Source organism: Lissotriton helveticus, chromosome 12 (genome assembly GCF_964261635.1).
Source record: "Lissotriton helveticus chromosome 12, aLisHel1.1, whole genome shotgun sequence".
Taxonomy (NCBI): Eukaryota; Metazoa; Chordata; class Amphibia; order Caudata; family Salamandridae; genus Lissotriton; species Lissotriton helveticus.
The window spans coordinates 849,514,315-849,575,262 of record NC_136073.1 but is presented as its reverse complement, the minus strand read 5'-3'; the positions used below and the strand labels follow the sequence as shown (position 1 = coordinate 849,575,262).

General features: G+C 46.7%; 1 protein-coding gene across 2 annotated transcripts; it reads left to right on the top strand.

Moving 5' to 3' along the window:
* The first annotated feature begins 481 nt into the window (after window positions 1-481).
* On the top strand, window positions 482-53,048 carry CACTIN (cactin, spliceosome C complex subunit). Of its 2 annotated transcripts, XM_078671078.1 has the most exons (11): window positions 482-1,315; window positions 1,424-2,643; window positions 17,164-17,659; window positions 23,236-23,331; window positions 24,021-24,166; window positions 24,291-24,453; window positions 26,986-27,100; window positions 28,834-29,026; window positions 30,648-30,770; window positions 31,400-31,656; window positions 49,771-53,048. In XM_078671078.1, exons 1-11 carry the CDS (start codon window positions 560-562, stop codon window positions 50,259-50,261), a joined length of 4,056 nt encoding a protein of 1,351 aa, XP_078527204.1. In that variant the 5' UTR covers window positions 482-559; the 3' UTR covers window positions 50,262-53,048. The 2 variants fall into 2 exon arrangements, with proteins under 2 accessions (XP_078527204.1, XP_078527202.1); XM_078671076.1 differs by having other exon boundaries at window positions 490-2,643.
* The last annotated feature ends 7,900 nt before the right edge of the window (window positions 53,049-60,948 follow it).

The following is a 60,948-nucleotide window of genomic DNA, read 5'->3' as shown; positions in this document are numbered from 1 at the left end:
GCAGCGTTAGTTAATGATTTCAGTGCGTGTCATCTTAGCCCGGGCAGAGGAGGCGACGGGGGGGGGGGGGGGGGGGGGGGGGGCTGAAGCCCGGTGAGCCCAATGGGTGTTGTGTGCCTGCCCATGTCTGAACTGGGGTGGTGGAGTGAGCTAAAGAATGATGATGGATTCAACCCAGATCAGTTGACTGGGGGTGAGTGTTTGATTTGCTCACACGCTCCGTCCATCATCCCCTTTGATATCGCGTTGTATGATATTGATCAATAACAGTAGGACACTTCTTAATTCTCAAGGAGATTTTTCGTTATTCTTTTGCTTTAGCAAACACCAGTTATCACTTTATAAGGAGGAAAAACAAAACTGACATGAATGTGGTTAAACCATTGCAATATGGCCGACGAACCTGCAAACAGCGGGACACTGTAGGCCTTCGTTTGTGTCAATGCCCTTACCGGTCTACGCGGGGTCTTTCCTGGCCCTCGTCGCAGGTTTAGGTGTCCGCGGCGACGCCTGATGGAGAAAGCCCCATCCATGAACCAGTGACCGGGCGGCTCCTGCCATGGGCTCCCGGGAGCGGACCGGGAAGCGCAGGAAGAGGAAGCGGGGCTCGGAGTCAGACTCGGGCGCGGAGAGCCAGCGGCGGCGCAGGCCGCAGTCCTCGGACTCTGAGAGCGGCAGTGACCGGGGCTGGAGGAGGGAGAGGCGGCGTGCGGAGCCGGAGAGAGGCCGCGGGAGGGAGCTGGGCCGCTTCGGGCCGGGTATCCCCGCGGAGGGACGGCCCAGGCCCGGCAGCTCCTGTGACAGCGAGAAGGCGCGCAGGAGGAGCCCCCCTACGACCCATCTGAAAGAAAGAGAGCGCCCGGTGGAGAGGAGGGACCGGGGAAAGACCCTCAGGAGCAGCCGCCCATCCTCAGCCGAAGCCAGGGGGAAGAAAGGGAAGCAGGGCCGCGCTGGGTCCAGCAGCTCCAGTGACCGGGGCAAGAAGGCCCCCAAGAGGAGCCGGCCTGGGTCCAGCAGCCCTGGGGACCGAGGGAAGCAGAAGGCCCTGGGCAGGAGGAGCCGGTCTAGCTCCACTGACAGGGGCAAGAAGGCCCTGGGCAGGAGGAGCCGGTCTGGGTCCAGCAGCTCCAGTGACAGGGGCAGGAAGGCACTGGGCAGAAGGAGTCCATTTGGGCCCAGCAACCCTGGGGACCGAGGGAAGCAGAAGGCCCTGGGCAGGAGGAGCCGGTCTAGCTCCAGTGACAGGGGCAAGAAGGCACTGGGTAAGAGAAGCCCATTTAGGCCCAGCAGCACTGGGGACCGTGGGAAGCAGAAGGCCCTGGGCAGGAGGAGCCGGTCTAGCTCCAGTGACAGGGGCAAGAAGGCACTGGGTAAGAGAAGCCCATTTAGGCCCAGCAGCACTGGGGACCGTGGGAAGCAGAAGGCCCTGGGCAGGAGGAGCCTGTCTGTGCCCAGCAGCCCTGGGGACATAGGGAATCAGAAGCCCCGCAGGAGGAGCCGGTCTGGGTCCAGCAGCTCCAGTGACCGGAGTAAGAAGGCCCTGGGCAGGAGGAGCCCGTCTGGGCCCAGCAACCCGGGGGACCGTGGGAAGCAGAAGGCCCTGGGCAGGAGGAGCCTGTCTGGGTCCAGCAGCCCTGGGGACATAGGGAAGCAGAAGCCCCGCAGGAGGAGCCGGTCTGGTTCCAGCAGCTCCAGTGACCGGGGCAAGAAGGCCCTGGGTAGGAGGAGCCCATTTGGGCACAGCAACCCTGGGGACCGAGGGAAGCAGAAGGTCCTGGGCAGGAGGAGCCTGTCTGGGTCCAGCAGCTCCAGTGACAGGGGCAATAAGGCCCTGGGCAGGAGGAGCCCGTCTGGGCCCAGCAACCCTGGGGACCGTGGGAAGCAGAAGGCCCTGGGCAGGAGGAGCCCGTCTGGGTCCAGCAGCTCCAGTGACCGGGGCAAGAAGGCCCTGGGTAGGAGGAGCCCATTTGGGCCCAGCAACCCTGGGGACCGAGGGAAGCAGAAGGCCCTGGGCAGGAGGAGCCGGTCTGGGTCCAGTAGCTCTGGTGACCGTGGGAAGCAGAAGCCCCGGGCCAGGAGTAGCTCCAGGGAACGGGGGAGGCAGAAGCCCTTCAGAAAGAGCCGCTCAAGTTCCAACGACAATGGGAAGCAGAAGCCCCGCAGGAGAATCCGCTCAGGATCCAGCAGTCCGGAGGGCCGGGATAAGGCTCGACCTGGTACCAGGGACAAACGACCAGGACGCCCAGGAGGTAGGAGTCGCAGTGGCTCCAGAGGTAGGATGAAGTGTGTCCGCGGTGCCTCCCCGTCAAGAGGTAGAGAGAAAAAGCATCCGAGGACAGGCAGGTCGTCAAGCTCTTCTGGATCCAGTGCCTCAGGGGAGAGAAAGAAGCACAGGCCCCGCAAAGAGAACAGCTCGGCCTCCAGACATGGTAGCCCTGCCGAGGGCAGGCAGGCCCGGTCTGTGGGGAGCGGAGCCAAGCACAGGAGACGCAGTGGGTCGTCTGGTTCAAGGGACGGAGAGGCATCGAAAGAGAAGAGGAAGCGTGTCCGGGACTCGCCGCAGAACTCCCATCCACGGAGGAAGAGGGATAACTCCCGGGGGAAAGAAGAACGGCGCCAGCGAAAGAGGGAACACAGTGGCAGGTGAGCAAGAAATCTGTTTACTCCCTGACCCTGCTCCCGTATCCAATAGGTCAAAATGTCCACTTTTCTATCATATCTGACAGTCCTAGGACTGTATTAATTATAAAGTTGTGATTTAAAGTGGTAAACATTTTAAAATGGTTACTTAGCAGTGGGAGTAGTTTTGCTAAAATTCAATACAACCATTAGATGACAGAATAATCAGACCCCCCAGGATATAGCGGCATAGATTTGCTAATTTAGCGGCACAAAAATTGGAATTTAGCGGCACAAAAATGGAAATTTAGCGGCATTATTGCGGCACTTTATTTTACTCTTAATCACTCCTTTTCCAGCCTTAAATCTATGCAAACTGATTTAGCAGAGTATTTAACTATGCAATAGGCATTATATACTTTATTTGAGTTTTTTTGCTATATTCTCCTTTGTGGTAACATTCCAGGAGCATAGGCTCAGTCAAGCACAATAGACCCCAGAGACGCCCCTGACCATGGAGACGTCAGAGACCCCACTGACCATAAAGACGTCAGAGACACCCCGGACCATGGAGATGTTGGAGACACCCTGGCCATGGAGACATCATGTCCTCACCCTCTCTTCAGACAACAATGCTGTTACAGGAAAGAGTTTAAAACGACAGCGCTATTAACTGGCCCACTCTGTAAAGTCGCGCTAATGTCTTTGCATGTGACAGAAAAAACTTTGCAAGCACTATGTCTAGTTGCATGTAGTTATTTCCCATGTATTGTATTGTATCTTTTATTTATTTACCCTGCCGTCCCGAAGCTGCAGCTCGAACAGAATATACCAGAGAAAGAGAACATTTCCAACAAAATGCTTCTTTCTTTTTTCTTTTTTGGATCCATTTCACAAGGCAACGAATGAAGGAGAGATGAGAACCGCTTGCTGAAGTCACGGGCTTCCTTCAGCAAGCTTGGATGCGGGAGGGCATAGGGCTCCTGAACCACTGACCAACAATGCTCTACCCCCCCTCCCCGTCCCCTTCCTTCCCGAGGCTGCCGTCGGAACAGAAAATGCCCGATAAAGATGACCTTCCCGACAAAATGTTCCTTTCCTATTTTTTTGTATCCATTTAACGTGGAAACGAATGAAGGAAAGTTAAGAGAAGGCAAGACCCGCTTGCTGAGGTCACGGTTTTCTTTCAGCAAGATTGGACGAGGGGAGAGCAGTGTCGCAGGGAGCTGGGTGGAGGGTGGGTAAGAGAAATCCCCGCTCCTCCGCAGAACTTTAAAGTACTCAGCTTCCTGGGGGAGGAAGGGTTGTAATTCTACCAGTACCGAGCCCTGCGCTCTCCGTAATAATTCCGAAATGTGGCTTCATTTAAACATATGGAAAGAGCACTTTCGCTGAAAATTCAAACACCGCCCGGCTTACTCGGAGACTTGCCTCATCTTCCAAAACGCATGGACATAAATCCCTACAGGCGGCTATTACGGCTGTACAGCGCCACGTAGTGACGTGTGCGCGTACAGCCAATAAGATGTCACCATCTTTTTTGCTGCCTGCCAGAGTCCATTTTCGCGGCCATAATGTTCAATATCGCGGCCATCGCGTTCTTCGGCTGATTTCGCGATTATTTTGCAAATCGCGAAATCGCGAAATGCTGGAGGGTCTGAATAATGCACAGCATGTGAATCCAGAAAAGATTAATGCTACAAAACGTTTTCTGCAATCAGTATGACCTTGCATCAATTGTGAGTTAAGGTACCTTCTTGACCTTAGTTCGAGGATTGTGGCATGGTCCCAAGTCTGTTTTGGTTGGTGAGCTGCAATGTCAGTTGTGTATTTCTGGTGTTAAAGGTTACTTGCAATACGTTTTTTTAATGATGATAAACTGAGTTCCAGATATGTCAACACACACTTTTTTTTTTTTGGTCTTCTGTCAGATGGTATTAGCTCTTTTCATACAGTTTATCATTTAAGAGCCCTTATCACACAGAGAAGATGATCTAAAAAAAAAACACAGTTTCCAGCGCCTTTGAGCAGGCTCTTTATGGCTGATGACCATTATGCTTTAAAAAAATATTTCATGGACATAGACTTCAGTGTCAGAAGCTTTTTAGTGTTATTTGCAACAAGGTGGAAGTAGATGCTCAAGTAAGAACGGGACTCCTAAGCCCTGTCCCCTTCACTGCACTTTAATGGCTGGTAAGGCAGTGACTGGCTCTGTGCCCACCCCTGGTGGCAGAAGATCTTTTGTGGGCCATACCAAGAACTTACAGTGGGTTTAGAGACTACCAAATGCTTCCATTGATTGGCATTATCGTACACATTTGCTTGCTTCATACTTAATGACAATTGTTCCTCTTACTTCCTCTTCTTGTTTTTTTTCCCTCCCCGATCATTGGTCTCTTTGCTATCCTTTCGATTGGCTGACTTGTATTCTTCGAATCCTCACTTTTGGGTAACTATTTTTCTTTTTTGTCAAGCACTTCATGAGCATACATGTTTTTTAGGTCTCGCCTATTCCATTCCGCAAGGAATGAATATGCGAGTCTAATGCAGCTAAACCACTACTTAAACCCAAGGCTCTCAAAAGGCTCTCCAAAAGCGGATTTTCAACAGTATACGAGAATCACATGACCACAAGCTCCTCGTGCACGAGCTTGCATTCCATCATCAAAGGCAGCCCAGCCTCCCTCACACAAGCTTCTCCCAGCAGGCAGCCCACCCCCCTCCCTCTCCATATGGTCGCTCGAGTTGCCCACCTCCTCCCTCTCCAGCGCCTGCCTTCTCTCTGCCCACGCATCGCAACTTGTTTAAATTTCAGCTCCTTGAGATTTTTCGCCTTAAAGTGCTTTGGGTCCAAACTACCCACTCACCCTCTTTGTCATTCACATTACTTGCGGGCTACTCTTTTATTTAATACAGACTTGCTCTTCACTTCACCTTTCACGGCTGCAGGCCGTGACTTGCATTTCTACTCTCCTCAGCCCATGTAGCCACCACACCATGACTCGCATTCTTGAAGGCAATCTCCGCCCTGCTGGTGTTTCTGGCTTTTCTCGAGAGCTTCAAAGGCTTCACAGCCGCCAGGCCGTGCAAATCACTTCATCTCAATGTGCTTGTTCATCTATGTGCACTGAATTGTGGCTTCATTCATACTAGTCATGCCTTACTCCCCAGTTACGAGAGTAATTCACCCAAACTTTACTCATTCAGCCGTTATCCCGTAACAGCAGTCAACCTGTGTCTGGCCTCCATTAGGATTCCAATCTTTCGGCCAGTGTCCCTCATCAGCAAATTAACTGTGCCAAGCCCCCATTATCCTCTCCCCGCCCTTGACAAGCTTACTTCTTCAAGGGTCGGTGTTGCCTTATCACGTGGGGTTTATAAATGACCCTCGCCGCATTAAGAACCAATCCAGAAACTCTACATTTCTTTAAAAATGTATAAATAAATCAAAACAAAAGATAACCCTTTATAATGCCGATAGCTCATATCGTCATCTCCTATTTCCTTCTGACTATTTTCCCCCGTGGATGCGCCCGAGCCGCATGGGGAGCAGCAGCCTTTGATGTGCCGGCCGGCCATGCAGTGAATAATTAGGGGAGGAGAAATGCCATCTGTTGCTTTGCGCTCGGCCTCAGGCCCGCATTTCTCCTCCCCTAATTATTCACTGCATGGCCGGCCGGCACATCAAAGGCTGCTGCTCCCCAAGCTATGTCCTCAGTTTCCTCTGCCTTTAACTGTGCTAGCAAAGATGTCAGCATACAGCCTCTGAGGCTGGCTGCTTCACCCCGTTGGGTTCCCCAGAAGTATCAGACTGTCTCACAAGTGACTGACTCTGTCCCAGCCTTATTCTGCCCATGTCACTCACTCTGCCCGAATATTACCAGCCCTTCAGGAGCACCAAATTGTCTCACGAGTTACCGCCTCTGTCCCAGCCCTTTAGAAACACCCTCTTGCCCAAGTCACTGACTCTGCCCCAATATTTCCGGCTCATTTGAAGAATCAAGCTGTCTCATGAATGACCAACTCTGTCCCAGCCCTATCTGCCCTTCAGAAGCATCGCGCTTTGTTTACTTTTGAACAGCCGGCAGAACAATAATTAGCTACGCGCTGCTCATGTAATCTTTCGCAAATCAATCAGGCTGACAGTTTACTTCCATATGAGACATCAATTCCACCGTAGATGCATTGTTTTGATCTTTTCACAAATGAATATTGCTTTAGTAATTTATGCCAACACTTCCTCACTTTTCTTGTAATCTTTAAACTCTTTTGTAAACACTTTCACGTTGTCTCTGCTCCTTCGCGCTCAGTTTATTTTTAAAGTATGCAGATTACAACAGCTGATAAAATAAACAGTTCTCTATAATTCAAGCTGTTATCACATTCTAGTCATCTTGCGCGCATTAGAGGCTAATAATTTTGTAACACAGCTTTCTTAAATTGTATTAATATCTGTAACATGACTTTCTCCAGTTCTAAAATGTCGTGGCTGACTAAAATAAATCTCTTTACTTTAACTTCCAGAAGATATTCTCCTCCACAATGCCAGAGCTTCCCCCGCCCCCCCCCCTCCGCGCAATGCCAGAGCTTTTCACTCCAAAACATCACACTAAGCTTGCCCGCATTGGCTCCTCCGCCCTCAGCAGACAGACCGCAATAAAAGATCCAAAGATAGTGCTTTTGTGTTTGGGCTGGCGAGGGATTTCACAAACAGACTCTCTCTTTTCCACCACAGACTCATATGTTGTTACGAAAAGGAAATGTAATGTTTTCGTTCTTCCTTCCACTCTTTTGTCCCTAGTGAACTTCTCCTGTTTTTGCGCCTACTGCCTTCCCTATGAGTATTTAATTAAATGGTGCTGTTATTGTGCTAGGGTGTGAGTGTACCCCCCCAACCGAGCCTATCTGGCACTTGTCTGTCTACCAATGACATCAGGCAGACGCTTGACTGTGCTAGCAAAGATATCAGCATACGGCCTCTGAGGCTGGCTGCTTCACCCCGTTGGGTTCCCCAGAAGTATCAGACTGTCTCACAAGTGACTGAGTCTGTCCCAGCCTTATTCTGCCCATGTCATTCACTCTGCCTGAATATTACCAGCCCTTCAGGAGCACCAAATTGTCTCACGAGTTACCGACTCTGTCCCAGCCATACCAGCCCTTTAGAAACACTCTCGCCCAAGTCCCCCCACACCCGCCTCGCACACCACATCAAAGGCTGCTGTTCCCTCGCCCCCCCACACAGCAATGCCGAGAGATTCTTTTGCTTTAAAGGGAAAACCAAAACGAGACAAGGTTTGAAGGTGTCCTTCACTTTCAACAATTAATCCCACATAATGTTCTTTTCTTAGCACGCATTGTCAACATTTTTAAGAGCTATGTTATCTAGTAGGTTTTAGTGTGTAATAACTACTTTTTAGTAATGTGACCGTAAATGATTCAAAACGTCACAAAATATATTTTGTAGACTTTCTCCCACAGCGAATGCACATATTTGCAGCGTGCTACGACAGATTTATTTATTACGTTTCTCCGACGGCTTATTTTAGAAAAAAATCTGTCTTCGATTTCACCACACTCCTTTCAAGTAATCTTAGTGTGTTTTCTTGTTTGTGCCTTTCTGCCCTCTGCATTACCACATCATCACTCAGCGCTACCCCAGCATCACTCAGCACCACCACATTATCACTCAGCACCACCGCATTATCACCCAGCACCACCACAGCACCACTCGGCACCACCACAACATCACTCAGCAGCACCACTCAGCACCACCACATTATCATTCAGCACCACCACATTATCACTCAGCACCACCACATTATCACTCAGCAGCACCACTCAGCCCCACTACAGTACCACCACAGCACCACTCCGCACCACCACAGCACCACTCCGCACCACCACAGCACCACTCAGCACCACCACAGTATCACTCAGCACCACTCAGCACCACCACAACACCACTCAGCACCACCACAGCAGCAGCACCACCACCACAGCAGCAGCACCACTCAGCACCACTCAGCACCACCACAGCATCACTCAGCAGCACCACTCAGCAACACCACAGCACCACTCAGCGCAACCACAGCACCACTCAGCGCAACCACAGCACCACTCAGCGCAACCACAGCACCACTCGGCGCAACCATAGCACCACTCGGCGCAACCACAGCACCACTCGGCGCAACCACAGCACCACTCGGCGCAACCACAGCACCACTCGGCGCAACCACAGCACCACTCGGCGCAACCACAGCACCACTCGGCGCAACCACAGCACCACTCGGCGCAACCACAGCACCACTCGGCGCAACCACAGCGTCACTCGGCGCAACCACAGCGTCACTCGGCGCAACCACAGCGTCACTCAGCGCAACCACAGCGTCACTCAGCGCAACCACAGCGTCACTCAGCACCACCACGGCATCACTGGTTCAAATATGTTCTCTCAGTGTTTCAAGCTTTATTACAAATGTCACAAAAAGATGTTAATATTTCACTTCTGTTCTTGGATTTTCGTCACAATAAAATACACTGAACATAATCTTCACAAAAGTTATTTACAAAAGTTTAAGCTATTGCCATTATAAATTACAATCACTTTTATTTCATCTAAATCACGTAAATACAAAACATGTTGCATTACAAATGCTATATGTGTCACATTTGCGAAAGTTATAACTATTGGCATTGTAAATGACAAAGCTATTAATTTAGCTATTTTAAAAAACACATATATTAAAATTGTCATTTTACAAGACCAATAGCTTAAACTTTCCTAATGCGAGACCTATTGCATTGCAAATGCTTGTCTTTCTTCCTTGTATGTTTTTTCCCCTTCGGTACCCACCCAAAAATTCTTGTTGTTCTCTCTTCTCCAATGTGCTTCTGCTTCTCCCCTGCCTTCACACTCCTTTTTGTTCTGTCCCTAGTTTATTCGGTGCCCTCCCCACCATCCACCCAGCTTTTTAGGTCTCGCCTGTCGATGCGCATGCGCATCGAGCAAGCGAGACTATAGGGGCTCATCCAGACTTTATCTAACTTGCAAGGAATCGTGGCGATTCCTTGCAGTGCCCGTGACTTTTAAGCTCAATGCGCATGTGCATTGAGCTTAAAAGCGCGTGCACAGCCGCCCGCATTCCTCCGACACCTTTGAAGTGAAGCTTAGCTTCACTTCAAAGGCCCGGTTCTTCACACCCACATGCCGCTCTGCCCTGCTCCGCCCCCTCCCCTGAGTCATCCTGCCTGCCCCTTCCCGCCGTGTCGCATTTCTCCTCCCCCCTCCCCTCTCTTCCCTCCGTCTTGTTCTTCTTGCTCACTTGTCACTCTTTGCCCCTTACTTCTATCCCTTCCTTTCTATTCCCTCTCTGAACCTCCTTCTATGCCCATCTCCTGTTCCTTTCTTTTCTCCAACATTTGCCACGTCTGCTTTCCTCGTCTCCCCACACGTTTGCCTCCCTTTACCTCTGTTTCCTTAGCTCCTCGTTTCTCCCGCCTACTCTCACATCTTTCTCTTTTCTTTCTACCCTCTCGCCCCCACTTCTCTTCGTGCTCATCTGTTCTCCACACATTTCTCTCACTTAATTCATCAGTCATTCTCTCTTTGTTTCTGCTTACTGCCTCAATCCAATCGCTTTACTTTTTCTTCTCAATTCCGCCCACACCTCTTTGCATACACATTTTCCTAGTACTTTCCTCGTTACTTCAACCCCGTTCTGCGCGCACTTTCGCTCTGTCCATTTCTCTACTATTCCTTATCTCCGAACTCCGCTTCAGGGTCCTGCTCCGCCATCTCGCCTGCTCTTACCCTTGCATTTTTTCTGCGATTCATCGTCTCTTCTCTCTCTTTTAGTTTTATTCCTGTACACTTTGTATATTCTCCCTTCTTGGTGCTCGGCTCAGGTTTTACCAGACTCTCCCGCGTCACCCCCTGTCCTCCTGTTTTCCTACGGCCTCTTTCATTCCCCATTCTCCCCGATTTTCTTCTCGTAGACAACTGTCTGCCTTTCTCCGCGTGCGCTCCTTTCTTCCCTCCCACGTCCCCAGAGGAGCTCCCAAGGTGAAGCCCGGCCACGCTCACCTCACTGCGGCCCATTAAGTGCTGTATTTGTTCTGGTCACTGGTCAAGGGCTGGGCCGTGCCGCTACCCCTGGCAGCTCCCGCTGGGGCCGCATTATCACGCACTGACGCCCAGCCATTTGTCACCACTTCCTTAGCGGATGAAGAGGGGCTTCTGGGTTTAGGCGGGGATGGGGGGAGGACGCCAGTCAGCTATTATTATGAAGACCACCTATAGAAACCAATTCAGCATGCCGCAGGCTCTTTTATTGAAACACACTGCTAGTCTGGGCGCCCGCACGTGACGTGACTTCATAAATCCTTTAATATTTATATATTTATTTTTTTAGCATCAGAGCCCTAAAGTCCCCAAGCATGATGTCCAGGGGAGACAGCATGGGTTGAAGACCCTTCTGGCCCTGGGGACACTACCAGACTGAGAGAGGCTCTGTTTGGGTGTGGTGCTATTGTATATGTGTATGGTGTTTACTGATGCGCACAGCAACTCTGAGTGCAGTCTCTTTCAATCGCTGACACACACAGCACGTTCCCATCTAATTGTGTGTATACAGTACAACATATTATATCCTATGTCTTCATTAACAATATAGTGTATCTGTACTGAATATATATCCAGCATTTCAGACTGCATTTCAGAGCTTTTAAAAATGTTTATGGCTTTTTTTTTTTGAAATTCTTTAGCATTGGCTACAGGAAACAAAAATGCTAAAGATTTACAAAAAAACCCCATAAACAATTCTAAAAGCACTAACTCTAATGCTGCGAGACCTATTGCATTTTCAATGCTTGTTAGGTTGAAGCCTGCCGGGAGGCTACGATCAGCCTTTGCTGCTGGTGTGAGCATCAACTCTCTGCTTAATTTATTTTTTTTTTTTAAGTATTTCCTAGAACAAAGACACATTTCAGTTTTCTGTTTGGAATGTTCTCATTGGTGCAGAAAACTGCTGAATAGCCAGCTTCATTTAATGCATGTTGATAGTATAACGGTGTGAGGAAGGGTGGGTTGAACTTGTTAAGTGAAATATAGCTAGGATTCCGGTATGGAATGTGGTGTGCCGCTGTAGAAGGTATGAAGAGATACCTATGGAACCCCCTGCAAAGATTGAAGGCTGGCAAGTTAGTAAACTAACAATTCAAAAATTTTCAACATTCCTGACAGTTTTTCAATTCTGTTAAGGACACGGGGTGAGGATTATGCTTCTCTTCCTTTTACTGCTTCAAAACAAAAGCTAATTGTAAACTTTTTTGAAACACTACATTTCCCATGACTCCATACAGTCACCTGACCAACCATAGAGACCCAACCCTATATAACTCCTCAACATCCCATGCACTTTCTCTTTCTTTGCTCACTTCAATGAAACAAAGGCAGTCTGAAAACCTAGCAATGCCGGGTACAATCAAAGTTTAGGCCCCTGCAACAAGGCATCAACTTAACAGTACTTGAGACCCAACAGGGTTCGGAATCGGGACTCGTTTCAATGATCCTTCGATGAGCATCTCCGTCGTAAACTAGCTCCTCACCAACCAGGGTATCTCCATTTCTGCGGAACGGTGGATAATCAGACATTCAAATCAGGAGTTTAAGCACGACTACCCACCTGTAAGGGTCTCATGACGATGGGGGTTCGCAGGTTCCAGTCCATTAAGGAGGGGGTTTGTCGAAGAGCCAGGTTTTGAGGTTTCTTGCAAAGATGGGGAGCGATGTTATCTGTTGATGTGGAGCGGAAGGCTTTGGCCGCACGGAAGGAGGAGCAGCCTCCCAATCTGGTCTTTCTGGTGCAGGCTACCACAGCGTAGGAGAGCTGGGCTGATCTTAGGGTCCTTTGGGGTGCGTGGAATTTGAGTCGGCTGTTAAGGTATGCTGGTCCGGTGACGTGGAGGGCCTTGTGAGCGTGGGTTAGCTTCTTGAAGGTGACTCTAGCTTTGATTGGGAGCCAGTAGAGTGTGCGCAGGTGCTGGGAGATGTGGCAGTGTCTTGGCAGGTTGAGGACCAGTCTTGCGGCGGCGTTGTGGATGTTCTGTAAATTGAGGGTGAGGTTTTTGTTTATTCCGGCATAGCGCGTTGCCGTAGTCAAGCCTGCTGGTGACCAGGGTGTGAGTGACAGTCTTACTGTGCTCGAAGGGAATCCATTTGAAGGTCTTACGTAGGAGGCCCAGGGTGTGGAAGCAGGAGGATGAGACGGAGTTGATCTGGTGGTCCATTTTGAGCTCTGAGTCAAGGATGATTCCCAGGTTGCGTACGTGGTCCGTGGGGGAGGGCGGGTGGCCACCAGGTGTCGTTCTAGGCGTCTGGGTTTGGGCCCATGATGAAATACAACATCGTGGTTGGGATAATCCTCGCCTCTGTGTCCTTAATAGAATTGGAAATTCTTGTCCGGAATGTTGGAAAATTTTAATTCTATGTCTGAGGTTCCCATTATGCTTGTTTTAAAGCTGCGCCACCATGGCAGAAGCAACAACCACAATAGGTTTACAGTAGAATGAATTGAACGTTGATTCCGCTGATCAATCTGTCGCTTTCAGAATGTCAGACAAACTAGAACCCAAAGCAAATGATTTAGAGGCCATTGCGCCACAAGTTGAGTGGGCACCAAACATGGAAATATGAATCCCAGCTTCACTCATAAGCCAGTGCATCCATCTCTCAAGAGTGGCAGAGGCCACTGGGCGAAAGGATTTCTGTAAAGCAATCGGCCTCTCATATCAGTACGAAATTCATCAGTACTTAACCTGTATTCTTTCAAACACTGCACCACATGAAGTTTGGGGTTCTCCAGAAAAGCAGGATATGAAACCGATGATAAATTACATTTGGTGCGATGAGAAATGGGGAAAGTAACCCCTTCTGAGGAAAAAAACACATCCTGCAAGATCTCTCTCTCTTGCGTCTCACACCCTCTTACAAGATATGAGGCCCAATAGCATAGATAGTTTGGGCAACAATTTCTCTCAGGACATATATTTATTGTGAGACCAGGAGTCTAAAAACCGCACGACAAGACACATCCCACAAAATAGAATACTTAAGAAGAGGAGGATGGACCATGCGGATGCCTCTCAGTAACTTACAGACAATGGAGTGTTTGCCTACCGGTTTACCATCAACAGATAAATGACCTGCAAAAAATGGCAGACCTAAAATTGTTAACAGGTCTGTATGCAGTACTCTCAGATGCCAGGAATGACAAACGAGTAACTCTATATAAGGGGAAGTCACGCATGTGCTTGGAGCCTTTTACATACATCTAATGTGCTGCTCCACTTTTGCAAGTTCTTACTTTTTGACATATCTGGCAGATTTGCATGTACTGCAATTATTTTGTTAGTTAAAAATGTGTTCTACTCGACACTGGAAGGCATCTATTCGATTTTTGGAGGGTACGAGCTGAAAGGGAATAATAAGGGTTAAATATTCACAGGCCTGCAAAACCTTCACAGGCCTGCAAAACCTACTAAAACAAGCATTTACAATGCAACGGTCTCACCCTTTGCAAAAGTTGGATCTATTGGCATTGTAAATGACAAACTTTTTATTTATGTGTTGGTTTTGAAAACAGATAAATAAATGGCATTGTCATTTACAATGCCAATAGCTTAATCTCTCGCAAATGCGAGACCTATTGCATTTGCAATGCAATAGGTTTTAGCAGGCTGGCACACACACACACCACACCTTCCACACATGCTGACTCGTGCTTACACACACACACTGACACACACACAACTTGCACACACGCTGACACTCTCCCACACACAACATGCTGACATACACAGACCAGAACTTGCACACACACTGACACACATGAAAACACTCGTACTTCCACGCACACACAACTTGCACAATCAGGAAGATGTAGCTGAGAAATCGTGTGGGTGAGAGGCCGAGGCTATTAAAATCTTTTGAAGAAGGGTATGAACTTCAGAGGAGATGGAAATCATGCTCTCGTTGGGAGAAATACATCATTGGAGGGGAAATGGATATCCTCAGGGAACTGTAGAGTTTGTTTGTAACCCTGAACAACCTCCAGATCCCAAGCATCTTTAGTAAGTGTCTGCCAAACGTGATGGAAAGACTGAATCACATCTGAAAAAAGAATGAATTCTACCTGCAGTACCAGAGTCCTGGGAGGAGCCTTGAGAGTCTCCATAGTGCCCTTTTAGGAAACTATTCTTGTTGGAGCGGGGACAAGAGGGGTAGAGGGTGGGGTTGTTTGGGTCTTGTTAGCCACCTCTGTTCTGTTGGTAATAACCTCTCTGTCGGCCTTGTTGGTTTCCACGGCCGAACATGCACCCTCTAAAACGTCCAGTCCTGCAAAAGACCTTGCAGAAGGGCCCTTGCGCCTTATCTAAATTGCTAAATGTTGCCACGCATTTGAAAAGCTTTTTTAGGAAAGGTTGGTCAAACGGCAGACCCTGTGCCACTGGGCCTGATTCTGACTATGCAAGTTCGGTGAGCTTGGGTTCGAGCTTGGGCAGGATGGACCTGCACCTCTTGCTGGAAATGGCGCAGTTTACGCTGCCTACTTAACAAATAGCTTGTTGCACCCAACCTACCAACTCAACCGGGTCGATGGACTTGTCTGACTCCTTGACTCGGCAGCCCAGTTCCAGGATCTTTGTTAAACGACCGGACAAGCCCAGCAGCTTATCCTGACCGTACGGCCAGGCTCGATCAATCCCTTTTTTCGGATCTTTAGAATACTTTTTCGGTACCTGACAAGGGTAGGATCAACCTCGAGCGTGTCTGAGACCTTGCCCGGAAGATCAGGTCTAGGGCACTCTGACCATAGCCGAGTTCGCACATCTTTATCAAAAGCCAGTCAGATATGTGTCTGAACGTAGTCCGCCACTTCTTGCGGAGGGAGCCATGCAGTAGATTTTGGATGGACAGTTTTAAGTGGGCTCAAATGTAAGCTGTGTGGCCTGAGGAGTGGGATTTACGTGACGCTCCTTGTGTTTGTTATGGACACATCTTCGTGGTCTGAGATTTGGTAAGAGGAAGAGCCGAAATCATCATCCTGAAATGGAGCGGGTGCCTGAACAGAGGATGCAGCACTATAGTCCTGATCTGCAGTGAGAGAGTTGGCCAACCTCTCATAGACAGCAGCGTGCACCCTCTAGGGACCTTCCCACTGGTCTTGGAACGTAAGTGACGGTTAGGCAGCCAGCACTGCTGCTTAGCTTACCCACAGAGGTGGTGGTTCAAGGGCTCAGTGGCCCTTACCAGGGCTTTGTTGACTAAATGCTGCTCCCCAACATCCAAAGCTTCCACTGCGTCTTCTCCCAGAGGTCCAGCAGGGCCCTCATAATAATGCCCTCTTCATAATATTCAGCCAAAAATAAGTTTTCTGCACAGCAGAGGCCAAGATGTCCCAGGAGGGCAAGAGACAAAAGAGTATCAGAGGCATAAGCAAGTCTCAATAAGGAGCAGTCGGGGGGGTAGCGGTAATCCAAACTCCAAGTCAGGCAAAGTATTCAAAGTAATGAAGTCAAAGAGTGGAGGGAGTGTCTGCACCATGAACTCTAAGCAGAATCTAAATTTTCCAACCCTGTACAGTAGCAGAGGCAACAGGGCGTAAATTGGGAGCTGCACACGAGGGCCGGGACAGTGAAGAAGTTTAACTTGTCTTCGCACGTTCAGTTGAACCCCCCCCGCCCCAGTTTTTGGAAGGCAAAAAATGGCCTCCGCGCATGAGCAGGGCCACCCAGTGTGTAAAGTGAAAGTGGACAGTGCCGCATGCAGACGTGTGTCCTCGCTCCCTTCTCATGCTGCAGTTAAAACGAGACACGGACAGCAAATGCCCCGTTAGTAGGCAACGTGCTTCCAAGGCGTAGAAAAAATAAACAAAAGTGAAACGTGAGTGGTGTGGCAGGAACACGCTATAAAAATACCTTAACAGTTGGCAATAACACATTAAGAGCGCCTGAAGTGCCAAAAACTGCAAGCAAGTAAGACCATTAATCAACAGACAATAGCACAAACTTTCATAAAGACATAATGAAGAGTGTACTTAACTGGCTGCAAAGCAGGAGGAAGTGCATGGGATGTGAGGAGTTCTATAGGACTGGGTCTCTATGGTTAGTCAGGTGACTGTATGGAGGCATGGGAAATGTAGTGTTTCAAAAACTTTGTGATGCTGCTGTTTTGAAGTAGTAAAAGAAAGAGGAGCATAATCGAAGCCTTCGGTCCTGAAATAGAATTGAAATGCTTGCTGTCCTGCTGGTAGAGCAGTAAGAAAGATTGTACTCTTGGGGGACATGTATATAAAAAAATATATGAAGAAACCTAATGTTTGGTGATTGACACTGATATCCAGACTCATTCTGTTGTAATGATTCACTTTACTTTCTTGCGAACCAACCATGGGGATCCACCTTTCCACTACTTAGATTGCTCATCATCTCTCTAGTTGACCGGTCTCTCTTGGATCATTAAATATAAAATCATGTTTTTTTTAGATCGGATTCTTCGGAGGAGCAGAAGAAACAAAAAGATCAGACGATCCGAAGTGCAGACCTCAACAAACCAAGCCAACAGCATAGACTTTCCCCATCCAGGGACCCCTCTTCTAGTTCAGACTCCAGTGTGCCACGCAAAGACAAGAAAAGGGGCAGAGGCAGCCGCGAAAGGAATAGCAGGCAGAGGTCCCATTGCTCTGTGTCCTCTGTCAGCTCAATATCGCCGGCTCGCTCTCAGAGTCCAAAGGGGGACTTGGAGATCCAGCTGACTCTTCAGGAGCGGCTTCGACTCAAGGAGGACAAAAAACGTCAACAGGAGATGCTGAAGGCCATGGAGACTCCTGAGGACAAGAGGGCCCGGCGCCTAGCCAAAAAGGAGGCCAAGGAAAGGAAGAAGCGGGAGAAGATGGGCTGGGGTGAGGAGTACATGGGCTACACCAATACAGACAATCCTTTTGGGGACAACAACTTGCTGGGGTCCTTCATTTGGAACAAGGTGAGTGAAGCTTTATCCGTATAAAGGTGGTGATATGTAATTTGTTGTGTAGCTTAAGTCCATTAAACTTGACCGTATGTCTGGTTTGTGTTTTTCAGAGCGAAGCTAAATATACAACTAGGGTTGACTATCATTTCCTTTTAGGACCAAGAAATATGGGAAGCTTAAGATTTGTTGCTGGGACGGGAACTAGGTGGACTCTAAGGTATTGAAGTTGAAGTGGTCGGGAAGGAACACTCTACTTAACACCCTAACACCAAACGGATGTGTAACTGGCTGAACGTTTGGCTGTAAAAACTACTGATTATGAAGATATAAACCAGAGCAGGCATGAGGAGGTACACCATATACAAATACCACGCAGGTTTCTTTTTGCAGCTCATGGCCTTAGGTTCAGTTGGTTTTGCAATACATACTACAAGTTCCACCGACCCTTGAAATAAAGAGGTATGATCACATTGGATCATACTCTGGAATAGTGCAAAATCATATGGAGAAGTACCATCCGAAACGCTAGAAAAATCACCAGAGAAAGAGTCAAAAGGCGGGGGTGGATTGACAACTCTGTCCCAGTAACCGGGGCCATAAACAAGTAGTTAGAACGGCACAGGCTGTACTGAAACTTTGCTCAGGGGCCAACAGCACATACCAGAATCGCAAAAACGACGCTGCAACCCCCGTGAGGTGCACCCACATGTCCTTTGAGGAGCCCTCATTCAGCATTGAAATCACAACCTGGAAAGTCCACGTTTAACTCTTAGGTTAGAAGGGTACATTAATCCACCTACCCTTCGTGCACCAGAGTTCTGTTTTCAAATGCAAATTAACTCGCTCCCATGAATGGGCTTAAATAGTTGTTAGGTGAACTTAAAATCACAGACCGCTGTCTACCTAAAGTGCCAAGAGGCCAAAGAACAGGAGCTTGGTGCTCTGTTCAAAAATAAACGTCTAACATAGCGTACGTGACAGATCAACTGATCAATTGTCTTTGTGAATCTGGTCATAGAATGAATATGCAGAGTTTGTGAAGAGCCTGAAGCTACTTTTGAGAAGCTAGGGGTAACTAGAGAGTAATGCTCGAGAGTCACTCTAAAACGAATGCACTAGTGGGATCAAGGGAAGAAATGCACGAGAGACTAGTACATGAATGTGCATGAGACCTGAGGGAGTTGGTGGCAAGAGACGAGAGAACGTGGACTCTACAAGCCTGAATGGAATTTCACAAACCAGCTTGCGAACCGAGATCCCATAGTTTGACTTTAGCCAAAATGAAATGAATAAGGAAGGCCAAATCTGGAGCCTGCTCCTTCTCTTATTTGGCTGCTGTCCAATGGAACTCTTTACCGTTGGACATTTGTTTAATTGATAATCATACTAGCTTTAGGAAAGAATTGAAAACTTGGGTCTTTCCTAGTTAAGAGGTTCCTGTCTTGGTTTAGTGAATCTCGCTCAGAGGATGGGCGTCTACCTAGTACTGTGACATCCCTTAGGAGATAAGTGTTGCGCTCTACAAATTGGAAAAATAAAATAAATTAATAAATGCACAAAATAGAACATTAAATGAATGACCACAGTAGACCAGGGAATGAATGCACCAGTGGGAACAGGGATTGAATTGGGCCAGGGGCACTCACAAATATTTACTGAGGGGCCACAGGTAAAGTTTTAGAGTTTGACCGGGGCCACATTGTTGGGGAGGAGGTTGGTTAAGCAATCATAGATGTAACAAGTAAGATCAAAAACTGCAAATTTATGCTTTCTTCTGAAATCTACTAAAAGCATGCATTTCTGTATATTTTATTTCCTCCTCTTTGTGTGTTTTACAAACCAGAGAAAATAAGTTAAGAAAAGTTCACTTAGAAAAGTAATCCGGAAATAAATGATTTACATTTTAAAATGCTAACATGGTATGCTAAACTGTCTTCGAAATGTGTCAATTTACTCTTCTGTATGTTTCTGCAGTGCCCCTAGTGTGTAACGAATTGCATGTTTACATTTCGATAATTAAACAGGGAGTCACACATGAAAGTGGCTGCTTTCACTGGTTCGGGCTTCAAATAGCAATGGAATGCTCACAAGGAGGGCCTGGCGGGCTGCATGTGGCCCCCGGGCAGTACAATGAGTCTCAGTGGAGTAAATAGGCAGAAAAGACGAGGGCATGTATATGTAAAAGACCACATGGCATGGAAGAGTGAAATAGACACGGGAATGAGTGAACTAAAGAGACCTAGGAAATGTATAAGCCAAAGGACAGAGGAATGACTGAGCAGTTGAGACAATGCAACGACTGAGCTAGCAGGCCCAGTGAATGAATGTGGGACCAGTGAATGAATGACCCAAAGGTGGGCATTGAATTAATAAGCCAGAGGAGACCAGGGAACAAATGAGTCAGAAGAAAGCAGGATGCATATGAGCAAGCGGGACCATTGACTGAATGAGTCAGTAAGTAAGGAACAAATGAGCCATACTGATCAATGAATAAATGAGCTATGCAGAGCCACAAACAAATGAGCCTTGGGCACTATGGAATGAATAAGTCAGGTGGGCCAGGGATTTAATTAATACATTTTTTTATTTTTATTTTATTTTAAAAAGTTTTATATAGCGCTGGCTAGACCCGGAGGTATCGGAGCGCTTTACATGAGCATCAGATCATAGTTACAGGTTACATCGTTACAAAGGTTACACAGTTCTAAGAGAATGGCAACATAGTTACTTGTAAGGTCGAGAAAAACAATACGCACAAGATATGTAAGGGGAAAAGAAGGCAAGGTGAGAGATTCAGGGGGGGTTGGAGTAGGGGAAGTAGACAGATAAAGAAGGTGGGAAAGAGCAGGGGAGGGGAGGGTGAGAGACATAACCTGGGGAGAAGAGGGGAAGGGTGACGGGGACACAAACCGGTAGACGAGTCAAGGCAACGTCCAAAGTCCAGTAAGCTGTGATCCCAAGGGAAGTGGTATCCCTTCCCTATCTCTATTGCGAGAGGCTCCCTTTACGCAGTGGACTCTCTCAGAGAGGTCTCTGAGACTCCAAGGCCTACAAACTGGATCCTTCCCCAACAAGGGGAGAGGGAGTGCTTTGGCAAGGGGTGCCATACCATACCTCAAGTGTGAGTGGCTCCCTTTGCACAGTGGACTCACTCAGCGGGTTCGCTGAGACTCCAGAGTATAAATATTGGATCTTTCCCCAACAAGGGGAGAAGGAGTGCTTAGTCAAAGGGCACAACGGACAGGGGGTAGGCAGAGTAGCAGGCAAGGGGGAGAGATTCAGGGGAGAGAGGATAGGGGCTAGGGAAGAGACAAATAAGGAGATACGAAAAGAAGTCTGCCTAAAGACCGACTGGGTAGGTGACGACCAAGGAGGGATTCCAAGGCCCATCTCCCCTATAGCTAAACCAAGTAGCTCCATCGGGCATCAGACAAAATAGTTCAGTCTCAAAACATTGAGAGAGGAGGGAGGGAAAGACATAAATAGAGGGAGGATGCGGTAGGAGACAAATAGAACCAGAGCTTGAATGAGAGATGACGAAGGGAATTAATAAGCCGGAGGAATTGGGGATTTAATGAACGAGTAGAACCAGAGCTGGAATGAGAGAGGGAATGAATAAGCAAGTGGAACCATCATGTGAATGAGCCAGAAGGACCTCTGAATGAATGACCTACTGGAACCACCAGAGTGATTGAGCAGAAGGACTGGAGAATGAATGTGCAATTAGGACCGGGGTGTGAGTATTGGAGCCAGGCGACTTTACCCTGTAGAGATGTTCAACTGGTGTGCCAGAAAGCAATGCTGCGTGCTCAAACCTAGAGGGAGAACACAAGAGTTTACTAGAAGTAAAGGTACACAGAGAATGAGCTCCTCAACACGCCCACCAGGGAAGAGCGTGATTAGCCGAGGAATTAATGTACTAGTACACTATAGACCTGAGAACTGTTTTCCAAACACCATCTGCTTGTGTCAAAGGTATTTTTTTGGACTTTATTTCTCTTTTATAGTATCTCAAAATCGTGGCCCACACTGGTTGTCCGGTTTGCCGCCTTAATGCAGAAAATAAAATGTGGCGGTGTGAAGCTCATGGGCAAATTGACACTGTTTTTGTATTTTAGGGTGCCTTGATAAGAAAGTATTGTGTGAAGACATTTTAACACATCCTGTGAAGCGCTTCAGAATTTGTATGCTTTTAGAAGGGTCTCTATTAAATGGGTGTGAAACCTCTGGTAGCTAAGTTTGAGGAGCTCCCAGACACAGAAAGATGTCTACTCAGACGTAGGGTAACGGAGAGGCGAGCAGTTCAATGGTTATGTGCGTCCCACGACATGTCTGGCTTCTCTGTTCAGATGGAATGTTTCAGAAGGAAGGGAGACTAACGAAAGGCCTGATGGCACTCCTCCCTCTCTTGAGGCATGGAAGAGATGCACTGGCCAAAAAGTGAATGTGCCAGCAGAATAAACTCCTGTCTTACCCTGGAGCGCAGAAATAAATGAGCCTAGGATTCCAGTGTGAAAGGCGTCAAGTCTGTTGGCACATTCGTTCCTTAGCTTGGTGTTTACCTTTCTACACAATGCAGAGCTGTTCAGAATAAAGAAAGGCTGAAAAGTGAGTTCTTGTTTGGGTAGAAAGCTCTTTGTAAAGATACAGCTGAGGAATGCGGTTAACTCTCCTTGTTCCTACAGGAACTCTTGCTGTAACGAGGGATGAAATGGCTACATGACTAGTTCCGTCTGACCCCTGAAGAGTTGACTTGAAGGGTGAATGAACCCTCTTTCATGCTCGAAGTTGTCTCTCCGCTGTGTTTAATTACACTGGCAGGAGCTTGCTAGAACTTACTCGGATATGTTAGACGTGCAGAAGTTAGGGTTTTAATTTATACATCTTGCCTTCTGCCCCAAATGACTAAGTTTATCCGTGTAAGTAAATATTATATCGATGATCAAAAAGAAAATTGCAATTTTCTCAGAGCCAGCAATCTTTTGGGCAACTGAATCCATCTTTTTGTACCAGTTTTTAACGGATATCCCGATTTCACTTGATGTGCATACTTTATTCTCCAGGAATGTGAATTTAAAAATCTAGTTTGGTTCTTTTTCAGCTATTGGAGCAGTGTTCATTTTTCGGAACTGTAAGGCTAATACATTGGTTATTTTACTTAGGGAAGCAAACTGTAGCATTATCTAAATTTAGAGTAGCGAAAGAAAATTGGGGCCATTGAGTGTTTTCCTGTTTTTGCTCAGTTCAACAAAATAACAGAACTACATGGCATCTACCACTGCTAATCTGGAGTTTTCCCATGCGTTTGTTTTAAGTGCTGGTGATTTAAGATAAGCGCCTTTATACTAGGACCTGGAAGACGGTGAGAATCCTGCCCAGAGCGTGTTTCACAATTTCAAAAGATATATTAGTAATCTTTTTTAAGATCACCTAGTCATTGACGAAAACTCACTGAGTAGTTAAAGCTGAAGCCAGACAAGCTTGGGAGTTCTAGAATGGTTTCATGTGGATGTTTTTCTCCTGTGTGGCAATGTTAACCAGGATGATTCCTTATGTCTTAAACATGTCAATTTGATGTGATTTTTCAGGCTCTAGAAAAAAAAGGTATTTCACATCTCGGGGAGAAGGACCTGAAAGACAGGAACAAGCAAATCCAGGAAGACAACCGCTTGGAGCTGCAGAAGGTACGAAGGCCCACCATCTATCTGTTCTCCTGACAGTTGGGATTTTTCTTTTCTTATTTTGATATGAGGCAGATTTAGCATCTTCTTGCTGTCCTTATCGATCTGAAAGAATCCTTTGTCAAATGTGCCATCTTTAGTCCCCTTGCCTCCAGACACCAATATAATCGTGCCTCTTCATTGCCAAGTTATCCTAGTATTGTTCAGTCTGGCATGGCCAGTCTTTGCTTTTGCATGTTTGTGCATTTCGTGTGGCCTCTGCCTTTTGCAGCGGTAGTACTATTAGATTGGGGTGATGGACGTAAGATGGAAGTCTTGAGTTTTCTCATCCGGTCACCATTTAGCAATCACCTAATAACATTTGTTAGTGTATTTCATTTTGAAGGATGACCTGACTGGACAATTATCCACAAAGCAGTTTCAAGTATTTAAATAATAAGCAGTCAAATGTTAAATGCTTCAGGCCATCATTTTCTCCCTTCCTGCTGGTGATCAGGTGGGGTGTCTATGATGTTTAATGTGGAATGAGACGGACACATGTACCCGCCAGATCTTAGCTGTAGTGCGTTATATCGCGGCTTGCATGTCGTGTCCCCCTCCTTAATTGATCATAAAGCCTCCGCTTGTCCATTTAGCGAGCTCTTTGCATCTACTGGTTTATCATTGGTTTTTTGTGCCCATCGTCTTTCTAGGTTAAGCAATTGCGCTTGGAGCGTGAGCGAGAAAAAGTTATGCGAGAACAGGAATTGGAAATGCTTCAGAGGGAGAAAGAGGCAGAACATTTCAAGACCTGGGAAGAGCAAGAGGACAATTTCCACCTCCATCAAGCCAAGCTCAGGTGAGTGTACCAGCAGGGAAAGAGACGGATAAACGCTGCTATTTGTTGAACTGTGCAGTTGCACTGCCTCTGGAAGGTTAGTTCATTTGTAAATATTCTTTATTTTGTTCTTCTTTATGGTCAGGTCCAAAATCCGTATCCGGGATGGTCGGGCCAAACCGATAGACTTGCTGGCCAAGTACATCAGTGCCGAGGATGATGACCTAGCCGTGGAGATGCATGAACCTTACACGTTCCTGAATGGACTGACAGCCCCTGACCTTGAAGACCTTTTGGAGGACATCCAGGTCTGGATTGGGAAAGGCAGGGGTGGTTCACTGTTGCTGTTTCTTTGGCAAAGTCTTTACTTTTACTAGTCTTGTATTAAACGGAATCCGTGAGAGTGTTTCAAAAATATAATGCATAAAAAAAAGCAGTGGTTAATGTGAGACGCAGACTTGCAGTAGTTCTCAGAGCTACTTTCAGGTCAAAAGTAGTGTGCTGTTTGACTCTTCAACCCTCTGAGTAGTTAACTAAATAGAGGAAGCTTACACATCATTCAGAATTCTGTAAATTACTCAACACATTACTGTTTTTATCTCTCAAATTGCTTTAAAAAAAATAAAAAGAAATGTAGCCTGGCCAGCTATTGCTTGCTGTTTTGTACCAATGTGACCATGGCAGAAATAGGTTCACGGATACTCAGGCTGGGCAAATTCGGGATTCAGTGATATGCATATGCCAAGGTTGTTTTTCTTTATACGTGGCACCCAACCACACCTGTTCCATAACCTCTATCAACAATCTAGATTTATCCTCTGGTTTCTGGTTATTCACAAATGTTTTTCCACAGTATATTTTCCCAGTTGGGTCTCCTGCACCCTTGTACAGTTGTCAGTGCCAATATTCAGCTGGCAGTTGGTATTCTATTGTATTGAGTTATTTGTAGACCTTAGTGGATACTTTGTACTGAATGTGAAACATTGGGTGGCCAGCAGTGGCGGACCATTCCCTACCAAAGTGGCGGGCGGGCCGGAGGAGGGACAAGTGGAGGGCGAGGTTCGGGGATAAAAATGTTTTAAATAACTTACCTGAACACCCCTGCCGCATTGCGCTCTTACAGTCGTCTTCTGGGCACAGGCTCCCAGACTGTACTGCAGCCAACCCTGACACTGCTTGAAAGCCGCTTCTTATTTGGCCTGAGCGCTGTCAACTTGCACTCCCAGGCAGACTGGGAGCCTGCTCGCTCCAGCCCCAGCAAAGCAGCTGGGACTGGAGAGGGCTTCAGTACACGTGACTGTTCGGCTGGCCTGAGGCGCCCACCCACCCCTCCCATCACCACCACCAGCAGTGCTGTCCCCAGGACCCACCCCAAGACTCATAGTCCTGGGGACAGGTCCTGGGGGATTAACATAAAACAAGTTTAAAGCCAGTTTTATTATCGATTTATTTAAGGGTGGTGGCGGGGAGGCACCGCTCCTCTGCCCTAATGGAGGGCCCGCCGCTGGTGGCCAGTGCTGATCTTGGAGGTAGGGCTAATGTTAAGCTGACCATTAGAAAAGAGTAGCACAGCCACGTTCTGTAAATGGTGTAGCTTTCACTGGGAGCAGAAATAAACCAGGAGTTTTCCTTGGTGGGTGATTGTGTAGACTAACTCGAGGCACAAACCGCGAAGCCAAAGCCAGCAGTTCTGGATATGAAGGTTGCTGGACACCGCTGCCTAGTCATGTACTTTTAAAATACTTTTCTTTAGCCTACAAAAGTCTACATATGCTAAGGAAAAAAAAGCTTGAGCAAAGTAGGAACGGGCATAAGTTTGCTGAATTTAGTATAGGTTCCTTTTCCCCCTAGTACAAAGGGACGTGTTTCTAGTAAGATTTTAAAACTTCATCCCATTATGCTACATTGTAAGAGACCCTTTAGTCAAGCCCTAAAACATGGTAGTTATCTCTTTCTCTAGTTTGTTCAGCACAAGCTCGAACCTAGAGCGGTCATCGGCTTGCTGTTGACTTCGCCCCCAAGAGCACATTCCTTGTTATCAGACAACACCCCAGTAAATGCAGCATATGATGAGCGATAATATGGAACCTCGGAGGGCTTAAAAGGAACCTTTGTCCATGTGTTGTGTTCTGATGTGCCGGAATGATAGAGGAATTTATAAAGTGGTGTTAATGACCCATCGAGATCACACGAGTTTCAAAACTCGCACTTTTTTCTATTTTGTGCTCTTTAATTCTGATTGACAATTAGCTTATCTAACTCGAATAGGTTTAAGGATTATTGGGGCTCAGTCCTTTCTTCTGCAGGTGGCACATACGTCAGCAATGAGCTGTAAACCCAGGAAAATGCCTCAGTGTGGGTGCTCAGGATGAACAAGTGGCATGCAGCCGTGTTGATGGGTATGCGATGATGGCCGCCCTTGCTGATCTTCCAAGGAATCATTCGCCGAACATTCATTTTTTATTAGATGGAAATCCAACGTCCTGAGTCTCAGTTTTTATTTTTTTTTAAAGACAGATTTACTTGTTATGGCCCAATGCTAATTCAGTGATAGCCACATTAGTGCTTTGAGTTTATTTAGTTCCTGTTGTGCCTTATATTACCCTGTCCATGGGGATCGGTGAGCTTGTGTTGACCCTTGAGTTTGTATACGGATATAGTGAGTGTTTGCAAGGACCTGAACTGCTCCTAGGTTTTTGTTCAGCTTTTACATTCTACCCGCTGTTTCCTTGCCTGTCAGAAGCTATATACTCCATTTTCACTACGTCATTGCTCATTGTGTGTGCTTCTTAAGCTGGTTTGTCTCCTTGAAACATTCCTCATGTTTGTTCTTCTTTCAGGTGTACATGGAATTGGAGCAGGGTAAAAATGTAGACTTCTGGCGCGACATGACCATCATTACCGAGGATGAAATCTCCAAGCTTCGCAAACTGGAGGCTTCTGGGAAAGGGCCAGGTAATGAACGATCAGAAATCTGTTACAGTGCCCCAATATTTAAAATACATCATTGTCAGTGGCTATGGGACTAGGCCGAATGGTGATACGAGTGGTTTCCCTGTCTGACCCCAAGAAATAAAGTAGGTTGAAATGGCACAGATTGACAACAGGAAAACAGTGGTTCAGGAAGCAGGTAGTTGAAGGCTCCTTGGAGGCTTTGTTTCTGTGTGCCATAATTAGCATGTTTCTCACTGCGCTTATCTGCCTGGTGCAAAAATGTTTTGAGGCTTCATTTAATTTGTTTTCTATAAAAAACAGTCCTTTCTGGCATTGCTTTTGCTCTGGAGTGTATTGCTCATTGCCTGAGCTTTTGTTTTTTTCAAGCACTTGTGTCTCAAGCTGTAACTTATGCTGTCTTTGATTATCGCTATGCATTGGTCTCCAAAGTCTACTTAGACGCTTTATAAATCCGAAATAGAAATGCCCTCTCTAGCAAACACTTTGTAACAAGTAAGAACTAGCTGTGAGCTCACATTTGGCCTGGAGTGGGGCACAGGAATGGAATTTAGGTTCAAAGCTTTTGTCCAGATTTCTGAATTGTGGATAATAATGCAAGACCTGTGATGGCCCATTCTCTCCGTCTGTAGAGAGTGGAGTATGTGACTGGTTATGTAGTTCTGGTGCAAGGACAATATTGGGGACACTGCTTTGCTGTGAAATAGAAATTCCACTGCTCGCTCCATGAAATTGAATGCTGTGCAAAAGCTGGCAGTGAAAATGAGCCTGAAATCAAACCAGGCACATATTCTGTACTTCTGTTTTTTATTGGCACCCTAGCTATTAAGGACGCAGGCGCTGTAGCAGCCTAGTGCATTTGAGTGCCTCCTCCATAGCACTGTAATCTGTAATAACTGATCCTTGACACCCTTCTCTATTAAACCCCCTCTACCGCATGCTGACCCATTAAACCAAATCTTATCCGATGAGGCTTTACTATCTGAGAAATTGTAGCCCGTTGGACCCTCTGACTGTGTCACTCTTGTGCATGGTGACCATGGGATGCACGCTTTAGTAGCTTCTTTCTATTATCATAGCTGAAAGTACCTCCTCTGGAAATTCTGGAACCAGTAATGCAAAAAAAAAAAACAGCTTAGCAGTCTGAAACACGAAAACCAGTAAAGGGAAACAGAGTTGTACGTTTTTGCACTCCTTTTGTGACATCCTGACCCATGACAGACTGGGTTTACACCTTCAACTTCTGCAATGTTTTCAGTAAACCTGCCTCAGTAGAAGGTGTCCTTTTTCATCCTTTTGATTGAAAACGCTCCCCCACCCGCAGAGTAAAACGACTTGAGTCCTGAAGGAATGTGCTTTTCTTACTCAAGTAGGTGCTTGTGTGCTGCTACATGCCCCCAGCAGCTTGAACTCCTTCAAAGTGGCCCTGTACATTGTGGGGTTATATTTCACGCATCAATTCATACTGTAAGTAGCTTATAGAACCCGCTAGATCTTCATATCTGATGCATATTAGTGTAACAACCCTCCTTTTTCCCCAAATATGTTTACATAGAGAAAATATCGGTGTGACAGGCAGGGTATGGCAACTGTCATTGATTTGTTTAATGCTGGTCACTTTTCCATGGAGCAGATCTTGTGTGTCCTTTCACTGTGCAGTAAGCAAAGAATCTGCTTCCGCTGTAAGTGCAGTTATGTTTTGTGAATTTGCAGATCTATTTTCTGATCCCTGGCAGGAGAGCGGCGTGAAGGAGTCAACGCCTCGGTGAGCTCGGACGTGCAGCAGGTCTTCAAGGGGAAGAGCTACATCCAGCTTCAGGTCATCTACCAAGGAATCGAGAACAAGATCCGGGCAGGTGGGCCCAACCTGGACATCGGCTACTGGGAGAGTCTGCTGCAGCAGCTGCGGGCCTACATGGCCAGGGCAAGGTGAGATTGAGATACTATACCACAGACTAGCTCCACTTTTGCGGAGCACTTTTAACTAGCAGGTTTTTCTACTTATCCACTTCGTTGCACTCCTGTTATCAACTTGAATCACAAATGCTGTTTCCTATCAAGGGATCCTCCCCATGTTCTAAACCTTGAAGTAGTTCCTTGTGGTCAATTAGACCTGCAAATATAAAAATATGTAATTGCAAAGTCAATTCCATATACATTATTTTGAAAATAAGAAGCTAAATAGGAAAGTGATTTACTGCTCCATTAAACATTCTCGAGTGAAGGGTTTTTATTTTGATGTAGAGTGGTCAGTACCAGACAAACCTTATGGTCGGGTTACACGTTTGAGCTCATTATTATTTGGACTCTGATTCTAGGGTTGACAGAATATGTTTAGCTGGAACCTTTCTTGACTGCTTGGGCTTCCTTTACGAGTATCAGTAGGTCTCCAGGCTGAGCCACCACTCTTATCTCCTCGCGAGAGTTCTGTGCTCTCCCTGTCCTTACCTACATTCAACCTGGAAACATTTTTAGTTTTAATTTTCAGTCATCTGTTGAGATACAGTACATTGTAAAATATCGTTTATCTTTGGAAATGTACTCTTAGTGCTGGCTTAAAACTTTTTCTTTCACCTTTCATGTTTCATTTTTTTTTAAATAGCACATTCGGAAGGAGAACAATGTTACAAAAGAAAATGGATTTTAAATGTATTTTAGATCGATTGATTGTGGTACCACCTGGCAGTCAAGAACTGCACCAATTGTATTAATCTGGGAAGAGGGGTGCTTTTTTGGGCGAAATATTGTAACATGTAAGTAACTATTTTTCCACGCTGGTATCGTCAGGAGTGTAATTTGTGAAATCCATGTTAAATGCAGAAGTTAGCAGCAGTGATCTTAGTGGTTCATCAACCCCCTTATGTGATGCACACAAGCAGGTTTGGTGGCCAGCCACACTATGATGGATTTAACCCGGGTGCCCGTGTGGTAATATTTTAAATGGGAGTCAAGTCTGTGTTTCTGTCCTTAATGTATTGCACGCCTTCCATTGTTTGTGCTCTAGAAAGCGGTGATAATGAAAACAATTTTAATTATGTAAAAAAAAAAAATCTGGACTATTCTGTGGATCTGTGTTCAATGAAATATTGTGAGAAAACAAACATTGCTCACAGATGTCGGAGGCCTTGAAGTTTACAGAGTCTGTACATACACTTTAACTTGTAGTTCCAGTTTTTGTTTGCAAATTGCAGACTTAAGCCAACTTTACCAATCCACACCTTCTCTTTGTTGTCTGCCTGCAATTTTCAGCGCAGCAAGCGTGGTTACTCTGTGCCTTGTGTTGGTTTGTTTTTCACAGAACAATGTTACATTTTATAACAACCGTATTGTCTGCCCCGTGCTTCTGTGCAGAGGCCAGGCTGAGCATACTTGTTCACTTGCATCAGTGTACATTTCTTGTACATATGGTCCCCAGGACAAGTTAATTTTGGTCTGCTGCCATCGCTGGAAGTGTGGTTTGATTCCTGGTGGAATCGCAGTCCTGAATAATGCATCTGGTAACTATGGGTCTCTGCTTTCTGTTTCTAAATCTTGTTTTTATTTTGTCCAGGCTTCGAGAGAGGCATCAGGATGTATTGCGACAGAAGCTGTATAAGCTGAAGCAAGAGCAAGGTGTCGAGAGTGAGCCTCTCTTCCCCATTGTCAAGAAGGAGCCAGGGTCCCCAGATGAAAGGTGTGTGCAGTTCACGTCTGCTCTCTTTTCCATTTCCTCCTAACACGCACTCTTCCTGCTCATTTTAACATATTCCCTTTGTTTTTTTCTCTCTGCTGTTTTTTCTCTATTCCCTTTGGGTATCCTCTCAAATATACTCCTTCTTGGGGCGTCTAGCAAAAACTCTTGTACGGGAATCCCCAATTGAGTCCTTTAAATGTGTTTAATTGTTGAAGTAATTTTCAGAGTGTAAAACTTTAAATGCAAAGATGTTTAAATATAATCCCGTATACTCCGATTGTTGGTTTCTGCCAACAAGAAGTACAACCCATCAGCTATCCAGTTGAACTGGGTTTCCTTGATCTGTGTTTTCTGATAGAGGCCCTCATAATCTTGCATTGTCAATGATGATTTCCCTTGAAACCCTCAGCGACTGCCCTGATGCTTGTTTCAGAGTTACACGTTTACTGACTATAATGAAAGCTGCTTCTTGCTCCTCCCTATTTTCAGTGTTTTTAGATTTGCGGAGTTATCCACAGAAGTTGGCAATGCTTTTTTGCTTGTTTTTACGGAACGGGTCCTTCTGCTGTGGGATACAAGTTATTTGGCCTCATGTTGTGTTCTTCTTGCTCGTTCGCTCTGTTGTTTAGGCCAGAACCAGAGGAGACGTCTGCGGAGCAGCCTGGCCCATCGACTGAGGAGGCCGAAGAGGAGGGCAAGACCGAGGGTGGAGAGGCTGTGCTCCTGGAGGAGGATCTCATCCAGCAGAGCCTGGATGACTATGACGCAGGGAAGTACAGCCCCAAGCTGCTCACCACCTCCGAGCTGCCATTCGATGCCCATGTGGTGGAGATGGAAGAGGACCTCCAGCGGCTTATGGTGTTCCGGCGGCAGTTCCAGGTCACAGGTACGACTTATGGTGATGATGCAAAGCCTGTTCATCCTCTGTTCCTACAGTAATGTGTGGTTTGTTGTTTTCTTTGGCTGACAGAACACATGAACATGTTCGTATTGGGAGCTTTAGAGCACAGTGTATGTGTAGCGTGATTAGTTACCAGCTGAGTTTGCTGAAGGCAGTTTTTATGAGGGGTTGCATTTTGACCCTCTTTCTGCGCACTAAAATTGTGTGATGGTTTTGCTCTGGCATTCCGGTTACATCACTGTCTTGGCTCGCAAATCTTGAACATTAATCCACTGTTAGGAATTCTTAGGGATTATATTTACATGCATGGTTGGGCTTGAGATTAGTTTTTGATAGCTGACCTCTGGCTCTTGTCTAGAAGGATTAGTATGTTCCCTGACTTCTCTAGAGGACTGCCAGAGAAGACGAGGTCACTGGAGCAGTGTCTGCTTGTGCTGGCCCATCTGCTTCCACTCCTCTCTGGCGATGCGGCGCACTCTATGGTGTGGAAGACTTGGCAACCCTGGCCATTTTAGGCATCCCAGACAATCCCATACCAGGAGCGCCTTCGATGCGAAAGATAATGGGCCAGCAGGGAGAAGATCCTGTTTGGTGTTGAGGTGAATATAGTGTTACCAGTGCCAAGCCATTAGGACTGGCCTGGGTTCGGCATATGAACCCTCTACTAGGCTCTGAGTGAAGTCTGTTTGGGTTTCCGGACTCCTACACCTTCACCTCTTTACTGCTATGTCTGATTGGAGTGGATATCGACATCTTGTTGAAGGAGGATGAGTGGGTGAAGCGGCTGGTGTGAATGTGCATCATCCCATCCCTCCTTTTGGGTGAAATGTCCCATAGTTCCGCACTGTAGAAAGCTTGATCTTTATATTGTGGACCAAAACGAGGTACACTGTGTGAAGAGTCCAGGCAACCCTTATTGATTTACAGAGGCAAAAAATTAGTACACTAAATGCTCTGTGTTGTTGTAGTGTGGGCAACATTTTGGACTTATCAGAGGGTAGTGCTATAAGCATTTGTTGTGCTCACAGAGGTAACAAATGAGACGCCCTCCAGAATAAATCTGAGACCAATTTAGAAAAATAAGTCATTTTTATATACATTTGATACCAACAACTTCGTTATCAGCGAAATCCTTTTTAAAATATTGAATTTCACAGGTAAGTAAGCAGTTCACTTAAAAGCGTCTTTACGCAGCAATGCTTCCTTATGGGAGAAAAAGCATATGTTGCATAGTTATTTGCGATCGGATTCCAGGCGTCTCTTTCAGGACTTGGGGTTGTAGTGGGCCAAGCTCCAAAGTACCAACAGCAGTTACTCGTTACCTGCCCTGGGGCTTCCGGAAGCAGAATTGTTGGTCAGGTTGGTAGCTTTGCACGCTACGCCAGGTGGAAAGAGGGGGTGGAGGGGGGCACCTAGAAACAGGCTCCAGAGGGGGACTTGCGGACAAGACGGAGAGCTGGGAGGGGCTTGGGTCACAAGAGGGCACAGCCGGGCGTCGTACCAGAGCTAAGGCAGTGGAGTGCAGAGTGGAAATGTCGGCTGGGCCCGTAGCATCCTAGGACCCTGGGGTTGTCGCCCTCGCCAGTGGAGGGTGCAAAAATTAGGGCAGCTGGGCCACTCTGGAGGTGGATCTCTGCTGTGCTGATGTACCTTGACGGCTGCTTGATCTTGGTGTAGTGGGAGTCCGGGTTGGAGACTCTCGGGCTCAGTTTGCTGTAAGGGGTCCGGTACCCCGGGTATGGGTCCTGTGCATCTCTGGTCGATCTTTAGTGTCCTCTTAGTCAGCAGGAGCCAGATCTGACCTTCAGGAGCACAGGTACCTCTTCCTGGGACCTGCTGCTGTGTGCTGGCCAGGGAGCGTAAACTCGGTGAACCGAACTTTACGTCTTAGGTGCCTGCGGAATGCAGGGGATTAGCTCCTCGAATCAAAAGGAGATTGCTAGCAATGTGCGAAGGGCTGGCAGTCTCCTGGGGTTCTTGATAGATGCTCAGCTGCAGGACGAGTCGCGAGTCACGAGTCACGATTGTCGAGACTGATGCAGGCAGGGTTTGGTGTCAAAAGGCCAGAGCAAGTCTTCTGTTCTCTTTTTTCCAGTGACTCTTTTTTTGTCCTCGTTTAAAAAAAAAAAAATAATAATTTAAACAAACTTTATTGGGTTTTTTACTTTTTGTCCTCCTATTCCGTTGAATCTAAGTTCTTGGCATCAGGGGTGCCTCCTAAATAGTCAATTTAGGGGCATTAAAGGGCGTGACGAGTAGTAAGCAATGGGCTACTTATCTTGAGGGTGGCTACATCCCCTATATGACCTCTTCCTGTGGGAAGTGGGCATCACCTTGACCCAGAGAGCCTGACTCCACCAAACCCAAGATGGTGGAATTCTGATTTTTATGTTCACATCAGGTAGCCCACCTTAGGGGTGGAACTAGCCTGATGGGGAACACACCACCTGACTAGCTAATTTTCCCGCCTGTCCTGGTGCCAAATGGGCAGGGGCGGTATTTCCCCTGTCTGTGGAAGTCTTGGGTTGCATATCAAAGGCTTGAAATGGTCAAGATGGCCGCCTGGTAGGAGCTCTAGCCCAGAGCTCCCAGTGCTGGGGATCCCTGTCACGGATTTATCCCTGATAGCACCCATCTACGCCGAGGAAAACAAGTAACTGGATTATCTACAAGTAACGGGTTGCAACACAAGTAACTGGATTTCAAAACAGTATTGGATTTACTGAATGTTACCTGCAGTTCTAGCGGCTGGACCCCTGCAGATCTCGTTGGAGCATCGTCGGAGCACTGGAGCATCGACGGAGCACTGGAGCAACGACGGAGCCCTGGAGCACCATCGGAGCCCTGGGCGGCGGCTGGACCCCTGCGGATCTCGCTGGATCATCGAAGGAGCCCTGGGCGGCGGCTGAACCCCTGCTGCCCGCATTGGAGCATCGTCTGTGCCCTGGTCGGTGGAGGCAAGCCTGTTATGGTGGCTGGCGAGGCTGCCCTCCGTGCGACCTGTGGGGCTTTCCGAGAGCGCCGGTAGTCTGCCCATCAGGGCTGCAGCCTCTGCCGTGCAGCCCGGGATCTGCCCCTTGATCGGCAGGAGGGCACAACGCGGAGGCTTGTGGTCTGAGTGGGGTGACTCGGACCAAAAGACTGGTGCCCGTTGCGGATGTGCCTGCGTTCGCCCACTGCCTCGGTCTCCCTCATCATGCTGGCGGACCCCGTTCTAGGCACGGCGGGGGTCTGCGGAGGCGTCCTTCTCCTTGCACGCATCGCCTGTGCGCCCTCGCCCAGCCTGCAGACTCGGACTGGGTGCAGCGCTCGGGACCTGGCACGGGAGGGTCATAGGGGAACACTGGCGTCCTAACGAGGTGACTCGGTGTCCTTCCCCACCGCCCCCCACCACCCCCTCGATAACCGCATTGGAGAGACGGGGCAGGAGCTGAGCCGAACGAAGGACAGGAGAAATGCCGCGAGAAATATTAGAAGTGCGCAGCCCCTGACAATTCACTCGGAGCTGCCGCCTGCTGCCGAGAGAAGAGAAGCCTCCGACCCCGACGGCGCGATACTGCGGACCCCCTGCTGCCACTAATACCCCGGGAGCAGTCGTGCAAAGGTGGATGCTTCACTGGCAAGAAATGAATAGAAATCGCACTGGATCACTCCGGCTAGACTTCTAGAAGCCTGCAAAACGCTACTGCTAACATCAGCACAACTTCTGAGCAGAAATCACATACAGGCAAAAGACTTTACATCAGTTCTTAAACGTGGCCATGCACGCACATCAAAGGTCCAGCAGTCTTTAAACACTGCAGCTGTACCCTTTTGGCTTGATATATTCATCACTTTGCTGACATCAACGTGTTTGCTCAACAGAATCTGCAAAAAGGTATTTATCTACCCCAATCGACTATTCACATTTTCTAGAAAAAGCCTCCTTTGTACAAAATGGCGGGGGCCATAAAACTGTAGCAATAAATTCCCCCAACCTGTACCGCCTGTACCACCGCTACTCACGAGGCCTCTCAGTTTAACTCCCCCACACAAGACCACCAAAACAGAGATAAGACTCCCTCCCAGCAAGCCAGAGCTGGGCTTGCTCAAATAGAAACTGAAATAGCCCTTCCTGGTCTTAAGCAACAACAACTGACAGAGGACTATCGGCTATATCTCCCCTATTTGGCGGCCATTTTAGACTGATATTTCTCTTTCTTCGGCGGCCATCCTGGACTAGTCACTCTCACTTCTTGCCCAGACCCTAAGAACTGACTTTTCTTGTTATCAACTACCGCACACCTACATAGCTCTGTATCTAAACACTATAATTAAGTATCTGCCTTTTATTGCAGTACTGTATTTTTATTTTTATTTTTCTATTTTTGTATTTCTACTTTATTATACAAATTTGTTGTACTTCTATTTGTATTCTGTGCACTGCTGTACCCTGTACCCACGTCACTTTATCTTCACTTGTAACTCACCGATTACTACCTCATATATGTGTGATTAAGTATCTGCCTCTTATTGCAGTACTGTACTCCTACCTGTACTTTGTAGAATTTTTGTACCCTGTACCCATGTCACTTTATCTTCCGACTATTACCTCATACATGTGTGATTAAGTATCTGCCTCTTATCGCAGTATTATACTCCTACCTGTACTTTGTAGAATTTTTGTACCCTGCACCTATGTCACTTTCTCCTCACAGGTAATGCACCGATCGCTACCTCATATTTCTTTTGGATGCTCGCTAGTGTCATTTATGACTCAAGCAGCCTCTGTCTGCACCCATACTCTGTTAGTATTATACTAGTATTTGTATTTGTATTGTATATGTATCTTCGTGCGATTAAGTGACTGCTCTATATTGCAGTTTTATACCTCTACTAGTACTCTATACACTCTGCGTAAACTGCACCCATTTCACTTTTCCCTCACCGGTTCGGCACCAAACGCTACCTCATGCTGCACCTGCACCTATCTCACCTTTATCCCTATCATTCACTGTTCGCTACCTCATTTATTTGGTTCTTACACTTACACTCCTAGCTTTATTTTGAACATTTGTAATGCACTGAATGAGAATACTTTTTTCTGCATTTGACTGTTGTTTGTAATTGTTTTTTGTTACTGGCACATGTACCTCACATATTTTTGACTACACACTACTGTCACTTTCGATTCAGGTATTTTACTGCCTGCATAGGTATTCTATTTTATTCCAGTATATTATTTATATTATAGGCTCTCACTAGTGACACTCACTAGTGTCTTCCTTGGCCCTGTAACTAGCGGCTGACAGTTTGTACTATCGGCCTATTTCCTACTCCTAACACCACAGCCTCTATAAAATGGAGCTCAACGGCAAGAACACTTTTAGAATTAACTACCCCTCCACTCCTCTCTCCAAAAATGCCACTAAACGTTTTAAACACAACTTCTTGAGGTCACACCCTGAAACACCCTTTGCCGACACTTACTTCTCACTGGGCAATGGAGCCCTCAATACTGATATCATCTTCCACACCTCACGCAGAGCCCAATGGAGGAAAACTTTCCTATCCCTACTCACAGTCTCCACCACCAGGAAAACAACTCATGGCCTAAGTCTCACCATCACACCTTCCCACCTCTTCCCTGGCAGGTCTACCATTACCATCTACAATAACGGGATTGTCCTAATCCAATCCACGGACAAGAACCTGGAATTACTAGACAACCTGTTCCCCAAGTTCAAAGAGCACCTCTCCAAGCTGCGGACCCCCACCCAGAACTCCGCCAGCACTATCACCCCTGACGTCGCAGCCACCACCTACTACACTTCTACCCCCAGCACCCCAGTAAATGGCCCACCTGCTGTTAACGCCCCCCACTCCCCAAGAACAGTCATAAATAACTCCACCGCACATACTAGCAGCCCCTCTAACATGACCCTTCTTATCCCCACCCATATCCCCTCCATCCCTCCCCCCCGGACAGAACATCCCCCACCCACAACACACCACCATCTGAACAAGCCACCGCCCAAAGTTTATCCACCCCCCCCCTCCCATCCCCCCCACGACAGACACCTCTCCCTCCCCATCTCCCTTCCCACTCCCACCCACGAGTCTCTCACACCTGACACAACAACTCCCACCCACAACACGCCTACATCTGCACACACCATCACTCGGAGTTTATCCACCCATCCACCCATCCCCCCCATCCCCCCCACGGCAGACACCTCTCCCTTCCCTGCTCCCTCCCCACTCACAACTCTATCTCCCTCCCAACAAAAGATACAGAACATACCTCCTCCCTTACCTTAGCATCCCCCTCTCTCCCACCTCCTATTCTCAGCCCTCACTACCCTCCTGTCTCCCCCACTGTCCTCAGCCTTCACTCACTATTCTACTCACCGGCACCGTCTCCCACTGAAGTCACTACCTATGCTTCCCACCCACCGCCTGTCTCACCTACATCACCCACACCCCTCGCCCACAAACACGTCCACTCCTTGAATACCATCCCACTCATTAGCTCCGCGGAACCCCTCAACAACGCTAGTATACCCCCCCCCCCGATACCCTGCCTGCTCTCCAGCTCACTACTCAACCACTCACCAACGTCTCTCTCCACCAACACCTTCCCCAATGACCCTCCTGACCTGACTTTATCCACCCTCCAACAAGTCAAAGAGGAAATCTTACAAATCAAAAAAGACATCCACGCAATCAAAGACCTTCTCTCCTCACAGCCCAGTCTACCTCCCACCATCCCACTACCCTACAAACGACGCACCCTCCCTGCATACCCTCGCACCCGACGACACCAGCAATGGCCTACTATCCCCGTGCGCAATAATTCCCACCGCCCCCGTCGTGTTCTCAACCCCTTGTCGGACCGCGACCTATGCTCTCTCCTACGCTCTTATGGCCCAGGTCCTGTAAAAGACTTTTCCAACTCACACATCCCCATACCCACAATTCTTACAAACCCTCTAAGGCCCCCAACACTCAACAACAGAGGCTCCGTCCCTAACAACCTCAGAAAAGTTCCCCTCACACTAGAAAGCTCGACCACCCTTCTCTCTCCCAAACTCAAATGCATCCTACTAAACTGCAGATCGGCCCAGAGACATTCCTCCAACATCGCGGATCTCGTCTCAGATAGGGATCTGGACCTAGCCATTCTAACGGAAACGTGGCTCACTGAAGCCTCTACCCCGATTATGGACATACTAGTCCCCCCCAATTATCACATCATTAGGCTGGACAGGTCTCCTGGCAAGACGGGCGGGGGAATTGCATGCATTTTTAGGAGCAACCTCTCCGTTACTCAAGTCACCTCCCCCTCCCTTTCCTCCTGTGAACTCCTCTGCCTCGACATCACCAGTGAGGGCAAACAAGTCTGTGCTTTACATCTCATCTATCACCCGCCTGGTGACAATCTCATATTCACCCAACAATTCATGGACCTGATCACTTCCAATGCCGGTCGGCAGACCACTCAAGTCTACCTGGGTGACTTCAATCTCCATTGGAACGATCAGAAAGACACCGTGGTGAATAGTCTCAAAACTTTCCTCAATGCGCTTGACCTCACCCAATTATGCGATAAACCAACACACGACAAAGGAGCGATACTCGATCTCATCATTGCCAAAGAGAACGCCATTCAACTGGAGGCGATTCTACCCTGCGATTGGTCAGATCACCACATTATCACCTTCTTTATCAACGAAAAAGTTAAACCTAACCCTACTCAACCAATCAAAACCAAAGCATGGAAAAGGGATTTGAAGAATCTCAACCCCTCTACCCTACCTCCCCACATCGGCAACCTCCTCCTTCCCCCTTCAGGGGCCTCAGATGTTCAATCACTGACTGACCACTACCTTGACTCTATGAATACAATAGTCAATGAAGTCGCCCCTCTGCAACTGAAGAGAGTCTCCACCAAAATCTCTAACCCCTGGTATGATGACAGACTCAATGACGAAAGGCGTAATATGCGAATGGCAGAGCGCACCTGGAGATTGGACCCTTCAGCACTGCATCTCAAAAAGCTTAAGAACAAGAGAAATGCCTACTTTAGGAAACTAAAGCGCACAAAGTCGGACTTCTTCAGCCGCCAGTTGGACCAAGCGAAGAACAGGCCAAGAAAGCTGTTCGAGCTAATCAAGACCCAAACAAAGGCACATCCCACACAATCAAACAGCACAACAAACGACACCCCACACTGTGAAGCCTTCTCTGCTTTCTTTAAACTAAAGACTGACAACATAAGAAATGACCTCATCATGGATGTAAGCCGATACCCCAACCACACCAGAATGGCAGACACTCAACCTAAAAACAAGGCATCCTGGCAGTACTTCGATACCTATTCAGAAGAAGCAATACACAAACTGCTCTGCACCTTGAAGCCCTCTAATCACCTCACAGACCCTCTACCTGCTAATGCTGTAAAAGACTTTATCCCCTTGCTCCTCCCTCTCTGGACCAAGATCATCAATAGCTCTTTGCAACAAGGCCACATTCCAGACTCCCTTATGGTGGGGCAAGTCACGCCTATACTCAAGAAACCTACAGCTGATCCGTCTGACCTAAACAACTATCGGCCCATCACCAATATCCCCACCCTGGCCAAACTGCTGGAGAAATGTGTCCAACTCCAACTAACAAAACACATTGATCAATTTGACCTCCTCAACCCTCATCAATCAGGCTTCAGAGCGAAACATAGCACGGAAACAGCTATGACACACATAATTGATGACGCCCTCCAAATCCTGGATCGCAATGAGTCCTGCCTCCTCATCCTTCTTGACCTCTCGTCAGCATTTGACACGGTCAAACATGAGAACTTGATGGAGCTGCTAAGCACTAGAATGGGGCTATCGGGAACTGTTCTCAAGTGGTTTTCGTCCTTCCTTCACAATCGGTCTCAGAGGTTCAAGATCGACAATGTGCTATCTACACCTGTGCCTGCAGATCTAGGTGTCCCACAAGGATCCACCCTCTCCCCTACACTGTTCAACCTCGTTATGGAACCGCTCGCCACCTTGCTTCAAGCATCCAATGTTCAATTCCATATGTACGCCGATGACACACAACTCTATCTAAAGTTACAATCCCCGGAAGATATCAAACATCTGAATTCCACGCTTATTAACACCCAATCTTGGCTGGCCGATAATCACCTCAAACTAAATGCTCTGAAAACTGAGTTCCTACTCATCACACCCCCGGCGAAAATCTCCACCACCCAAACCTGGCTCAACAACCTAACAGCACTCAATGTCCAACCTACCATCGTGGACTCGGCGAAATCCCTAGGCATCACCTTCGACGCCAAGCTCAACATGCAGCAGCACGTCAGCAAAGCCACAAAAGCAGCTAATTTAACTCGCTGAAAATTAAACCCTTCCTCCCGGCCAAAGACTTCCAAACTGCTGTACAAGCTTTAGTCATCCCTCGAATAGACTACGGAATTGCGGCCCTCAGCGGTCTCCCGCTATCCACAACAGCACCCTTAAGAGCCTCCCTGAACGCTGCCGCGAGACTCATTACTGGCTCTAGAAAGCATTCGCACATATCCCCAGACTTAAAGTCTCTAAAATGGCTGCCTTTTGAAGCAAGAATACATCTAAAAATTGCAGTTATGACACACGCGGCCGTGCACCACAAGGCACCCAACTACCTCGCTCAAAAGCTGTCTATATCAGGAGGTTCGAGATCCAATAGGAGTACAAAAAATCTACTCCTGAAACCTCGTAGATTCCGGAAAGTGAAAACCTACAAGCGCTCCTTCTCAGGAATGGCACCCAGGATCTGGAATGCGCTCCCTCCTGAAACCAGGCTGATCTCCTCCACTGCACTCTTCAAGAAAGAGGTGAAAACAATCCTTCTGGCCAAGATCTCCTGATCGTTATAGATTTTGGTTCAGAGACTCTGCATTGCTTTATATCACTGCTCACCCTATCCCTTGGCACTATACTCTACCTGTTGGGGGCACTACTACGCTACTCTTACTACCGACCAAGATGTGATACACGTTGGTTTACTGATCCACCTGAACACCTCTGTAGTGGGATCAATGACTTGTGCTGTCCTATATTACTTCCTTACCTGATTGTATATGGATTGGTTTTATGTATGTTTTTATTATCCATGTTATTACCATGTTATTGACTATTATACTGTTCCCATTATCTCTGTTGACTCCTACTGCCCCTACCCTGTCTTTGTGAAGCGCTCTGATATCTGTAAGGATCCTGTTCGCGCTATATAAAACTTTGAATAAATAAAATAAATAAAGGCGGCAGAGGTCTTTGAAGCCTCCTGTGTTGATATGCTGATTACAAGCCATCCTGCTTGGAGTAGGTGACAGCACCTCCAGCCGGCCAGAACAGGCACTGTTTCTGCCCTCCGAGAGCTCGGGCTCTCACCGCCAGGGAGTCAGAAACAGGTCTGTGCTGGCAGGCTGGTCTGCACCAGTCAGCCAGTACAGTAGTAGTCGATAGGTTTTCAGGGGGCACCTCTAAGGTGCCTTCTGGGTGCATGTATTAATAAATCCATGGCGGGAATCGGTGTGGGTTTAATAATATGCGATGTGTACCAAACGCTTCTAGGTTTCATTAAAGCCATCATGTAGCTGGGGAACTCGTACATACCAGTGTCCAGCACATGTTCTAGAAATGGCTTCCCTGTTCACTTGTAACATCTAGGAGTCCACTTTGACATCACAGGGGCAGAGTTGCTCATGCAGATATGTCCACACATGTAGTATAAAGCAACCTGCCTAAAGGCTGCTGTGGGGTGACTTGCTATACTGCATGCAGTGTCTGCAGGCATGGCACACAGGAGGTGTGCCATGTCGTGGCTTCACTTTTTTCTGCACCAAATCACGTAGCCTGCAATGGCAGTGTACTGAGGGCTCCTTTGGGGTGGCACAATACATGCTGCAGCCCTTAACCCTCTTTACCCTCATTGTCCTAGGTATCTGGGTTTCCATTTACTAGGGACCTACAGGGGGAGCCAATGGTATTGCCACTTGGGGGAACAATTGTACAATTTTGGGATAGAGGACTAGCACTGGGGACCTGGATAGCAGGAACCCACTGCACTTCTGTCAAATTTGCATTGAATACCAGGCAAAAAGTGGGGGTGACCATGTCAAAAAGAGGCACTTTGCTACACACCTATACACTTCTATCTCCAGTTATGGGGGACCCTGAAACTGGTGATTGGTAATCTTTGCTTACATAATCCAGTTTCATGTTAAACGTCCAGGGCTCTAAACCAAGACCTCTGCTGAGGGGGCATGCAAGGACTGCAAGGGTGCGCCCTGGAGGTAGGGTGGGGTGTTCCAGGATTACCCGGAAGTATGAGTCCAGGCTCCTGGTTTGAAACCAAAGGTTGTTACCCAGGGCTTGTCGTTCAACCGCATGAGATGCATGCATTTGACAAGACAATCTGCAGAACCAGTTGTCGGTCACAAGAAATGTTTATTTAATGTATCATAGAGACTGGAATTTTGCCTTTTTAGGCATCCCTTTTGTAATATTTTCCCAAACCTATGCATCGCGGAATCTGTTTGCAGGAGGCTTTTAGCTACAGCAATAAACAGAGCTAAGATGCCGGCTGATGACGTGACATGGCCTCATGTCTGCATTAGAGCGTCACACAGATGGATTCTGTCACGTTTCTCTATATTCATGAATGTTTTCTTGGGGATTTGCAAAGCATTTCCTCAGCAAACTTCACAAAGTTGTGTTGAAACTTCACAACCTCCCACAGGAGCTTCACTCCGCAGAGGACATCTTGGTCTGCACGCGCCTGCTCAAAACCTGGATTTTCGGCTGTGCAGTCTAAACTCCAGGACGCTCCAGCTCAGTTCTTGCACATAGCGCCGGTGCACTCCATGAGTAGCTGTTGCGCTCTACAAATCCTCTAGATAGGTAGGTTACGAGGAAAACATCTGCAACTGAAATGGGTAAAAAAAGAAATCAAGATCTCGCGTGAGTTTTCATGCCACTATGTTTTTGCAAAGAAACGACGTTTGCGAACTGCGCGCAACTCTGGCTTCACAAACGTTGTTAACTTGGAAAAAGTTTGCTGACGAAAGCTCGATGTCACTCACGCATACCTTGAATTTCCTACACTAACTGGTACAATGAGTCCCATACGGCCACCCTTTGCCTTTTATTACCGTTCAATGTTTAGAGCAGAGGTTGGTATTTTTCGTTAGTGCCAGGCAGTGACCCCGTTTAATACTAGAATGCAGTTTTGGTGTTTTTGGTGAACTTTAGGTTTAGTTTTTCAGTGGCTGTTTTTGAATTTCTGGTGCTTGGAATGAGTTCTCTTGCGGCTCCCCTCCTCGTCTCCCTCCAGCCCAGCGGCTGATTGCTCGCCCAACATTCAGGACTCGAGTTCTATCCGAGGATTACAGGTTTTTTTGTTACTCTATTCTCAATTTGAAATTGTAAATACAGTGCAACAAAGGAGCAATCTTGGCAGAGCCTGAATATTGGAATCTCATACATGCCAACATTTCAGAAGAGCAAAGAGGGAGATTTTTTTTTAAAAATCGGGAGAATGGGGCTTCAAATCGGGTTACTGGCGTGTATGGGCTTTGGAAGTGTGCTGCTGCAGGATTGGACATTTGAAACAAATGTACGTTTTTTTCTTACCTTTTACAAGCATGGAGCGCAATGGCAGGCTGAGAGGGTGATGCAAGTGTTGTCCCCCCCCGCCCCTGTGTGACACCCCAGCCGAAAACAGCTTCCTGTGCACACACACGCCCCCCCCCCCCCCCCCCACTTCACAGGTCTTCAAAAGACTATTGCCTTGTTAATGACCCTTTGTTGTTTTTTCACCCCATCGAGAGCCCCTGCATGGCCACTTTGACTATTGCTGGAAAAATTAGCACTTAACACAAAAGCCCTGTCAACAAACCCCGAGGAATCGGGTTTTTGCTTGCAGGAATCGGGAGGCGGGAGACTAGCCTTCAAATCGGTAGTCTCACGCCTGAATCGGGAGGGTTGGCATGTATGGAATCTATCGTGCAGACGATAAAGCCCAGCTGTGCGCTTTCTACCCGAGTTTTAAAGGATGCCGCTGGGAGGTGCTGGCGCGCTTCTACCCATCGGCCACACGATGTCGCTGCAGGACCTCACTGCTGACTTGGAGGTTAATGAGATACAGCCCTTGGCAACGCCAGCTCGTCTGCCCTGTGTCATGGTGTTTTATAAACGCAGTTTTTTTGTTGGAAACAGCTGTGAGAAAATAAACTTACTGCTCCAGCCTGGATCCCTGGCGCATGCGGCGGGCACATGGCTCTCTGCCCGGCTAGACCTGACCCCCGGGGCAGAGGGCTCCTATGGGGGCTTGCCTTAGAAGCCCTTCTGCTGGCCGAGCCCTGCGGCTGGAGATGCTTCACTGGTCCCGCCAGCGGGTCAGTGTGACCTTCCTTTGGCTGCCGGGGGCGGGCGGGCTGCTGTTCCCGCCGCTTCAAGTTTAGCCTCTGCCGCTCCTTGGGACCGCTTTTAAAACTTGCATTGCAGTTTTTTTAATTTATTTTTTTGCATTTTATGTCATTAAGTAATTAGCCTTACAATTCATAATCTTTTTGGAATTGTGAGATCGCAGGACTACAATTTAAGTTCGTGTGAACTACTCTGTTTGGCATTAGGATATGCTGTTCATCTATTTCGTTCACCAAGGCGTGTTTTTTTCTATTAGAAACACGCAGGGGCGGCTGGTGACATTTGAAAGTGGTGTGGCGTAAACTAATTTGCATATTGCACCGCAGCGAGCGAGCCCGAACCACCTTGCATCCATCCATACATCATTCATGCATCCACCCACCCATCCTGCATCCATACATCATTCATTCATGCATCCACCCATCCATCCACCCACCCATCCAACCTGCATCCATCATTCATGCATCCATCCACCCATCATGCATGCATCCATCCATGCACCCATTCTCCCTGTTCAATTTCCTTTGCTGCGGCTCTTAGAAACTGGCCAATCACGTTTAAGCTGGGTCCCCCAACTCCACCATCTAATATATTCCCATTCATTTTACCCTTACTGTAAACATCCGTGGTCTCTTTGGAGGAAAACTGACCTGACAGGAGTCTGCGAGAAACTGGCTATAAGTTTGTGATTTACATCCCCACTGAACTTTTTTCACACTGTCTACGGTTGATTAATAGCCACATTGCACACATCCGTACAGGGTGCACTCTTTACTTAAGACTGCACGCTTTTCTTCTTTCAGCACTGCAGTGCTGTCAGGCATCTTAAACAAATAAAACACGTCAAAACACTTTTTTCCTCCTTACTTACTCTTTTGCACAGCTCGTGTCGACAGGCTGCCATGTCCGCACTAATTGTTTCCATATTTCAGACAATCCTGGCGCTGCAGGGGCACAGGTTACTCTACGCCCAGAGCACGCCCATTAGGAGACTGAAGGGCTCCTAATGGGCATGCGCAAAAAAGCACGAACACAAGTGCGCATGCGTGGGCACGGGTAAAAAATTCACCCTCCGTCCCCAAGCATGCGCACTCGTGTTGCTGCCTGCCTGGTGACAATCATGTCAATCAACATGACGCCTCCCGACGTCATGCTGACTGGCAAGCATTGTCAGTTCTCCCTCGGTGTCTCCTGCGGGGGGCTACGCCCCTATGGACGCACCGCGCCTGGAAACACGTGATAGTGAAATAGTATTTAACTATTTGAAGTTAAATTTTGGATCATTTTTTTTAATTCAGTGAAATGGCGTGGCAGTTATTTTTAACAGTAATACAATGCCGCATTCCTTCAATTTTGTTCCCACTGGCATCGAACACTATAAATGTGCACCAGTGCAAACAACACTTACAACATACAAGATAGACAGCTGAAATAGGAATTTACAGCTTGAAAAAACATACACAAAACTCCTAATCAAAAGAATGCTGTGTTTCGTAATTAAACAAAGGTTGCACTATTCCCTCGTTTAAAAGGTAATTTGTCAAATTGATCTGTTCGATATGAGTAATCTTCTGACGAGTTCCATAATTTTAAAACTTTGAGGATATTCCAATTAAACTTTTAGCGGTTCCATTATCCTCTGGGCCCGTTTGACCGGCAGAGAGCGAGACAGTTTGGGGGAGAGGCAGCTCTGTGCACCCCGAGAGGCACCTTAAGTTGTAGCCTGGCTTTTAAAGGCAAGTATAAAAGATGTCTTCACCCTTGAGGTTCTAGTCCCTGTGACTGATCGGGGAATGGCTGTATGCAGAATTAAGAATATATTGCAGCACTCCCTGTGCCAGAAAACCATTCCAGCTACATTCCAAGGTGGTGGTCTAATAGATGGAAGGTAGGTGAGGTGGAAGCTGGATTTCACTTACATTGCTTGGAGGAGAGTGCTGGAATAATGTATAGGTTTTTGTAATGTTGTTTCGAATGACATAAGCAGAGTTCATTTAGTCAAGTAAATCTTTATTTCGATCAATTAAGATCATAAAAGAAAATGTACAATAAAAAGAGCAATTAACCTTCCATAAAATGCTACAATCTATATACAATGTGCGCTTATAAAAATGATATCCATCATGTTAAAGAGAAAAAATCCATACATTAAAAAATGACGATTAATAAAACAGATTGATCTGAAATTCGTAATTGTGTTAAAAAAGACATAAATGAGCCGATAATAAAATTGACGCATTGAAACAGGGGAAGTACTTATTTTTAGGGCTCATAACTTTGTGAGGTACTAGTGGTAGATGCACTAAAGAAAGGCTACAATATTACATAAACAGAGTTCATTTAGAGTAAGTCGGATGTGACGAGGAGGTTCATATCTTTGGATGTAGTAAGCAGGTGTCAGTTTGCTTCATTCCATCCATAAAGTTAGACCCTTCTGGTGCTGTGCGTCGGAGAACAACAGTGATGCATAAACCGTACAACAATAGACGCCATAAAACATCAGTACAGCTCAGCAGTAATGTTGCTTGGAATAACGCCTTCTGCAAAGCATTGACCCGTGTGCATCTTCAAGTGCGCGCGTTATATGTTTATAAGCAGCCAGTGTTTTGCAGATGGTTAACCCCTTCGACGCTCATGACGAGCTGAGCTCGTCATGAGTTACGCCTCTCGTACGCTCATGACGAGCTCAGCTCGTCATGAACCGCGGGTTTTAGAAAAACGCAGCGCACGGCGGTAAAACGCTTAGCGCGCATGCGGTTAAACGGTCGCTGCTGACGACTGCTCTCATCTGCAGGCCACAAGTGCAAATCCAAGAAAGGCAAGCTCACATTCCCTTCCACAGACAAAACGTTTAGTTTGCTTATAATATATAATTGGGTAATGGGTACACTGGGTACCTAAAGCAACTCCATCAGTTATTGAGCCTCAACTGTGTTGTCTACACACTCATCCGGCAGTTTCCCTGCTGACCTATGGAATGCACATACATGGCAGCTGCAGTATTTGCAAGACTATTATTTCCATTTTCAGTTCCCCAGCCAGGTCGCATATTTACCTCTTCCTTTAGACATCTTCGCCGCAACCCACCTCTCGGAATATTTTTGCTCCTTGCTACAACTCTTCTTTATCCCAGATGGAGCTGGAAACGTTACTTTCCTGTAACATTGTCCGCAGTCGTTGGCACGCTGTACAGGATCAGGTGCTGAACTGATCAGAATGGCAAATTGTGGCATCTGGTTACTTTTTAATCTGCAAGATGCTAGATTGGCCTCCCGGGGATGCTTTTTTCTACTCTTTTATACCAGGAGATTTCTATTAAAAAGAGTTTCTAGAATGGTCCGAACTGATGTATTCTGATTTGAACTCCTTTTAATACATCAGCATCACTGGTACTTGTGCATGGTTCGTATGATTGTGGACTTCCAGGGTGTCGAAACAGGTATGCGTCTCCATGTGGTCTTTAACTGCATAAAGATGGTTGGGGGGTGTTTTGTGCTTCTGGCCTGCACAGGTCAGTTGTTTTCCTGTTGTTGCCTAATAGCATTTTTCAATTGTGGGTACATTAGGAAGGTCATTTGTCCACATATTTCCATATCCGTGTTCTCCATGGTTTGTAGGTGTACAATTTTACCCTATATGTGATTCACTGGTTATCATTCATAGTTTTCTTTTTTTTAAAATTTATTTTACCTAGAAAATCATCTCAAAATGCTTCAAAATAAAAGCCCCTGAAAGAAAATATAGCCTTATAGCCCACCATAGCGGCTATACCAGCCAGTTAAGACCTGCTACAGCATTTTGGCTCAGACCGTTAACAGCCGAGCGGGACTTTAATGCCGGTATAGCCCAGCTACGGAGGGCTATAAGGCTATTAAAACATTCCGCCCCTAGAGGGCATAATGTTCTAACAAATAAAACAAAAGCCTCACAGAGCCTGAGAGTTGAACCCCCCTCGTGCTCCGTGAGGCCTTTGTTAACGGCAACAGCTCTGAACAAACATTGGAAGGTTGGAATTCCGGGCTTCTACCTTCTATTAGAAGCCCGGAGCACTCCACTGGTTTCAATGGAGGTCACAACATTCCAATGTTCTAATAATACTTTAAACCCAGTTCAATCACATAGCAGGAAGACAAATCAAAAGCTAATGAAAGGGTTGTGCTATAATGCAGTGTGTGCATGTGGTCCGATGTTAGGTCTATTTGTTGTTTGTAGACGAGGTTAGGCACTTGTATGTATCTGAATCGTTGGGTGTCTTAGATTCTCAATTCAAAAGCACAAGGATTAACATTCAATTTCCATGTCATATACTTATCGATTTTCTCTACACCACGGATGATTTATTCAATACATGCTTTCTCAAGACTGTTCTTTAACCCCTTGAGTGCTGGCCACGTTCAGCGGACGTCGCGTGCCCTACCTCGGTAGTGCTGCGCACGTCCGTTGAACGTCGCGGCCCCGCCCGCGCAATAGAAAGTTCCGCACCAGCGCGAAACGTTCAGTGCAGCGGAGGGGTTAATAGCTCTTCAGTTGTCTTCTGTTTATCAATCTAAGCTTAGTTTGTGTCCACAAGTTCTCAGATCTGCCAGCCTCTGACCTTGCCTTATGTGCTCTAACTCAGTGTGTTTTAAAACTTTAGGTGATGCGGTTGAGACAGCCGAGGACATCTTTGTTCGAAAGGCCAAAGAGGGGATGGGCCAAGACGAGGCGCAGTTCAGCGTCGAGGTGCCAGTGACCAGCAAGGCCTATCTCTGGGCAGACAAGTACAGACCCCGCAAGCCTCGCTTCTTCAACAGAGTGCACACCGGTTTTGAGTGGAACAAATACAACCAAACCCATTATGACTTTGACAACCCCCCACCCAAGATTGTGCAGGGCTACAAGTTCAACATCTTCTACCCGGATCTGATCAATAAACGTTCTACGCCGGAGTACTTCCTGGAGGCCTGTCACGACAACAAGGACTTTGCCATCTTGCGGTTTCATGCAGGTCCACCCTACGAGGACATTGCTTTTAAGATAGTCAACCGCGAGTGGGAGTACTCACACCGGCACGGCTTCCGCTGCCAGTTCTCCAATGGAATCTTTCAGCTCTGGTTTCACTTCAAGCGGTACCGCTATCGCAGATGAGCACTGTGGAGTGTGGGGCTCGGTCACCAGCACAAACTTGTATTTATATTTTCATATTTCCCTGCCCATACACACTAATCAAATATCTGGGATTGTGAATTCTGGAAGTGCTTTGGGCAGTCATTACATTCCTTGACTGGTTGCTACAGGTTCAGTCCATCACTTCCTGTCAGGCTTTGGATGCTGCTTTTTATAACCTGGACCTAAACAAATGTTCCCTGTATGATATCCCATAAAATAAAATTACTGACTATATTAGGTGCCCTGTTCATTCAGAAACCCCGGGAGACTGTCCACTCACCGCTGTATAGCCTGCCCATCCTGCCTAGACTCCTCCTGTGCATCACAGTCCCCTGGTTGTTGCTTTCTGTTTGATATTCACCACTGCACTTTAATGATTCTAACTTGTAAACGTAATTTTGCAAAGCAGATAACAACCCGGACCAGCTTTCTTCATAGTCCTGTGTTTTTTTCCCCTTAGGTACAAAATGTAATTATCCCAGTCACTTGGGTACTTTTTCTTTTAATGCAGAATGCATACCTAGCATATGTGGGTGTCTTGGGTGCATAGAGCGGGGAACGGAGTTACCAACATAGCGTCAGCATAGCACTGCCATGGCTAAGCCTTGATATCTGGATGAGTTTCTGTCAGTGGAAAATTGGGGTAGAATCCAAATCTAGGGTTGTTGAGCAGAGATCAGTCCGAAATGTTTACTTTTAAGGTTTTCTTAAGGGCAGATGAGGCTAACCCCAACATCAGATCTTGGCAATTTGATGGCAGTACAAGTGAGTGTGCTTGTTTTTGTGTGTGCGTGAAGTTTTGACATTGCGCTGGTGCTTGTTTCACGATTGAAGCTATCAGTTAAGATGTGTGGAATCAAAGAATTGTGTAGAAGTGGCAGGGTAGAGTGGTAGCAGAAGGGGAGGGGCGTAGGTTGAGATGAGTTATGTACTAAGAATGAGTGATCTGTTTGAGACAGACTGAATGGAAGTTCTTGTTGGTGTATGTATGAACCAATAGGGAATTTGAGATGCCTGTGGGTTTTCTGGAAAGGTCCTGAGCCCGATAGAGCTGCCATGAACGCTGTATGTCTAAAACACAGGTTTCTTTACATCTCGTGGCCATGTCGCCTCGTCGCATGCCCCTTTCTGTAAGGTTCCGAGATGGTTGTATTGCTTTGGTAGGCATTTTTTGTTTTCATTGGGGTAAGAATTGGTTTGTTGCGTATGTCGCCCCTTGTGTATCAGTAAGATAGCTGCCACGAGTCATGTCTGCCTCCTGCAGTGGCCTGTTGCCTTCGGCTAGGTTGGTGCTATATACATACCTCTACGCGCATAAATACAGACCAGGACTATGGAGTGTTTTGCTGAATGCGTCCAGTATGGTCAGGTCGTTGGGAACGGTGAGGACCGACCTACGGCCGTGTCAGTCAGTGATGGCCAGGTTGATCTTTGAGGTCAGGCCTACAGTCTGGGCTTGTACTCGCTGAATGTTGGTTGAGGGTCAGTGGTGGAGAGCCCCGTGAGGTCACTGAGCGGGATGAACCTTACCTTCCAGTTCTTTGTGCAGTGACCATGCTAGGCCGCCAGTTTAGTACATTGGGATGAACCTTCATTACATTGGACGGTTCCCAGGATTCTTTGATAAGTTCATAAATTCAGAATTGTTTTTCTAACCATTCAAGATGGGAGCTGGGTTTCCCAAACATTTTATTCTACGTAAATCTCTAGATCAGTGGTTCTTAACCTTTTGACGTCTGTGGACCCCCACTTAAGTATTTCTGGAAACCGTGGATCCACACAGCCATTATTGGAATCTGGAGACCCTCGCTGCGTCATTACTGGAAGCGAGGTACCCCGGCTTAAGCAATTTTGATATTTCAAACCCCAAAGCAATACACAAAAATCGAGAAATGTGCATTCGTCAAACAAATACATGAATACAGAAATGATTAAATATTTGATCTAATTCACAAACAAATATAAACATTTGTAAGATTTTAATTCAATTGAACACATATCGTCCCCATGATATCCTGGTTGATACACTTGCTCTGCTCCAATCTGAGGACACCAACTTCCTTTTTGGCCTCCAATTTCAAATTCCTACACATTTACGGAGAATTTTAAAATGTAAAATTTTACTTCTTTATTTATATACAATTTAATAATCTGTTGATGTTTAATTTTCTAAGCAGTCGTGGACCTCATGGGTAGGTGTCGCGGACCCACTGGGGCCCCTGTACTGCAGGTTAAGAACGGCAGCTCTTGGTAATGGCTGATCGAAGCAGGCAGCCACTGTGGACTCCTCCTTGTTGGGTTTCTGTGCTACCGCCTTTGAAATATTATGGAAATGTTCATCAGATGGAAAAAGCAGTATTGTCTGTGGCTGAATGGCTGCATCCCGCGCAGAGTTCTCCGTCCGGCAAAGTTCTTACATTGGCAGCCAATGGAAAAAGAGCTCAAATCGACCAATGACATTCCACCTGTATACATTCTTTATAAACTATTTTTATAGTTGTTTTCTATCTTGATTCTAGTTCACATAAAAGGCTGAGCATCAAGCAGATAGAACTTTGAGATGTACATCTAATTACTTCTGTGAAGGTTGCTGGAAGCATATTGGTCTTTTAGGATCCTGTCGAGCGTCACCTGATAGTGGACAGGTCAGAACCTGTCGAAACAGATAATTTAAAAGCATGTGAAATTTTTGGGGGCTGTATTTTTTTTTTTTTATTTGGTAATAAAAATTGTTTAATTTGTGTATAAAATGAGAATTTAAACGTTTGGCAAGATGTGCTTTGGTATTTGTGTTTTTTAAAGTGTTTAATTCAAGGCAGAGTTTATAAGTGGAACCAGGCAATACTGACTTTTCTGTTGATGACTGTTATAAATGAAAACTTTGCCTAATTCCTACCCTTGCACCAGAAAGACAAGTTCCGATAACCTGGACAGTGACGCCAGAGCTCTTCATACAGCCACAATAAATGCCCCCCGCCCCCCCTTTCTTTTTTTGATCATTGAGAAACTTGAACAAGTTCAACCTCCTAAGTAACTGGGTTTCGGCCCCTCTCCTGCTAGAGCTGTGAGAGGTGGTTTCTGCCGTACCCCAGATAGTGACAGTAGCACGTGCCAACCTGAGCTGAAGATTCTTTGCCCCTTTTTGGGTGGAAGTCAGGCTGCCACAAAGTGTCTTATACACTTCATGATGGTTTCTTTCTGTGATGCACGGTGACAACACACGCAACATTCAGCTGCCCCTCTTTGCACAGGCTACCTGTGGACCATGGACCATTCCACTGCCGCTAGCTGCATCCGAAGCGAACTTTAAGCCTCGCCTGCTGCAAAGTTTGAATTGTCCTTCTGTGGCTTAGCTGGTCATTTAAAAGCTCACCGTATTACTCAAGAGTATTCTATGCACAAGATAATTCCCTTGTTGCTTCCACCACTTCCACCAACCTCCTTGAGATACTGGCTCTCATGACCGCTGATGGTTGAGGTTTGTACAAAGCACCTTCTTCTCTGGTGGACACTTCCGTTTAAGGCCTGGCTTAGGAACACCTTCTAAAGTTCTGATGGTCTTCTTTTTGGCAGTGTAGTGGGCAGATTTGTCCTCATGTGGCCGCAAGGGTCACTTGCTGCATTGTCATCTTGTTCCCCCTACAGGCACCTGAATGGTGCGGTCGGTATAATTTGATATTTAGCGATTCGAGGAAGCCTCATCTCTATTGGAAAGATTTCATATACATTTGCAATACATGTACAGAATCTTCTGTCCTCTATTCTAACCTGGTCAATGCATACTGAGGACTGTTGGTGTGAGGGACTTGAATAGAATGAGAATTTCAAATCTCTGTTTGTGTACTGCACTGGAGGTCTGTGCTGACTTGACTGACGCCCGCCAATCAGGAATCCAAAGTTTGTAGTTCTGTCTGAGCCACAAGTGATTTTTGCCTTCAAAGCTATCCTGCATCCTTTACAAGAGAACATGGCCGGGTCCTTTGCACTGGTTGTAGTTCTTAGGGTAGGAACAGCAGGGAAGTTTCAGTTGGCAGCCCTAGGGTATTTTTGTTTGGCTGTGGTAGTGAGTTGAAAGTTGAGTATTGCATCTGAACTGCAAATTGCAAGAGGTTTGCTTCAGGCTGTAAATGCTTTGTTCATTGGCTGGCACTTAATTCCCCCACTTTGGGAAGGTCAAAAGGATGCAAATAAAATGTAGCAACTGCTCATTAAGTAAGTTATCATTTATTTTGCCAGTGGCGATGCTCACTCCCCAGAGGAGGTACTACTGTAGCAGTCGAAAGGTGCTATGTCATAGCAGATTCTTTTGTTCTGACTTGGCTGCTAGCAATAATTTGTTGTGGAGAGTTATTGATCTCATAATTGCGTGCATGAGACAGTTGCTGGAACCTTCGGGTCAGTTTTGAATGGTTTTTATTTCTGCTTTTTGTTTTTGCATCATATTCAACACTCTACATGAAGGTGGCAAACGCACAGTAAAAGCTGGACTGATGCCCTACACAGGATGTGGGAAAGGTTGGACTCTAGCCCAGGACCTCGAAAGTAGTCCACTCCATGGACAAGTGGCTACTGTCTTCAGAAAAAGCAGTCTTTCCTGCTGATCTTTGTATACTTCAGCACCCCCAAATCTCTCATCCCTCCCACTGGATGTACGGAGGGTTCTATTTGTTGGATACTGCATCTTCACGCCAGGCTGTTTCAACACTGGACTAAATTGGCCCACGACCATCCATTTCCCTACAATAGTTTGAATGATGGGGTTGGACTGGGGACTTTGTACATACCTTGTTCGATGGGGCTGTCCGCGCCTTGGCTGCTGATGAAAGTGCGAGTTGAATCGACTCATTTCCCACATTTAGATCTGCTTGGGCCAGAAGATATCAAAATCCAGATGCATGTTCACCTCGGTGTGGAATGTACGTTTCTGGCCATAAGAGACGTCTGAATGATAACCTAGGTGGGAATGGCCTGCTTTTGAGAGCGCACAAACATGTCCTTGTCTGTTCGGTATACATGAGATTTCCTGCATTCTGCGGGTCTATGCTAGCTAGGCCTGAGGAAGGTAACTCAGTTTGGGACTTCTGTTCTATTACAGCCTATGATTTTGGAGCCAAAAAGCTAAATTCGTTCCACAATTGTACTTTGGTATTTGTTTCTTTAAAGTGTTCAGTTCAAGGCAGAGTTATGAGGGCAACCAGGTAATACCGACTTTTCTGTTGATGACTGTTGCCTTATTCCTACCCTTGCACCTGAAAGACAAGTTCTGATAACATGGACTATGACGCCGGAGCCCTTCATACAACCGCAACAAATACCCCACAGTTGTTTTGTTTCATTGAGTAAGATGGGCAAGTTCATCCTTGAGTAACTGGGTTTCAGCCCCTCGCCTGCTAGAGCTGTGCAAGGCTGTGTCTTCCGTACCCCAGATAGCGACGGTAGCACGTGCCAACCTGAGCTGAAGATTCTCTGCATCTTTTTGGGTGGAAGTCTGGATACTATCAAGTATCTTCCACACTTCAGGGTGGTTTCTATCTGCGATGCACTGGCAACAGTACTTGTGACTTTCTGCTGCCCCTCAATGCACAGGCGACAATATGTGGACCATCCCACTCCCGCTACCTGCATCCGAAGAGAACATTAAGCCTCGCCTGCTGCAGAGTTTGACTTTAAAGCTCTCTGTATTACTCAAGAGTATTCTATGGACAAGAGAATTTCCTTGTTGCTTCCACCATCCTACTCTCTGCTTGAGATGCTGGCACTCAACAGCGGATGGTTGGGTTTTTCACAAAGCACCTACTACCCTGGTGGACACTCCTGTTTAAGTCCTGGCTTAGGATAATTTTCTAAACTTCTGATGGTCTTTTTTTGGCAGTATATTGGGCAGGTCTGGTTTCTCATGTGGCCACCAAGCTCGCACCCTGCATTTTTCGACTTGTTCCCCCTACAGTCACCTGAATGTTGGAGTTCATTGTAGTTTGATATTTAGTTATTACAGGAAGACTCATCTCTATTAGAAATATTTCTAATACATTTGCTACAAATGCACAGAATCATCTTTCATCGATTCCAACCTGGCCAATGCATACTGAGGGTTGTTGGTATGAGAGACTTGAACATAATGAGAATTTCAATTCTCTTGTTTGCCAATCAGGAATCCAAAGTATGGATTTCCTACCTATCTGCATCACATTTTTTTTATAGCAATCAAAGCTATCCCACATCCTTTAAAAGAGATAGTGGCAGGGTCTGCTGCACTGGTTCTAGTTCTCAGGGTAGGACTAGAAGGGTAGCTTCAGTTGGCAGCATGTTTGTATCAGAACTGCAAGAGGCTTGCATCTAGATGTAAATGCTTCTTTGTTCATTGGCCAAGCACTTATTTTGCCCACTTTCGGAAGGTCAAAAAGGATGCAATTAAGGAAGGGTAGCAACTACTCATTAAACAAATATTTATTTTGCCAGAGGCGATGGGCACTCCCTAGAGGTAATGTACACCAGCAGTTGAAAGGTGCTATGTCGTCATAGATTCTTTTGTTGTGACTTGGATGCTAGCAATACTTTGTGGTGGAGAGTTACTGATCCCATAATTGTGTGCATGGGACAGTTGCATGGTTCTTTGCACTCGTGTCAATTTTTGTATTTTAAAATGTTTTGGTTTTGCATCTACTACAATACCATACATGAAGGTGGCAAACACACGGTAAAAGCTGGACTGGTGCCCTACATGGGGCATGTGGGAAAGGTTGGACTCTAGCCCAGTACCTCGAAAGTAGTCCACTCCAATGACAAGTGGCTGCTGTCTTCATAAAAAGCAGGCTTTCCTGCTGACCATTGTTAACTTCAGCATTCCCCCCATCTCTCGTCTCTCCTCCCACTGGATGTACTGAGGGTTCTATTTGTGGGATATTGCATCTTCACGTCAGGCTGTTTCAACACTCGGCAAAATTGGCCCGCAACCCTCAATTTCCCTACAATAGTTTGAATGATGGGGTTGGAATGGGGACTTTGTACATACCTTCTCAAATGCGGCTGTCAGCACCTTGGCTGCTGATAAAAGTGCGAGTCTAGCTGACTCATTTGCCACATTGTGATCTGCTTAGGCCAGAAGATATCAAACTCCAGATGCATGTTCATCTCTTGTGCGGCATATCCATTTCTCGCCTTAAGAGATGTGTGTTGAATGATGACCTAAGTGGAAATGGTCTGCTTTTGAGAGTGCACGAGGTGTGTACACACAGGGAGGTCACTCAGTTTGTGATTTCTGTTCATTTGCAGCCTTTGGTTTATGGACCAAGAAGCAAATTTGTTTCTTTGTTGAATCAATAGACTGAACCGTGCATTTGCGATGGCAGACATGAAAATACTTATTGACCTAAACCTCTTGCAAACTAAAGACTTTGTGGCTCTGTGACAAACAACAAATGAACCTTGTGTAGCCGTTCCAGGGTTCTCTTGTTCCCCGTACCATTGCGTTGTCTCTCCATCTGCTCCTTGCACGCATATGCAATCCCGCTCCATTTGCGTTCCATTGCTAAACTATTCCTAGCAAACCCCATGTGGATGGAATGGACGACAGCACCCTAGATGGAGGAGTGAACTATAGTCCATTCAATCGTACTGAGCGCTTGCCCTGCCCGCCTCATCAGATATGTCTTCATCGCAACGTCCCTGTGTTAACCACTGCCTCGCCAAAGACGAGCCTACTTTCGATTTTTCACTCTCTACCCAAGATTCATTACGCTCCTTCCAGGTTTGTTCCTTCATCCCGCTTAACCCAGCTCCATCCTGCACACTTTGTGAGCGGTGTGCGTGAACCACCACAACAACACATCGCCAACTCCCTACCCACTAACAGCCTGTAACACTCAACACAGTGCTTGCACCCCTTGCTACTCCACACTAGCCTCACTCCTGTACAACTCTTCACCAGTGCTAATGGTTGCACGTGCCAAAATCTAGCTGGATTCTACCGTTGTCATAACACGTATGACTGCAATGTCTGTAACCAGCACAGCCCTCATCGCTAACACCATAAGAAACCTTTCAGTGCCAAGACATCCTCAACAAGCAAAGACGCAATCAGCCAATTCCAACACAGGAAAGTCTATTCCAATCAAGATCAACTGACCCGAGCAAACCAGCCTCGACACAGCTAGAAACTACATCCCACATCTCCCCATGTCAGTCATTACTGTGGTGCGGAGTCTAGGGCAGTATGTTCTCAAACTTTGAGATAGGGTGGTTGTGAAACTATCCAACCTTGCTACCTTACACCCTGGCAGCGCTTGGTTCTTCTGCCTTTGGGCTGCTTGTAAAAAGTTGATGCACCATTGGGTTTTGCTTGTTTTGAGGGTGAAAATAAATCCTGGGTGCCACATATGAAATGGGAGCTCACCCCGGTTCAGTACCAGGACTTTGGACCATCAGACCCAGTCCAAAACCCCAACACTGAGGAAGTGTCACTTCAGATTAATCATTCTGAAAGTGACCAATCCCAAAGCAGAGTTATTGAACACTTAACAAAACAAACAAGAAGTTTAGGAAAAGAGCCAAAACTGGAAAAAGAAGAGGGAGGTAGGATGAAAAGGGCGGTGGAAGGATTTAGTGCCCTTCCCTTAAGGGAAAGAAAAGTCCTAAAAATGGGAGAATGAGCTAGGACTTCCAGCAAAACTGAAGAGGATTTTTTATTTATTTATAAAGTTTTATATAGTGCGAACCTGACCCAAGAGGGTATCAGAGCGCTTTACATTTAGGATTGTTGTGTTAAACGTTACATCAAATACAAGAGCATAGTATGGTACAGTACACAAAAAACAATGTTTCAAGAATTCGTAGGAGGGAGGGGAGGAAGGAGTAATAGCCGGGAGACGAGGAGGATCTGTGCCCAATGTCCGGCTGGGTAGGTGACGGTCAAGGGGGAAACCAGGGACAATCCCCTCATTAGCTGTCGCGCAGCTCCACCGGGCATCAGCCATGTTGCTCAGATGTAACATTGAAATTAAAAATGTACTCATTGGGAAGAGAAACTATTGGAAGTAACAAAGAAAGAAGTAAATGAAGTGAATGCTTTGAGGAGTGGGGAGCCATTAGAGACACTGAAAAAGAGGGGTGCGTAGGACAGTTTTCTCCATGTATCTAGCCAAGCAGTGGTGTGGAGTTGGGACGGAGATGTTGCTTGCGTGGGCCTGCTGTGGAGCCGGTTGAAGTGGCTCAGTTTAGTTGCATCAAGTTCTCTTGCATCCAGGTCGGGTACCTCCAGTAGGTGCTTCATCTGTTTGGTGGGAAGATGGGATTGGATCCACAGTGTAAAGATGAGAATAATTGAATAAAAAAGGGATACCACTCTTACAAGTAATGACTGACCTGATGTTATTGTACCCGGATTTCCCCAAGTCCTATGGCACCGGAACCAATTTTACTTGCCGGAAACTCTGGCTGGTGTCGTTGGTACGATTTGGGCTACAAGTGCAACCGAGCCTGGTCCCCGCTCGACTCCCTTCTAAGTGGTACAAAAGGGGGTGGTGATGGACGGAGCATCTGAACCAATCAAACACTCACACCCAGTCAACAGATCTGGGTTTAATCCATTACCGTTCTTTAGCCCACTCTGCCACCCCAGTTCAGACATGGCCATATGCAAATCAGTCTGACCCTGTGCCTCATGGGAACAGTCCAGCCCGAAATGCCTTCTAAGGCAAGAATTCTGTAAGGCATTTAACCTGGAAAAACGAGGTCTACACAATTGCTTCTTGTTCTGTGGGATTAACTTGTAATAGAAGAATGTATAAGATGGGATACTGGCTGCAAACATTTCCAGTCATGGGGTATACCCGCACAGAAATCTGCATGACTTGCAGTTGTGTCTTGGAAAACACCCCTGAAAACAAAATGCTGCTAGGCTGGGATGCGAGTACATTTGAACGAAAGGTTTGGCCTTTTTTTCCTTCAAATGCGGACCCATTTTTCAATATTTTGTATTGTTGCATTTATATAGCGCTTGCTACCCCTGATGGGGCGTTGAAGCGCTTTTTCGGTGAGTAGCACGCTACTTCGGAACCCTTATTAGAATTAGTGGTGAATTAGTATAGTGAAATTATTAAAGTAATTTGAGTGTTGGTTATGTTAGTCAGTTATTTGGATTGAGAAGGATAGTGGAGGGATGGAGAAGGGGAAAAGGTTTGCATTCATATAGCGCTTGCTACCCTTGATGGGGGAGGGGGAGTTGAAGTGCTTTTTTCGGCAAATAGCACCATACAGTGTTAGTGGTGAATTAGTATAGGGAGTATAATCCGAATATGTTAATGACTTCCATTTAAAGTAATTAAATGTGAACTTTTCGTGATATTTTAACAATCTGGCCTAGATCTCGTCCTCCTGATCTTATGCTTGGTCTGCCTGTGGTCTGTTTATTCTACCCCTGCCTCTTAAATGATGGCTCCTTGTCTTTTTAGGTCTCGTGACCTTAAATGCGCGCAAGCGCATTGAGGAGCGAGAATTCAAGTACTCGAAATCCTCTTCAAACCAAGGGCTTCGTTCCTTGGCGTTTTCTTGAAGTTCACGTGGCCACAGGCACGCGCTTTTGGGCCATAAACTCTGTTCCCATTCATTTCTCCTCCCCCTCCCCAGCCAGCTTCCCCCAGGCCGTAGCAGCACTCCTCCCACACCAGCA

Coding starts and splice junctions, on each gene's coding strand:
- CACTIN (XM_078671076.1), top strand. CDS start 560: ATGGGCTCCCGGGAGCGGACCGGGAAGCGCAGGAAGAGGAAGCGGGGC. Junction 23,332..24,020: donor ACCGCTTGGAGCTGCAGAAG/GTACGAAGGCCC, acceptor TCGTCTTTCTAG/GTTAAGCAATTGCGCTTGGA. Junction 27,101..28,833: donor GGCTTCTGGGAAAGGGCCAG/GTAATGAACGAT, acceptor GATCCCTGGCAG/GAGAGCGGCGTGAAGGAGTC.